The sequence below is a fragment of the Mytilus galloprovincialis genome, chromosome 1 (genome assembly GCF_965363235.1).
Source record: "Mytilus galloprovincialis chromosome 1, xbMytGall1.hap1.1, whole genome shotgun sequence".
NCBI classification, from domain to species: Eukaryota; Metazoa; Mollusca; class Bivalvia; order Mytilida; family Mytilidae; genus Mytilus; species Mytilus galloprovincialis.
The window spans coordinates 62,733,753-62,785,510 of NC_134838.1; the positions used below are offsets into that span (position 1 = coordinate 62,733,753).

At 32.1% G+C, this 51,758-nt stretch overlaps 2 protein-coding genes across 2 annotated transcripts; one reads left to right on the forward strand and one right to left on the reverse strand.

The window, feature by feature from the left end:
• Positions 1-23,211: 23,211 nt before the first annotated feature.
• Positions 23,212-35,518, reverse strand: LOC143080765 (solute carrier family 35 member E1 homolog). The gene is made up of 6 exons (XM_076256791.1): positions 35,076-35,518; positions 33,240-33,310; positions 32,387-32,524; positions 31,679-31,807; positions 27,061-27,306; positions 23,212-23,851 (listed from the first exon to the last, which is right to left on the reverse strand). The coding sequence occupies exons 1-6, from the start codon at positions 35,395-35,397 to the stop codon at positions 23,573-23,575; spliced, it is 1,185 nt and encodes a 394-aa protein (XP_076112906.1). The 5' UTR covers positions 35,398-35,518; the 3' UTR covers positions 23,212-23,572.
• Positions 35,519-35,714: 196 nt separating this feature from the next.
• Positions 35,715-48,602, forward strand: LOC143080773 (ribitol-5-phosphate transferase FKTN-like). The gene is made up of 8 exons (XM_076256801.1): positions 35,715-35,864; positions 39,394-39,426; positions 39,977-40,150; positions 42,397-42,656; positions 43,291-43,553; positions 45,339-45,472; positions 46,340-46,464; positions 47,228-48,602. Exons 1-8 carry the CDS (start codon positions 35,769-35,771, stop codon positions 47,442-47,444), a joined length of 1,302 nt encoding a protein of 433 aa, XP_076112916.1. The 5' UTR covers positions 35,715-35,768; the 3' UTR covers positions 47,445-48,602.
• The last annotated feature ends 3,156 nt before the right edge of the window (positions 48,603-51,758 follow it).

Consider the following 51,758-nt stretch of genomic DNA (forward strand, 5'->3'; position numbering starts at 1 on the left):
ATTGATATTGGAGTATCTCAGATTCTGTGAAAACGGATACGAACATATAGTTCATAAGCCAAACACGTTACAGTAAGATCACGAAGGTCGCTGTACCATCGTAGTGAGAGCGTAGCGAAAGCGTGAGTTTATTCGGAGAGACTGCACTACGATCTCAAAGCGACGTTATTGCAAATGTACGACCTCACTACGACCATCACGTTCTCACCGCGACCCAACTACGCTTCCACTGCGACTATACCACGTTGACACCACGCTGTTCAAGATTTATAGAACGATTCTAGCACGCCCATGTCGTCCTCATCACGCTCTTCTTACGACCTAACTGCGTTCGTACTACGACTATCATTCTCATTGTCATTTTCAAATAAAATATTTTAAATCTCTCCAGGTTTTGTTTGTCTGTATGTAATTAGACATTTTCTCTAATGGCTCAACCATGCTTCTCGTCTCTAACGGCTCAACCATGCTTCTCGTTTTTATATAGATTAGACCGTTTGTTTTCCCGCTTAAATGGTTTTACACTAGTATTTTATGGGCTCTTTATAGCTTGCTGTTCGGTATGAGCCAAGGCTCCGTATTGAAGGCCATACCTTGGCCTATAATGGTTTACTTTTATAAATTGTTACTTGGATGGAGAGTTGTCTCATTGGCACTCATACCACATCTTCCTATATCTATTGACACATACGTGTCATCTCTGCTATCGTTCACTAAAATATCGTCATTTGAGCTTTGTGGACCAGCAATGGGTTGTAATTTAGGTTGGATTGGTCGGTCCGACATCTCTGCTTGATCAGGATTCGTTCCTTTGCTCCCTCTGCCTCTACAACAACCCCTACCACCACGCCCACGTGTTCTAGTAGATTTTTGTGGCATGACTATATTGTTTCCGAGAAATCAACGTATTAATCAGAAATAGAAGGAATGGAACTGTATTGATATGGAACACTATGTTGACGTTATTGCTGATAACGTAGTAAGATCGCGGAATGAACGTACTAGTATAATCGTGGTAAGAACGTGCTATAAACGCAGTAGAAGCGTGGTAAGATCGTGTTGCAATCGGATAACTCGTGGTATGGTCGTAGTGAGAACGTGAAGAGCGTAGAAAGATCTTCATAAGCGTAGTGAGGTCGCAGAATAAGCGCGGTGAGAACGTGGTATAATCGTAGCGGGATCGTTGAAGAAGCGTAATGAGGACGTAGTAGCATCGTGAAAGCAACGGAAATTTGCATTTTCATGCCGCTCATACCGCGACCTCACCACGATCTGAATGTATTTTAGATCGCGGTGAGCGTGGTGCGATCGTGGTCTAGTGGGACTGGGGCTAAAGCAACAGAAATTTACATTTTCATGCCGCTCATACCGCGACATCACCACGATCTGAATTTATTTTAGATCGCGGTGAGCGTGGTGCGATTGTGGTCTATTGTGACTGGGGCTTAATTAAATTCAAGTTTAATAATGTGCACAATTCGGCATTAACATATTCATACCATTGAATAATCAATTTGATCCGCCGGGAAACAAACTACTAAATTACAATAATCCGTTTCCTAATCCAAATAAAAACATTTCATATTGTAAAACACAAGCAGTAGAATGTATAAAAGTTAAACCATATTACACTAGTAAGATTTTAAACACAAACAATATACCGGTTTAATAGTAAAACAAAACAAAACCTATTGGTCTATCTACAAAATAAAAACCAAACACATAAATAATGGACAATTATAAATTATTCTTTTGATATCAGGCATTTTCATTCGAAATTCATTCTTCACCAGAAATGAGGAATTTGTGTTCAATTGCATGGCACATAACCCAATATGCATGTATTTGCTAAAGGCCGGAGGAAAGAAAACATTATTAAGGTCTTTCCTCTCCGCGAGGAAAGACCTTATTGTTTTTCTCCTGTTTTTTTTTTTTTTTTCATCCAGCATTTGTTTGACATGGCCTCCCCTCGTTTCTATTGGAGTTATCAAGACCAAATATGGACCATCGGTAGACCTCATCATGAAGTATTACCAGATGAGGCTGTGCAGGATTTCATCATCCCCTTTAGAAGTTATCTCCCTTTTATTGGTTTTTTTCGACATGGCCCCCCCCCCCTCGTTGTTTTTAAAGATATCATGACCTTATTTGGAAAAAAGTTAGATCTCATCATGATGTGTTACCATATGAGGCTGCTAAGGATTTCATCATTCCCTATGAGAGTTACGTCCCCTTGAAGCAATTTCTTTTTTTTACATTTTTCTCAAAAAGTATTCAAGATAGAATCGATTTGAAAACGGCAACATGTACAAGACCAGATGGCAACGATAATAAACATATACAATCATTTTGTTGTTAACCCTTATAAGGAGTTATTTCCCTTGAAAAAATATACACAATTTTTGAAAAATTGTATCTCGAGAACCGGAAGTCGTAAAGACTTGGGACCTACACCAATAATCTTAAGTTTATATGACCTTTAATTTGCACCCAAGGTCAAAGGTCACAGAGTGCAAAAATAAATTACGCTGCAATTTCAATCTTTCATATTAAGAAAACGATAAGAGTTTGCTGCATACTTACAGCGTATAAAATGTTCCTCTCGACGAGCTCTACATTTTATATGATCAGTCCCAAAAAGTCCGACTGTCTGTTCAAAAGTTACAACGGGATGATTCTTAAAAGTATAGTATTTTGTGTATATCTTTTAAAAGGTAGCAGATATCAACCTACTATAAACTGCAAAGATGATCAGTAATTCAAGACCTTCAATTTGAGGTCAATGTCAGGTCATGATGAAATTTCACCTTGACCTTCACAGTATACTATGACCTTGACCTGTGATATTTGAAAGGTCAAGTGGTCCTGAGTTGAATGGTGATAGTCCCATGTCTCTACGACTTCTTGTTCTCAAGTTTTGTATTGCATCATATATTTGATGATTAATTGTGACCTTGGTGAACTTTGAAATTGTCCCAATTCTTTTTTTATAATGTTGTCCTTCAACTGTAGATCATTTATCATTTAACAGATTTGAGATATCTATTGTCGGTTTAGAGATAATGCAGTTTGAAATTTTGCGAGCGGAGGCATGTATTTCTGAAACATCAAGAGCTTACCACTTAAAATGTTTTAGAAATTGAAGAGGTTGACATAGTTATATGTTTGACCAAATACCAAAAACATTCCATGGAAAAAAACACCAAAAAATCAATTTGAAATTTTCAAGTTTTGCATTGACTTTGTAAGTTTCATAACTTCTATTTATATAGTTGATATTGCATCATTATTTGCACTTTATCAAATGGGGTCATCTGATATATCAAATTGAAGGTCTTAATAAACTCTACTTAAAAATGAATATTTTAAACCTACTTTTCATCCCAGGGGGACGGGTGGGGTCATTTAGTGCAAACATTCAAATTTCTCAGATGGTAAGGTTGTCGCATATCAAATGAAAGAACATAAAGCGTACATTTCAAATTTCAAATTGACGTCTCCCAAAAATGGGTTGGATGGGGTCATTGAGTGCAAAAAATTAATTTTCTTTTAAGATAGGGTTGTTGTATATCAAATGAAAGGTCATGATGTGTACATTTGAAATATCAAATTCCCGACCCCCAAAAATTAGTTGGATAGGGTTATTAATTGCAAAAATCAAACTTTCTAGAACATGGGGTTGTCGCATATCAAATGAAAGCTCATCTACTCTATGTTACATATATCATAATTCCGATCTCAAAAATGTAGGCGGATGAGGTAATTTAGTGTTAAAAGCGAAAAGTTTCAGAAGGTATGCTTGTCGTATATCAAACGAAAGGTCGTACAAAGTACATTACTAAAACATCACTTTTACAGGAAAGACCTTTCAATTGTTTTACAAACAATTGAGATACTAGTTTTGTTGCTGTTTTTCGCATTTTTATAATTTGAAATTATTTTGTTCTATACATTTTTTACCAATGATTTCTTTTGTGTCAACGGATAATAGATTCTGAAAGTGTATAATTATGATAGTTTATCATCTCCACGATACTATCTATAGATTGCAATTTCAATCATGAGATTAAAACTGACTAGAATTTAATAAGACCTAAATTTAGAAATGAAAAAGATGTACAAATAAAATATTTCCGAAAATATAGATATATAAATATGAAGCTTTGTACAAAATATAGACATTAATGTATTATTTGAAAATTAGGGTATCAATATGAGATACCTTATCAGTTATGCAAATACGTACAAGCGCTTGATAATGAATGATACTGTATCGTCCGACTATGACGACGAAGTGAATATTCCCCGTCATCCGTACGCATGTCACGTGATCGATTCCATAATCTGATAAATTATGTAAAAATAAGGAAATGTGGTATGATTGAAAATGAGGAGATATGGTATGATTGCTGATGAGACACCTATATTACAGTTATAGGACAATGTTATGATTATTTTCATAACAATTTGTAACCTGCAAGTTAGTCTCTCAGAATTCCCTCGCAGTCATCCTCGTAAAAAGGAAAGAGAAGTAGTTATACAACTCATGATATGCTGATTCAGGCAACATTGACCTAAGGTTGAATTGGTCAGTCTTGTATGTCCCTTTTTGTCATGTAGCCTGTCATCATTCAGTATTTATACATCACTGACTTTGAAATGTTTGATATTCAGCGTTCCTGCAGGAGGTGAATCCTTGCTCTCGGATAAATTTTTTCTTTGGCATGACTGTATATGTACTGTTGACCATGCCAAGTTGTCCTTCAGAAAGTGACAAGTTCATTCCTCTATATTTTATCGTGTAACCAATGTAATGTTTTAACTTTCACTTCTTGTGTAAACGCCAATGCCTAAACTTTTGGCTAAAAAATAGGAAACTTGTGGACTTGAAAAGTAACTCGGTATTTACTTTAATTTTTTATTAAACAAGCACTTGGAATTCTCTATATTACCCAATTCTGTAATATATGATATACTGGGAGTAAATCACAGATTGCATTACAATCAAGCCAAAAATATAAGAACAGTATTTCTTGTAAACATAATTTTAATAACGATTGAAAAAAAAACATGAAAAATTCTGTAGATACAACACTGTAAATTATTGTTCTTTGAACTATCTCGTACAATAGTTATACTATAGGGATTTAGATCATTGCATCTGGATCTTAAATATAAAGTATCTTGATTTTTATCAAAAGTGGACACAGACCCTACGGTGACCTATAATTGCTTAAATCAACATTATTTGGATAGTTATCAACTAAATCTCATGATTATACATAGAAAGACTCTTACCATACGATGTAAATGAAGATTTCTGAAATTCTGACATGAAGGTGATAAACGAGGATGATAATTTTGCACTTGACTTTGTCAAGGTTAAAAATTGTAATAGATTTATGATATCTGTATCCCTATTTTCTGTTATAAAGATAAAGCATAAAGAAAAATCCGAGATCCACTACAAAGAAGCAAACCATCAAAAAAAAGGAAACTCCCAAGAAGGAAGGAAAGTGTTCAGTTACTAATGTACGGATTTGTATGAGAAACTCTGATATCAAGAGAAAAACAAAACACTTTATTTCTATAATGAGTAATGTGTTAATTACATGTAACTCAATATATAGTGGATAAGTTTCATTGATATAATCAGCATTTTTTTTTATTTCAACAGAATATGTCGCATTTATTCAAGTTCTGTAGGTATATATATATTGTTGAAAACCATATGATCTGATAATTGCTTTAAGAACACTGTTTATATATACTGTTCAATAATAGTTATATCCATAAAGTTTTGTAATCGTGATACAAAATTTAACTTAATTTAAAGAGATGATCAAAGATGTTTTACTTTGCTTATGGTATTTATCTTCAAATATAAAGTATACCTCTAATTGATTGATATTCAGGTGAGGAATAATTGTATCTTTCTTATGGCATATTTAAATTTGTTCCATTATGCTTGAAATATAAAGTGTGGCAAAAATGTTTAGTCAGACAATATGGTAATTCTGATAGGGGAAGCATATACAGATTAGTAATGAAATTGAGAATGAAAATGGGGAATGTGTCAAAGAGACAAAAAAACCTACCAGAGAGGAGAAAACAGCCGCAGGCCATCAATGACTCTTCAATATAGCAAGAAATTCCCGCACCCGGAGGCAGGCTTGCCCCTAAACAAAAGTGTGTACTAGTTCAGTGAAAATGGAAGTCATACTTAACTCCAAAACATATATTTGAACTAAAATAATAAAAAAAACAAACATAAAGGACTTACAAAGGCCAGATGCTCCTGACTTGGGACAGGCGCAAAAATACGGCGAGGGTAAACATTTTTTGTGAGATCTCAACTCCCCCTTTTACTTCTAGCCAATGTAGAATTAACTAAAACCCCTTTTTCATGCATTTGACCACCGTAAATAAAGAATATATACTTGAATGTTAAAACAAAGTATTGTCACAACCTCGGGTTTCATGGTTTCAAGTTTTACACATAGGGAAGATGTGTGGTAATTTGAAATGTTCATACGTTTTGTCTATTGAGGGCGGATATAAATCATGATTTTAGGTAAACAATCCCCTAATTTTGATAGTGGATTAACTGGCATCCCCAATTCAATTGACCACGCATCTATTTCAGATGTACTGCGTTGGATTCAACTAGGAAAAGCACCCGGCTTCGATGATATTCCGAACGAGTTTTTGAAATATGGTGGTGATACGATGGTTAAGACTTTGTGTGATCTGTTTACCTTCATATTTGAATATCTGATCACGAACAGATACCGGAGGAATGACAGAGGGGGATTATAAAACCTCTCCATAAATCCGGTTCTGTTTACGATTTAGACAATTACAGAGGTATCACTTTGTCATCAAATATATATAAACTTTTTTCGAAGACTTTGGAAATACATATCGTGAACTTCCTCGAACAACACAAAGTACTTGGGGAAAACCAGGACGCATTGAAGATCAAATATTTGCTTTACAAGGTATTTGTGCTTTGTCACGCTCTTCTAAAAGACCCCTTTACTTAGCCTTTTTGGATTTATCAAAGGCGTTTGATAGGGTATGGCGCGATGGGCTTTTTGTTAAATTATGGCAAGGTGGGATACAAGGGAAGGTATGGCGTCTAGATAAGAATATTTATAGTCATGTAGAAAATAAGGTACTATTTGGTGACATTGAATCTATTTGGTTTGAACAGGAATATGGTGTCAAACAAGGTTGTGTATTATCACCCACTTTATTCTCTGTGCTCATGAATGACTTGGTTGATATGCTTAATGAAAGCGGTGTAGGTTTTAATCTTTCGCAACAACTTATAAATTGTCTCCTATTTGCAGATGATGTTGTATTTGTTGCCAAATCGCCAGAAGACTTACAGACGTTACTTCGGATTTCACACGATTTCGCAGCTAAATGGAACTTGAAATTTAATCATAAGAAATCTAAAGTTCTAGTGGTTGGGAAACGGTTGAATCCGGAACGAGTCTGGTGTCTTGGTGATGTAAATATCGAGGAAGTGAACGAATATAAATACCTCGGTTACTACATAAATAGATCACAAAAGTCAAATTTCCATGTAAATAACTATTTGAAAGATAAGATGGATAATATGCTGAACTATTTGTTACGTGTCCTCGGTGAGCATGGAAATTTTAACCGTGTTAAATTTGGAGACGCCCTGCTGCGGCCTTCTTTAACACACGCATGCGCCGTCTGGATGCCACTTTCAACTACAAATATATCGATCATCGACAGTTGGCAATACCGCGCAGCTAAGATCATTATGAACACTAAAATGAATATTCCCCGTTCCGCTCTCCTTCTCGAGGTTGGATGGGAACCCGTATCTGCATTTATCACCCGCCAAAAAGTTGCGTACTTTAAAAGGATTAATAACCTACCAGACGATAGACTGTACAAGCGAGTCTTTAGTGAAATGGTTCAATTAAACGAAAGTGTCTGGAAATATGTTCAAGAGATGAACACCTACACGGAAAGTATTGGGTCTGATAAATTTAACTGTCAATATGGTAATGCCATAAGGGAAAGTTTAATTATTGATGTTACTACTAAAAGTAGCCTTGATTTGTATCAGCACTGCTATATTAAGACAGGTAGCCAGTTATACTTAGAGGACATAAGCGATTTTAATTCATCTCGTCTTAAACTGCTCGCAAGAACAAATTATTTGCCATTAAAGCAGTTTCTTTTTAGAATGCATATGTCCGAGGACAACCTATGTCCCATTTGTGATTCAGGGGAGTCAGAAGATTTAGAACATTTTCTGCTCGGGTGTACATCTCTTGAACAAACCAGGTCTAAATTTTTCACCTTATTTGCCTCTTTTAATGATAGAAATGTAAGTTTTCTGGAACTGTCGCCACGTGCACAAGTATTATTTTTAGTTGGCGATATTGGTTATGCTTTTAACGATGAAATTGGTTCATTTTATGATGTTTATGGAAGAATGTATCTCTTAGAATTATTTAGATTACGTCAAACTATGGTTGAACCAAAATAACCTTTAGTTAACTTACTCGTATGTACTATTATATATTGATTGATCTTAGTTTTTATGCTTTATACATGCTGCATGGTCATATTTGTCTATGAGTGTTTTAATTACATGTATATTTTAACATTCTACAAATTGTCTTTTTTTATTATGATTATGTATTTTAGAAATCTCTATTTTTGTCTTATTAATGTGCCATGTATGTTATTGTTTCAAAGACATTCTATAATGAAACCATTAACTAAAATGTATATAATTGTAAATAATATAGTATAGACGCACCATCACTTCTACCCTGATTACTGGTGCCCCCGATGTAAAGGGGTAGTTTTCTAAATAAAATATATATATATAAAGAAATCTCCATACTTCCAAGTTTTATGTATACTTTCATGAGCATTATCGTTTCTTACATGCTTTTTCAAAGGTTGAACAAAATTGTAATGTATTCTAAATTACATTTACAAGCCACGCACCAGACATATGAAAAGTATACAAATGCGCGAGAATGTTATGAATGACAACATCACGCTCTTTATCAAAAGTTTGCAAAGCCAAAACATTAAACGGTTAAATAAACAGAAAAGACAAAACGGCTACAGTTGAACTTTGTCTGCATTGTGGGGTTGCAACAGTAAATCTGGAATGCCATCTTTCATTTTATATTTACAAATATGCGACATAAAACAGCTTGAAAGTGACAAATCTCATGAAAGATTATAATAGTTCAAGGTCAGACAAATATTACTCTTTGTAACAAACATTCCATTAACAACGTTACCATTCATATATGATGAAAACGAACAAAACACATCAATGGATTAAGTAATAAACACAGAAAGTTTTTTGGAAGTGCCTCAAGTATGTATTTATTTTAGTTATATGGAGTGCGTTTAGTTATAACGAACGACAGAACGTTCACAGTTTATTGCATCGTAATGTAAGCACAAAAGGGAACACTAAAACTAATGATAGGTTTCGTAAAGTTATTTTGTTCTTATAACAGTGTACATATCAACAATGCGAGGTTGGCCAAGTTCTAATATTTATCATCAGGAAATATATAGTGATACAGCATCTTTAGAAAACTGAAGGAAAACATTGATTTATGTTACTTTGCATTTGGTCAATAAACAACTTGCAAAGAATTGAATTGTCAATAATTGAAATATTCCGACGTTTCTGATATGTATTTTTTTCCGTTACCATAGAAACGATCCGTGATGTCAATAAATCACGTTAAACTAATGACAGGGAGAAAACCGCAGCAATCTAACATATTTCCATTTCCATTAGAGTTTTCCGACACTAGGTCTGTAATTAGGAGACAGGACTACTGGGATGAGATTTCATCTGTACAATGTATCTGTTTTCTGTCAAGATTTTAGTCATTAAACGCTTTTAAACATAACGATAATGTATCACCGAAAAAAGCTTAACTAAACCTGATCTCTTAACGTAGTGGTTTTGTATTTGGTCGGATGTGAAGACTCTGTTCTTTCACAGTATTGCTCGAATATCAAAATTGTAGTATAGATGTACTAAAACTTGTTACAATTCCATCTGACAAAGTCAGCCTTAGACGGGTTTTGTCATTCTGTTTAGGTCCTTTAAGTTGAAGATTAAGGTTGCAATGATAAGTAAGAACTGTTTTGTGTATTTAGCTTGCCAATCTTTTGATTAGAGTACCAGATGAACTCGTCATGAGTATCATATGATACCCTATGGTATGATACAGCATTATATGGTAACCTTAGTATCTTATGGTAACATATAGTGTCCTAAGGTATTTAACGACAAGTTATTTAGTTGGCTTTTTTTGGTTGAGCGTCACTGACGAGTCGTTTGTAGATGAAACGCACGTCTGGTGTACATATGTTTAGCCTGATATATATGGTGAAGTTATCTACGCATATACTTGCAAGTTATATTTCAAAGATTTTCATAAACAGTAGATAAGTATAAGTCATTGTTTGACATAAGTACTGCATCGAAATACAAGTATATAGTGCTTAACAATGATCGCTTCTATTGTTACTTTCGAAAAGATCGTAGATAACCACATTTCAGAAGCGACATAGACTAAAGTTGGCACTGAACATTAAAAATATTTATACTTTATTTTGGTATATATCTGTGTCAAGTATTATAATTATATAAATAATACATATTTTTATCTTCTTTATAACAATTGTTGTTACTTCCGTTCAGGAACTCATTGTTCTTTTTTATTACCGGAGCGTAATAAACCTTTACCGATGATGATAGTGATTGATACATATTGATTATTATTATTATTAACATAAGCTCTCCTGTCCCAAAGGGCGCCGCCACGTAAGCTTTTCTCATCACTTGGCATTTGCGTCCGTCGTCCGTTGTCCGTTCACTTTTACAAAAATCTTCTCCTCTGAAACCACTGAGACAAATTTAACCAGACTTGTCCACGATCATCATTATGGTATGTGGTTTTAAAATGTGTCCGGTTCCCTCACCTGCCAACCAACATGACCGACATGGCTAAAATAGAACATAGGAGTAAAATGCAGTTTTTGCTCTATATCTTTGAAACTAAAGCATTTAAAGTAAAACTGGCAAAAACGTTCATCAGATTTAGATTTATCTGCCCTGAAATTTTCAGACGAATCAGACAACCCTTTTTTGGGTTGTTGCCCCTGAGTAAGTAATTTTACAGAAATTTTGCAGTTTTTTGTTATTATCTTAGATATCATTATAATATCTAATATCTAATTTTATTAATTATTTTTTAACCTTATTTTACATTTTTTTGCAAAGCATCAGTAAATACTTGCGAGTGACACAGGTTCTTGAGAGCCTCTAGTTGGTTATTATCTGGAATATTATTATATTATAGAGATAAACTGTAAACAGCAATAATGTTCAGCAAAGTAAGAGCTCCAAATATGTCAACATGACCAAAATTTTCAGTTGACCTCCTAAGGAGTTATTGCCTTTTATAGTCAATTTTAACAATTTTTCATACATTTTTGTAATTTTTTACAAAAATCTTTTCCTCTGAAACTAATGAGACAAATTTGATCAAATTTGGGCACAATCATTATTATGGTATCTAGTTTTAAAAATGTGTCGGATGACACCACCCGCGAACCAAGACGGCGGGCATGGCTAAAATAGTACGTAGCGGTAAAATGTAGTTTTTGGATCAAATCTCTGAAACCATAGCATTTAGAGCAAATCTGACAAGGTTAAATTGTTCATTAGGTGAAATCTATCTGCCATGAAATCTTCAGAGAAACCAGGAAACCTATTGTTGGTTTGCTACCCCTGAATTAGTAATTTTAAGGAAATTTTGCAGGTTTTGGTTATTATCTTCAATATTATTATTGATGGAGGTAAACTATAAACAGCAATAATCATACAGCAAAGTAAGATCTACAAATTAATCAGCATGACCATAGATATAATAGCGACAAAATAGTCAATTGACCCCTTGAGGAGTTATTGCCCTTTATAATCAATTTTTAACAATTTTGGTAAATTTTGTAAATTTTTACATGAGATTACTTTTTAGCTCACCTGGCCCGTCGTCGTCCTGCGTCCGTCGTTAACTTTTACAAAAATCTTCTCCTCTGAAACTACTGAGCCAAATTTAACCAAACTTGACCACAATCATCATTGGGGTATCTTGTTTAAAAAATGTGTCCGGTGACCCGGTCAACCAACCAAGATGGCCGTCATGGCTAAAAATAGAACATAGGAGTAAAATGCAGTTTTTGGCTTATAACTCAAAAACCAAAGCATTTTAAATTGTTCATCAGGTCAAGATCTATCTGCCCTGAAATTTTCAGATGAATCGGACAACCCGTTGTTGGGTTGCTGCCTCTGAATTGGTAATTTTATGGAAATTTTACTGTTTTTATTTATTATCTTGAATATTATTATAGATAGAGATAAACTGTAAACAGCAATAATGTTCAGCAAAGTAAGATTTACAAATAAGTCAACATGACTGAAATGGTCAGTTGACCCCTTTAGGAGTAATTGCCCTTTATAGTCAATTTTTAACCATTTTTCGTAAATCTTAGTAATAGGCTAAAAATAGAACATAGAGGTAAATGCTTTTTTTGGCTTATAACTCAAAAACCAAAGCATTTAGAGCAAATCTGACTGCGGTAAAATTTGTAAATTTTTATTAACATTTTCCACTGAAACTACTGGGCCAAGTTCATTATAGATAGAGATAATTGTAAGCAGCAAAACTGTTTAGTAAAGTTAGATGTACAAATTAAATCCATCACCATCACTAAAACACAATTTTGTCATGAATCCATCTGCTTCCTTTGTTTAATATTCACAAAGACCAAGGTGAGCGACACAGGCTCTTTAGAGCCTCTAGTTTTGATTTCACGAGGATATTAAAAAAATAATAATAAGTTGCGTTAAAATGATTTGATTTATTAACAGTTTGATTATATATTTGCATACATGTGCACTGTGTGTGGTATCAACTAATTCCGAACATGAAAAGTATTCTGAAAAGTACGATAATGACCAAAAGATGTGAATGTTTATTAAGTAATTTACCAACAGAACACACGACTGTAAAAAAATAATCTCATGAAAATCACAAATTTAATTTCAAATCTCAGTAAGAAAACGATTTTTCGTAAGTGACTTTAAAAGATTTTTGTTACATTTTTCAAACTGCCAATAAATTTTAAAACTTGTAGATCAATTTGAAAATCCATTTTGTCAGTTTAAAATAATAAATGTTTTGCGTAAATATACACAATCTATTAATATCAGAAATTAAATCAAAACACTCTTTGAAAATGTTATCTTTATTTATTTATTTGAATCAGTTTCGGAGGATAACTTTACTTTAAGAAAGTCGGACAGTATAGAAAATAACTTTACTTGTAAACAAAATTAAGTATACAAGGTTTGTTGCAATGCAAAACTATTGATTAGTCGTATGTTTCAAGAAAACAAAGACACAAGGCGAGTCTATATATTGTGTTCAATTTGTCAAAGTAAACTTGTTCAGAAGAAGTTAACAAGTGCAGAGAGTCGGAAGGTATAGAAAATAACTAAACAAGTACACAAAATTAAGTGCACAAGGTTTGTTTAATGCAACTTTACCACTTATTTTTGTCAACAAGATAATTTGAGAACTGATCAACTCGTGACTATTATAAGCTTTCTTGGTGTTGGAACTGCCAGCCTGAGTCGAATTTTCTTATTATTTAATTTGTATAATTTGCAACATAAATTGAGGACTTTTAGTTACCACCCCCCCCCCCCCACACACACACACACACACCCACCCAAACCACCACCACCAAGGCCGTGACAATAATATTCAATATTTTAGACTACACGGAAAATCACTGCCAATGAAAAAAAATAAATTTTAAAGAAATCTCTCATACAAATTAGAAAACTTGTCTTCTTGATTGCTTCATTATCCGGCGTGCATAGTTGTATAAATGCATAACTTTATAGATAACTATCAAATGTCTAACAAATCTGTCTGCTTTTTCGAAGTAACAAAACCATATAAAATACGGAATATTCAAATAATAGATTATTGCATTTGTGTTTTAAAAGCTCTTGGTGGAAACATTATTCATTCGAATATTGAACCTGGGTAAACTTCTAACAATACATGTCTAACACATTGGAATACTGAACAAGACAATACTTCCTAATATGTCTAACACTTTAGAACATTAAACCATTATCATGTCTAACATTTTTTTAACAAAAAAAAAATAGCATTATTTTTAGATAATCGAAAGCATGCAAAGGACAACCTAGTGCTTGGTGCTTCCAAACTTTCTATTTTGCCACAATCATGTTAGCATTTCAATATTACATATTGAATGAGGACTGGTGATAAATTAACGTATTTGCACAGTAAATGTATTTAGCTCGGATATTCCTTTTCCAACTTGAAATTCCATTCTTTAATTATGGCAAATTATTGTTGTCTAGATATTGTATTGCTTATTTGCAGTATTTTGGAAAACTGTAAAACCTTCAATAGAATGCCAATTTAAGAAAAATAAACATTAATTATATTTCAAAATGATGAAATAAATTTCTTTGACCTAAAAACGAGAAATTAATTTTTATTTGTATCAATCTCCGAAGAAATATTATGTTTGATAGCAGATGTGATAATTTCTAAAAATGATTTTTTTTTTAAGTATTGCATGTATTGCGTTTTAACCACTTTTTTTGCGATTCATTTGAAAACAATTTTATTCCTTTTCTATTGCAAGGGAAATAACTGAGTTTTTTTTTAAATCTTATAAGTAAACAGAAGTTATCTATGATTTTTTTTAGAGTTGTTCTTTTTTCAATTATTTGTATTTACAACGCTTGATCAAACAATATTGCGTGTCGGTAGCATGAACAAAGACTAATAAGGGACTTCAATCGTGGTCTGTTAAAAATATTTCGTGATGAGATAGTTTATATCAATGTCATTTAATGTTATCTCAAGTCCGACAAGTTTTGAAACTAGACTCATAGCAACGGAAATTGAGATTTCCAGATCTTTAAAATTTAGGTCTGCAACAGATCCCATATTTCAGGAGAGTTTCCTTCAAAATATGTGTTGCTAAAATAGAATACTATAGATTTAATGGTATGTTTTATCCTACGTACAGGTTGAATTATACAAGATGATGATAACTTTCATCGAAAAACTTATCTCTAGTCCCGTTATTCATAAACTATATCACATCATCCTAGCCTAAAACCGGATCTCTTTTCATGTTCAGTAAACACTGGTTCTCGTCTCTGAATTTGTTTTAAGATGGTAACATGTACATCCATGGGTATCATGAGATACAACACGGGTGTCAAATGTGGAGCAGTATCTGATTTCTCGTCTTCAGCACCTGATACCTCCCGGTATCTCGACTAGTTGGTGTCGCTCAGTCTTTAGTCTTTCTATGTAGAATTATTTGTCTTATTTTTTGTTGCTTTTCGAGTTTGCCAAGATTTTACCAGTTTCCTTCGTTTGGATCTTCTCTCTTTTCCCAGAAAAAGTACCGAAGGATGACCGGGAATAAGGGGTCTGTATTAATTATCACAACTAACTGCTGATTCCATTATGTATGCAATCTTTATATGACAATACAAGAAACTTTAAAATGTTGGTCTTGGTAAGGTCCTCTGTCCTGTCCTTTGCGATGGTGTTCATTACTTTTGATTGAATTTGCTGTAGCTTACTGTGGTATTTATTGTGTTTGGTTGATTTTGCAGTGCTGTCAATTGTTTTTTTTTTGGTGGAGCTTTCGGTGATGGCCAGCACTTTAGGGTGGGGTTGCTGCGGTATTTATAGTTTTTGGTTCTTGCAGTACTGTCAATTGTTTTTTATTTTGGAGTTTGATGTGTTCTTTTTGTGATGATTGCTGTGATGTCCATTGCTGTGTTTTTTTGTTTTTGTTGGAGCTTGAGGTGGTGGCCAGTACTTTATGGTGGGGGTTGCTGTTGTATGTATTGAGTTTGGTTGCTCTTGCAGTGCTGTCAATTGTTTTTGATGGAGCTTGATTTGTTTTTTTTTTTTGTGATAATTGCTGTGATGTCCATTGCTGTGTTGTTTTTTTTTGTTTTTGGTCGAGCTTTCGGTGATGGCCAGTACTTTTGATTGAACTTGCTGTGGGTTGCTGTTGTGTGTATTGTGTTTGGTTGCTCTCGTAGTGCTGTCAATTGTTTTTTTTTATTGATTTGTTTTTTTGTGATGATTGCTGTGATGTCTATTGCTGTGTTTTTTTGTTTTTGGTGGAGCTTTAGATGGTGGCCAGTACTTTAATGTGGGGTTGATGTGGTATTTATAGTTTTTGGTTCTTGCAGTACGGTCAATTGTTTTTTATTTTGGAGTTTGATGTGTTCTTTTAGTGATGATTGCTGTGATGTCCATTGCTGTGCTTTTTTTTTTGTTTTTGTTGGAGCTTTAGGTGGTGGCCAGTACTTTATGGTGGGGGTTGCTGTTGTATGTATTGAGTTTGGTTGCTCTTGCAGTGCTGTCAATTGTTTTTGATGGAGCTTGATTTGTTTTTTTTTTGTGATAATTGCTGTGATGTCCATTGCTGTGTTTTTTTTTTTTTTTTGTTTTTGGTGGAGCTTTCGGTGATGGCCAGTACTTTTGATTGAACTTGATGTGGGTTGCTGTTGTGTGTATTGTGTTTTGTTGCTCTCAATTGTTCTTTTATTGATTTTTTTTTTGTGATGATTGCTGTGATGTCCATTGCTGTGTTTATTTGTTTTTGGTGGAGCTTTCGGTGATGCCCAGTACTTTTGATTGAACTTGCTGTGGGATGCTGTGGTGTGTATTGTGCTGGGTTTCTCTTGTAGTGCTGTCAATTGTTTTTTTTATTGATGTGGGTTTTTTGGTGATGATTGCTGTGATGTCTATTGCTGTGTTTTTTTGTTTTTGGTGGAGCTTTAGGTGGTGGCCAGTACTTTAAGGTGGGGTTGATGTGGTATTGATAGTTTTTGGTTGCTCTTGCAGTGCTGTCAATTGGGGTTTTTTTGGAGCTTGATGTGTTTTTATTTGTGATGATTGCTGTGGTGTCCATTGCTGTGTTTTTCGTTTTTGGTGGAGCTTTAGGTGGTGGCCAGTACTTTAGGGTGGGGTTGCTTTGGTATTCACACTGTTTGGTTGCTCTTGCAGTGCTGTCATTTGTTGGTTTTTTTTTGGAGTTTGATGTGGTTTTTTTTGTGATGATTGCTGTGATGTCCATTGTTGTGTTTATTTGTTTTTGGTGGAGCTTTCGGTGATGGCCAGTACTTTTGATCGAACTTGCTGTGGGTTGCTGTGGTATTTATAATTTTGGTTGATCTTGCTGTTTTGTCCATTGTGTTTGTTGGAGCTGGATTTGGGGTTTGTTTTTTGGTGGGGCTTGCTTTGGTTGTCATTAATTTTGGTTGAACTTACTGAATTTTGTTGGGGCATAATTGTTTAGATTGATCTTGCTTTTGTGTCCATTGTATTTTGTTGATCTTGCTGTTGTGTCCATTGTATTTTGTTGATCTTGCTGTTGTGTCCATTGTATTTTGTTGATCTTGCTGTTGTGTCCATTGTATTTTGTTGGTGTCTGCTGTGTCGTTTATTGTTTTTGACTGAGATTGTGTCAATGACCATTACTTTCGGTTGAACTAGCTGTAGCTATCTGTGGTATTTATTGTTTTCAGATGATCTTGCTGTGGTGTCCATTTTTTATGGAGCTTGGTGTAGAGTCCATTGTTTTTGGTGGAGCTTGTTGTGATATTAGTATCCATTGTGTTTTGTGGAGCTTGTTGTGGTGTCCTCTGATTTTGATTGTGCTTGCAGTTGTGTTCATTGATTTTGGTTGAGCTTGTTGTGGTGTCCATTGTTTTTTTGGTGAGCCTTGCTGTGCGTCCATTTTTTATGGAGCTTGGTGTAGAGTCCATTGTTTTTGGTGGTGTGATATTAGTATCCATTATTTTTTGTGGAGCTTGTTGTGGTGTCCATTGCATTTGGATGAGCTTGCTGTGATGTCCTTTGTGGAGCTTGTGTTGTTGTCCATTGTATTTGAACGAGCTTGCTGTGGTGTCCTCTGATTTTGATTGTGCTTGCAGTTGTGTTCATTGATTTTGGTTGAGCTTGTTGTGGTGTCCATTGCTGTGCGTCTATTTATTTTAATCAAGCTTGATGTGGTTTCCATTGTTTTTGGTTGAGCTTGATGTGGTATCCATTGTTTTTGGTTGAGCTTGATGTGGTATCCATTGTTTTTGGTTGAGCTTGATGTGGTATCCATTGTATTTGTTGAGCTTGATGTGGTATTTATTGTTTTTGGTTGAGCTTGCTATGATGTCTACTGTTTTTGATTGAGCTTGCTGGGAAATCATTTTCATTTAGCTTGTTGTGTTTATTGTAGTTTGTTTATCTTGATGTGCTGTCTCTTTTATTTTGATTGACCTTGCTGTGATGTCCATTGTTTTTAAGTGGAGCTTGCTGTGGTGTCTTGGTTGATGTTTGAGAAGCATGCTCTGGTGTCCATTGTTGATTGAGCTTGCTGTGGTGTCCATTCTTTCGATTGAGCTTGGTGTTGTCAATTGTTGTTAATTGGTCTTGCTGTGGTGTTCATTGTTGTTGATTGAGTTTGCTGTGGTGTCCATTCTTTTGATTGAGCTTGGTGTGTTGTCAATTGTTGTTAATGGATCTTGTTGTGGTGGTCATTGTTGTTGATTGAGCTTGCTGTGGTGTGCATTCTATTGGTTGAGCTTGCTGTAATGTCCATTGCTTCGGTTAAGTTTTGTGTGGTGTCCTTTGTTTTATAGTGGAACTTGATGTAGTATCCATTGTTTTGGCAGAGCTTGGCGTGGTCTCCATTATTTTTGGTGAAGCTTGCTGTGATGTTAATAATGTGGAGCTTTCAATGATTAAAATTATATTTTTGTACTTCAATTATACATGTACTTGGTTTCTTTTAAGTATTACACAACAAAAGCATGTGTGAGAAATTTCTAGGTACTAGTATTCATACTTATTATAGTTTCCTCTGTTGTTGAGTGTTCTTGTGTTTGTTTGTGCTGTAGTTCTTTCATGTAGTTTTGTCATTTTAGCAATACTGTTTAACATTGCCATATAAGTGGGAGGTTTGGCTAGCCTTAAAACACCATGTTCAACCCATCATTTTTTCTTAGAATGTCCTGTACCAAGTCAGGAATATGGCAGTTGTTATCAAATAGTTTGTTTCTATGTATGTCATGTATGTTGGCATTTGTTTTTTTGTTTTTTTTTTGAACTTCAGTGTTTTTGTTGTTCCTGTGTTTTCCTCTTATATAAAATTAGTTGATGTGTTTCCTTCGGTTTTAGTTTGTAACCCAGATTTTTTTTTCTCTCAACCAATTCATGAAATTTGAACAGCAGTATACTATTGTCGCCTTTATACATCAAAGAAACACTTTCATCTATTTAAAAACTTTTTTTATTTTTCCTTTAATCCTTCAATATAAAATATACCTTTAACAATGTAACTTTGCATCAACATCAACAATTTTATTATAAAGTAAATGTTGGTCAAAATAGTGATTGCAAACACTATCAAAACCATCATAAAAATACAAGACAAATGTCTATGATAAAAAACAATAAATAGATTTAAATAAATTCTACATTCAAAACTGATGTAAATAAACACCTATAACAAATATTTTGTAACATAAACTATTAGGATGCATGCCTTCTAATTCTAATATCACTTTAAAGTTTCAACTCAATAACTCAAGGTTAAATATTAAAAATAAATTATTTCCAAATTACATCAAAAATATTCTGAAATATTTCATCTTAATATTTTATTAATACACAAAATTTGAAGAAAAAATTAACAGAACTGGCAAGAAATTTTAGTTTTATGCTGTCATGGATTGTAAAACAAACATGGCTTCTAATAAGCAAGTACTAGTAGTAAAAAAAAAACCAAGATGCATTCAACATCCTGAATCACTCGCCTATCAATTTATATCTTGTATTGCTGCCTATCTTCTATAATTTCAATGTAACAGGAAATAGTAGAAAATTGGTCAGAAATCATCATTTAAGGGTTAATCCAAAAAAGAGTCACAAAATGGATTTGGTCATTTAACATTTTTGTAAATCAATTAATGCATTTTACCCTTATGGTCTATTTTAAGTCATGGCAATCATGCTGGTTAATTGGCATAAACAAAAAAGAATAACTTCAGAATGGATGCTGGAATGATAATTAAATTCAACATTGGTTGAAATTGGTCAAGTGGTTTACCAGAGATGTTAAAAATAATTAAGCATGACATATCTACACCAAGGGACGTTAATAGCTCACATCACCAGGTGAGCTAAGACGGAAAGCTGCTAAGAGTGAAAGCTAAGGCAATTCATACTTTTAAAATTACAGTATAGATTTCAATAAATTGTATATTGAAAAACAATATACTTTTTTTCTGAATAAAAATAGTTTGCTGTTTGTAAGAAACAGGTAGAAAAACTATACACAGAAAATGTGACTTGGTACAAAGTATACATGTATGTATAGTTGATACATTTTTACTACACAAATGGCAGAATCAAAGACTGATTACAGTACACAAACTCATAATAGAAAATAATGTTTAATGACAATTAACTTCCCTGTATAAATATGATAAATAAATATTATTCAGACTAGATTCCTTGGTATACCCTTGCGTAGGGAGTATTAATCATCTTCGGAAAAGATATATACTGCTAAATTTTCAGATGCACTTGACTAGGTACATGATTATTGGATCATTTACATGCAGTGGACAATATCACAATATATTCAGGATCAATGTTCAAAAATAAATTGATACATATGCTCTGAAAAATTCTGTTTACCATGTTGAAGTGTTTTTTTTATGTTTTAAATTTGGAAATTCTCTTCTTTCAAAAATGATTGGTAAGAAGATTTCCTGTACTGTCATTTTCACACCATTTTATGGGCAATTAATCACTATTGTGGAAAAACACCCTTCACTTTAAGCAAGTAGTCTAAAAATTTCAGTATCATGAAACCTATAAAAAAACATTTCTCAAATTGGTAATTGTTCTAAAAAAAAGACAAATATTATGTCAGATATGATTTTAAAGGGGCACTAGCTACGAGATATATAAAAAATCTAAAGTTTGATTTTTTTTCTATTCAATCAATAATTAAAGTGAAAAAGTGAAATAACGATTTGCTTTTTGCAGCCAAAAAGGTTCAATTTTGTCAAATTACGCTAAGAAACATTGATAATTAGTTATTCACTTGCAAGTGAATGAGTCGACCTCTTTAAATCCGTATTCATGTGAACTTCAATTAAACCCCTAGCCAGAGATTGACAATGCATGCATTGTGCGTGTACTGGTTATTTAAAGAAAAAGAATGTCAACAATGAAAGTGAAACTACGGTAAATCATTTGATTACTAATTTGATGCACATAAAATCATTCTTTTATGGTGTAAAACAATGAGAAACATCTATTTTTAATCTATAAAATCAAATCAAACAGACCTATTAAATCCAATTGCACGTGTTGGTTTAATCTATTCATATCTTAATATATGTTTACATCACTTATATGGTCATCTGAGGTCAAATCGATAGTTAATTAGATGGTGTCTGGACTAAAATACACAAGAAACGAACCTATATATTATCTACCCCATGCTCTTTAAACTGTTTATTTTAGACTTTTGATAGTTTGGATAAATGTTTTACATTGTTATAAATCAAACATGAGAATTTGAGTCAAATCGGTGACCATTAATTTGACAGCTAGTGCCCCTTTAATACTGTTCTCTTTATATCTTATTTAGGATAATGTAAAATAAAATAATATTTGATGAGACCATTCTACTTTAACATGAGCTGTTGATGCATGAAAAAGAAAGCATTTGAACATGGTAATTTTTTTCTTTAATTGTTTTAAAGTACTGTACATTGACAATGCCATGGATCCTTCCTTATCTGCAATATTTTCAAAAATTTCATAAATCATTGAAAAGTATGATCTCTTGCAAAGTTAATGTCATGATAAAAAGCAAACAAGAATGTGTCCATAGTACACGGATGCCCCACTCGCACTATCATTTTACATGTTCACTGGACCGTGAAATTGGGGTCAATACTTTAATTTGGCATTAAAATTAGAAAGATCATATCATAGTTAACATGTGTACTAAGTTTCAAGTTGATTGGACTTCAACTTCATCAAAAACTACCTTGACCAAAAACTTTAACCTGAGCTTCACACTATCTTCTTCTTTGTTCAGTGGACCATGAAATTGGGGTCAATACTTTAATTTGACATTAAAATTAGAAAGATCATATCATAGAGAACATGTGTACTAAGTTTCAAATTGATTGGACTTCAACTTCATCAAAAACTACCTTGACCAAAAACTTTAACCTGAAGCGGGACGAACGAACGGACGAACGAACGGACGAACTGAGGCACAGACCAGAAAACATAATGCCCCTCTACTATCGTAGGTGGGCATAACAACAATGCATTCTAATTACAAGTATGGTGAATTCCATATGACAATAAACTCATAATACTGAAGGTGAGATTCCAGAAAGCTTGAAAATTATCATATATTTCAATTTCGATCAGAACATAATTGATAGAAAGCTAAAGTCAATGAAGATAATATAACATCAATAATTCTATGATAAGTTATTAAATAAGTATGCAGATATCTTTTATCAAATGAATTCCTGCACCCTTTTGTTCAAACAAATGATATTCAATGCTATAAAAATTGATATGTTAGTAATCATGTTGCATCATCATAAACAATTACCAGAAGTAGAAGAAAAACATCATAGCTGATAAACCAAATGAAATTGAGAATGGAAATGGGGAAGCTGTCAAAGAGACAACAACCCCACCCAAGAGCAGAAAACAGCTGAAGGCCACTAATGGGTAACTATTTTATCACCAATTTCATTGTTTTATCACAGTGACAGAAACTAAATGTTTGCAGTATATAATAATTCATTTGAAACTGCACTCAGACTAACACTAAACTGTTTTTTCCACAAATTTTTATCATCTAAAATAATTAACAAATTGTAAAGTCTATACAAGTACGATCCTTTCTGCACCAATCTTCATGCACATGATTATGTAGTAATTGTAGAATTTAAAAATTAAACGTTGGTCCAAAAAATATGCTGCTAAAAAATACTTAATAAATAAATGATCACAGTTATAAACTTGAGCAAAATAATATATTAATGTATCTGGTTTACCCAAGGTAATAACTGTTTAGTTAATTCTTTCAAAAATTCTGATTTAAATAAAAACTGTACTAAAGTACACAAGGAGTTCTGTTTGGACACTGGACAGGTTTGACTTTTAACACAATGGCTGCAAAATAATGCTATTATAATTTTTTTCTTTATCGCAGTTTAGAAAAAAATCTACCTCAAATGAGTACATAATTGATGGAAACAATAAAAATCAAATGGTTTCTTAAGAGAAAAATCTATCAGCATTGCGTAAATTACATAAAAATATTTATATCACACATGATGAACTCCTCTGGAATGCAAATCTGAAAGTCCAAAACTACCTCTTTCTTTATCATCTTTCATTGGTGGAAGCAACGTCACATGGTCCATTTGAATATTATTCTGTAACAATATATGATCATCCGGATGGACATATCCATTTTCCCGTAGATTAGACATACTTTTGGAATGAGGAAGACTACCTTTATAAAGTGCATTGAGATTCGAGTCACTACGAATATAAGGAAGAATTGTCTCTCTCTTTTTTGCTTGGTTTTGGTCATATTTAGCCTGAAAGTGAGAATATAAGCATATCAAACAGTTAAGGTTATATAGTAAAGGTATACTGACATACATGTAAGAGGTCTCTAAACGCATTAGCTCCAAATGGGGATTTCTTTAGTAGAAGCCATATCAATTATGTGTATCAGTGGGGGAAAATATGATAGCCTGAAAATATAGTACATGCCAAACAGTTTACTCAAGTAATAAGTAGAAATTAAAATGTTCAACATTGTTATAGTGTTCATCATTATAGCTTTCATGTGTTCTTGATCAAATAAAATTGGCACTTAATATAATTTTTTGGCAAGTCTCACAGCTCTCAGTATAAAATTACATGTTACGGTGCCTTATACTATTACTTGTACAATTATCAGCATTAAGCCTGAAATGTTTGTTCAAATTTTAATGAAACACAATAAATTCATTGGCGAAGTTGTCTTATTGGCAATCCTACCACATCTTATTTACATATTCAAATACTACTGTGATCGGAATTTGTATAGCCACAGGTACATGTAGTTACAAAACATTCCATTATATCAATTAGCCACCAAATTTACATAAGCATTGCTCTCAAAAAGTTAGGAACATTTTCTTTAGAAGTAATATCTTATTTATGACCAGAGTTAATTACAAATATTTTTTAATGTGTTTATAATTAGACCTTGCAAAAAAGATATACATTATTTATAAGTACACTCACGCATTTATTATATATACATTTGGTTTTAAAACAAAAAATAACATCAACTGAACGAAAAGATAAATATAAACTGAGAAGTTTATGAAGTCAGCATGCAAACAAGAACAGTAACTTGTCAAGTTCAGGGCAATCATTAGAAAAGTTTTAGTATGTTTTTTTTTCCTTTCTAGAAAAAGATAAAATTTAATGTTAAGTGCCAACCTGAAATTGTAAATAGATGCAAAAAGACAATAATAAAAAGATGAATTGTGCCTGAAAGAGAGTATAAAGGGAATAAAAAGTACATATATAATAAAATAATTTGCCACATGCAAATACATACCAAAACACTTATCATTTTTCCTATGATACTTTACACACACTTGTTTATTTCTCATAACAAATTTCACTTTCTATTTATTTACAAGTTCAAAAACAAAAATGCAAGGTCCCAGTATTTGTAAATAATTTCCTCTGGATACATATAAAAATTTGAAAATGCAGAACATCTCTACATCTCAAATTCTGACTCATGAATTAATATATAAATCTAAAACTCCTGAATTCCCTCTTTCACTTTTTTTTATACATTGTGTTCATTATTATGTAAATTAGGCCCACTCTTTGAATATGAAAAGTTACTATTTAAAAGTGTTTTAATGCTGCTTTCACTTTGAATTTGTGGCAAAATTTGTTGTCTCTTTCTCTCTCGATTATGGTCAAATTTTGCCTAGAAAATTAAAATAGAAAAATATAATACAGACCATCATAATTATTAAAAATTCCTAATACTTATTTTGTTCAGTAGTTTGGAAAAAATTAGGAGGTCTTTCTTGAAAAAGAAAAAAAAGTTGGAGGCATAGAACAGACTAAAAAGTTTAAAGGGGCACTAGCTACGAGATATATAAAAAATCTAATGTATATTTTTTTTTTGCTCAATCATTAACATTGATTAATGAAATGCAAAAAGTGAAATAATAATTCGCTTTTAGCAGCCAGTATAGTTTAATTTTGTCAAAATAAGCCAAAAACCATTGATCATGAATTATTCACTTGCAAGTGAATAATTCTACCTCATTGAATCTGTATCCATGTGAACTTCAATTTAACCCCTTAGCTTGAAAAGGATAAAACTTGAATTGTTATTTAAAGGAAAAGAATGTCGAAATTGAAAGTGAAACAAAGGTAAATCATTTGATTGACTGATTCGATCCACAAAATATCATTCTTATACAGGTAAAAACGATGATAAACATTTATTTTTCATCTATACATAATATGAAATTGAATAGACCTTGAATAATCCAACAGCACAAGTTTGCTTAATCTATTTATATCTATACTTATGTTTATATCGCTTATATGGTCATCAGATGACTTTAGAGGTCAACTCGATAATTATTTAGACGGCGTACAGACTAAAATACACACGAAACGAAGCTACAGTTTTTCATGCCTGTGCCTTTGTAATTGTTTATGTTAGACTTATAATAGTTTGGATAAATGTTTTACATTGTTATAAATCAAATATGAAAATTCGATTAAAATCGGTGAACATGAATTTGTCAGCTAGTGCCCCTTTAAGTAGCTTGCTTAAGGGATTTATAACAAAGGAATTATTTTACAATTCTTATGAAAAATGAAGGCAAAAAGTATTGGAAATTAACCCCTCTGCATTTGAAGAATAAGCTTCAGAATCAAAAAAAGAAAGAATGAAAGACTTTGATCAAGACAAATAAAGAATGGATATACATTTTTAAATGTAAAAAAAATTATTATATCATCCAATAATTTAATTTTGGAAGATGCGTTACATCCATTATGGCTCCATTATGGCTCATAGACATAATTCAGTCATGTGACCGTGACATTATCAACGTTTTTTCATGGTTTACTCGGGTTCAAAATGGAATTTAGAATTAAATTATAAGAAATAACTGTAATATTTTATATGTCTTTTCGAAATGACATAAAAGATGTGGTGCACACTTTAAAATAACCACTACACAGGTTATTCAGTGTGCACCACATTTTTTAAAAAGCTTTTAAAGCAGAGATATCACCACACAACTTACTGAACTATTAACTGATAGTTGTCTCCCCTTAATCAAAAATATTTATTTTCTTGGAATGAAAACTTTCTTGGTCATGACTACTTTAGATTCAAATATGGTCAAGCCATAAATTGTTCATATTTAATAATGTTGAAATTCTTCAATTTAATATTAAGTTTTGAAATCTATTTGTCAACAAGAAACAACAAAATAATTAAGTCATTTAAACTCAAAGATGATGCTGATCTTGTATCGACAGATTTCAAAAATAAAAATATCTAATTCTCCTCCCAATAATAACATCAAGAATGTTTGCCTATTAGACATATTTCCTCTGGCTCTTACATTTGTACCTAAAATTTAACCTAGGTGGTGAGCAACAGACCAAAAACAGACGGACAGACTGGAAAACCTAATGTCTTCATATGATCAAAGGCAGGACATACAAACTAAACAAATACATGTTTTTCCATACTAACCTTGTTATAAACTAACACCCCAAATATTGCAATCATCATTCCAATAAAATTAGACATAGTAATAGGGTTCTGTAAAACGAACAGAGAAGCACCAATAATAACCACTCTCTTTGTGGCATTAGCTACAGCATAACTCAATGTAGATACCATAGCCAGAACAGTGAAGGCAAATACATTCTGTAACATGCTGAACAAGCCATCAAAAAACAATAATAATACTGGGGTGGCCAGAGACTTTCCCTCTACCTGTAATGAAAATACATAATTTAGACACCATCATAGTTATTATATATTATTCAATATACTGGTTCAAGTGGTTGACAAAATTGAAAATCAAATTTGAAGTGTTTAAAATCAATTGCAAAAACATTTCTTTGACCAAGATTTTCTATGAATGTATTGCTGATTCTTGGTCTTAAGGCCACACTTAAAAATATTTTAGTTTGCCCAAACCCTACTCAAAAGTAGAGACAGTGGGTAGGTAGGGAGGCAATGTCTTTTTTTTTTAAAAAAAAGAAGAGAAATAGAAGTGTAGGATGTTTTTTTTTGTCATGCAGATCCAAGTAAAAAAAACTTTTCTTCAAGGCAATAAAAGATTTTGAGTAGGCAGCTATTTCTGGGTAGGTAGTGTTAGGGCAAACAAACATATTCTTTTTTATGGCCTAACTACCGGTAAAATATACTTAGATATTTAATTCTTCTGATAACATTATCATATGTAAGTTTTTAGCTTTTATTTGAATTAAAATTATATCAAAAACTTCATCTCCAGTGATATTGTTGTCTTTTTTCATAACTACCTCTACCATTTTTTATTGGGAAAATTGCATATTTTTTTATTGAAATTGGGAAATTTGTATTTTTTATTCTAAACACATCTCAGATTTTTTGCTGACCTTTTACTGTCTTTTTTGCACTGTTTTTTTTCATGTATATTTTGGTTGTCAGACATTTTCAAGGTGCAACACCACTAATTCAGGCCCTGCCAGAAAGCACATACCAGAAAGTAGTACATATTTAACACAAAATAGTTCCTACGCATGGACATAACTTTCAATATATTTAGAATATTTTATTAATTTTGGTATCAAATGAAAGCTGCATGACTGGTGATCATTGCAGAACAATTTTTGACTGATAAATTTGAATAATAAAAAAATGGCATGAAATTTAAAAAGGAGGGTACATTTTGCCTTTTTGTCAGATCGGAAGTACCTGTTTTGGTACATCCGAAGTTCCGGGAACCAGTTCTTTCTTATATGCAATGTAAGGTATGTTGATTTTTTGAGTACAGGACACCAGAAGGTGTTGCTTTGACATGCAATGATTGTCACTTTATTTGAACTTAAGATAAAGGAGCTGTGACCACTCGAAATTGAGGAATTTAACATAGAAAGCAATGGGGCCATTAATTAGTGGTGTACTTCCTATTACAGAGAATCACCAGAAATCCAATTTTTAAAAGTTGTACCTATTCCAATGAAAATAAGTCCAATTTGATGTTAGTAATCATGTTTAATCATCTTTTTTTGGTCAACCGTCCTGCTTATGGGAAATTTAAGCTCTTAAATTGGCATACTCAAGTATGTTAGCCTTTTATGGTCATACAGCATGCATGCAGTTAAGACTTGACTCCAAGTTCTTATTTTTGCATTTTTTCTGATTGAAATCAATAAAACAAGTATTTTATGACTTGTATGTGGAACAAAATAGCTCTTGGTCAAAATAATCTTATGATTTTTCAAGTTTTTTTGTTTTTCTTATGGTAGCCTTTTACAATCAAGGCAAATGGTACATACTCATATAAGAATTCTAAAATCTCACTGTACATGCAATTTTGAACCAGTTTAGCAAGTTATCTAGCTGAGGGATATATAAATTGCTCTTATTAATCTATGTTTTACCACAGTATTACGGTATATACAAAAAAAAAGCCCTTTTCCAGTTTCAAGAAAAAAGGGGGGATAATTTCTCATTTATGTCTCAAGTTTAAACTGATATATTTTTATTTAATGAAGAACCTCTGATACAAATATGACTATTAGTTAGCACATAGCTTTCCTAATAGAAATAAATAAATAAAACAATAATATTTTGAATAAACTAGAGGCTCTAAAGAGCCTGTGTCGCTCACCTTGGTCTATGTGCATATTAAACAAAGGACACAAATGGATTCATGACAAAATTGTATTTTGGTGATGGTGATGTGTTTGAAGTTCTTTCTTTACTGAACGATTTTGCTTCTTACAATTATATCTATAATGAACTTTGCCCATTAGTAACAGAGAACTATATTTGGTAAAAATTTACATAAATTTACCAAATTAATGAAAATTGTTAAAAATTGACTATAAAGGGCAATAACTCCTTAAGGGGTCAACTGACCATTTTGGTCATGTTGACTTATTTGTAGATCTTACTTTGCTGAACATTATTGCTGTTTACAATTTATCTCTATCTGTAATAATATTCAAGATAATAACCAAAAACAGCAAAATTTCCTAAAAATTACCAACTCAGGGGCAGCAACCCAACAACCGATTGACCGATTCATCTGAAAATTTCAGGGCAGATAGATCTTGACCTGATAAACATTTTTATCCCATGTCAGATTTCCTCAAAATGCTTTGGTTTTTGAGTTATAAGCCAAAAACTGCATTTTACCCCTTTGTTCTGTTTTTAGCCGTGGCTGCCATCTTGGTTGGTTGACCAGGTCATGCCACACATTTTTTAAACTAGATACCCCAAAGATGATTGTGGCCAAGTTTGGATTAATTTGGCCCAGTAGTTTCAGAGGAGAAGATTTTTGTAAAAGATTACTTTAACGAAAAATGGTTAAAAATTGACTATAAAGGGCAAAAACTCCTAAACGGGTCAACTGACCATTTTGGTCATGTGGACTTATTTGTAGATCTTACTTTGCTGAACATTATTGCTGTTCACAGTTTACCTCTATCTATAATAATATTCAAGATAATAACCAAAAACAGCAAAATTTCCTCAAAATTACCAATTCAGGGGCAGCAACCCAACAACCGATTGACCGATTCATCTGAAAATTTCAGGGCAGATAGATCTTGACCTGATAAACATTTTTACCCCACGTCAGATTTGCTCTAAATGCTTTGGTTTTTGAGTTATAAGCCAAAAACTGCATTTTACCCCTATGTTCTATTTTTAGCCGTGGCGGCCATCTTGGTTGGTTGACCGGGTCACGCCACACATTTTTTAAACTAGATACCCCAATGATGATTGTGGCCAAGTTTGGTTTGATTTGGCCCAGTAGTTTCAGAGGAGAAGATTTTTGTAAAAGTTAACGACGACGGACGACGACGGACGACAACGGACGACGACGACGGACGCCGGACGCAAAGTGATGGGAATAGCTCACTTGGCCCTTCGGGCCAGGTGAGCTAAAAAGGTATATTGGCCAATGGTAATATCCATATGCAGTTTTCTTTGAATAACCCATATGTTACTACCAGTCGAATTTGAGCTTAAAATTAATAAAATAGTATTTGGACTAAAGCTTTATATGTTTTTTATTGCTTGAAATAGATCATAGAATGAAATAAAGTAATGCTCAAGTCAATATAGCAAATTTGGTTCTGTTATAGGTGTAACACCACTAATTCAGGCCCGGCCAGAAAGCACATACCAGAAAGTAGTACATATTTAACACAAAATAGTTCCTACACATGGACATAACTTTCAATATATTTAGAATATTTTATTAATTTTGGTATCAAATGAAAGCTGCATGACTGGTGATCATTGCAGAACAATTTTTGACTGATAAATTTGAATAATAAAAAAATGGCATGAAATTTAAAAAGGAGGGTACATTTTGCCTTTTTGTCAGATCGGAAGTACCTGTTTTGGTACATCCGAAGTTCCGGGAACCAGTTCTTTCTTATATGCAATGTAAGGTATGTTGATTTTTTGAGTACAGGACACCAGAAGGTGTTGCTTTGACATGCAATGATTGTCACTTTATTTGAACTTAAGATAAAGGAGCTGTGACCACTCGAAATTGAGGAATTTAACATAGAAAGCAATGGGGCCATTAATTAGTGGTGTACTTCCTCAACCTGAAAGATACTTTTCGGAGAGGGGAAAGAAACCAAAACAATGATGGTACTTAATGCATTGAAAATCATGTGTTACAAACACCATGATGATTCTGATCAGAAAACTGGATCTCAAAAGCGCTTTCTTATATCAAAATAATAACATGAATACGATATTTACAAACATTACTACCAATGCCATCACTGTTTTGGGAAAATGTAAACTTTTTTGGGAGGAATTTTAAGCCACTTTTTTTAGTAATTGGGAATTTTCTCTAGGGGAAAAGGCAGAATTTCGGCTGTAATTTGAGGCAAACAATATCACTGATCTCATATGTGAAAATATCTTAATGTTGAAATGAGCAATCATGCAGGGAAATGTTTGAAAAAATGTTGCTATCACGCTTCAGCCTGCCTGTAATAATTGTACATAGGGAATCCTTATGTAGAAGTTACAATATCAACAATAACATGCTTATATAAATTTGCTTTTCTTTTTAATTTTTAAGAATCCATACATGTATCGTATCCAGTACATGTTTACTTACTACTGTATCATCACTGGAAATAATTTTTCTAAAATCAAATATCAACCAAACAGGAAAGAAACATAAAGCAGATATTCTACACAGTAACACTAGTAGTCGTAAATGATGAAGGCCAGTTTCATGTAGACACTGAAAAAAAAAGAATATTATGTCAACGGCATTTGATGGATTCATTCAAGTACGGGGTAATTCAGGCAGTTTAAATCAAACAATTGATGGAGAATTGTCTCATTGGCACTCATACCACATCTTCTTTTATCTAAATACCAAGATGAAATTTACAATTTATAATGTTACATGTTTATTGACCAAACACAAATTTTCACACATGTAAATGATAATAAACTATGCAAAAGTCAATGTACAAAGGTCTATGACAAAGGTCTATGACAAAGGTCTATGACTTTGTACATGTATCAAATACATATAATATCATGGAAATAAGATATGTCGATGCTGAAAAATACTTTGAACAATATATTTTTTCCTTAGCCTTTGTTCCCATTTAACATGTTTAAAAGACCAAACCATGAACTTAAAAACAATTGTTGAGGCCACCACAAAAAGCACATTTTTGTCTGCAGAGGAGATGGATATTGATTAAGTTTTAAACTGAAACAGGGTGATTGGAGGGGCAAAACTTTACCCTGTCATATTAACATGATTAAATGCATTGAATATACATGAATTAATAATACATGGACTTACCTTTTTAGAGAAAATAGTCATTAATGAGAATCCTAGTGTAGCACCAAGAGCACTGAGTAATCCCATAAACTCAAATGATACTTCTGTTAATGTAGCAATGATAACACCTCCTATGATAGGCAGTAATGATAAATATACCTTGGAAAAAAGAATAAAATAATATACTTGATAATTCTGTTAATAATACAATGATGAGCAAAATGATATCTCTTAAATGTAGGATAGAATAAATTGCTTTGCTAAACACAGACTGATACAGACCGCAGATGTTAAACCCTGAGCAGTTAGGGCAAATTTGAACAATATTCAAGCTTGATACTGTCTGAATTTGGATTGTGATTAAATTTTTGACATAGTATAAGTTTCTGACACAAAGTAAATGTCAAGATCATACAAATCTATTGCACAATACTGTGCAATTAAAGATTCTTCTTGATAAAAAAAAAAATTTGAACCCCTTAACAAAATTTGAATGCATTAATCATCCCCCAAACTTTTGAATCCCCCCTTGGAGCAATTATCCCCACACTAATTGCATTTCCTTTGTAGTACAATTTCAGAGAGATCCATACTCTTAAAAACAAGTTATTGTCTTGAAACTAGAAAAATGCTTGTTTTTGGCCCCTCATTCATGCATAAATTGGGCAATTACCTCGAAGCTCAATCCCAGCCTTCCTTTAGTGATATGGAACCTTGAGATCCATAAACTTACACACAAATTATTGTCCAGAAACTACAAAAATGATTGTTTTGGCCCCTTTTTGGTCCTTAATTCCTACACAGTACTGTACAAGTAATGTATGTATTGTGGTGCGGAAAAAAAATAGTAGTCATATATTACAATTTGACTTACTGGCAATGTTTGTGTTTCCCCAAGCAGAACTCTTGAAAGAACAACAGTAAATAATGGCAAGGTGGCTTTCACTGAAAATTATAAACATGTTATTAATTTAAAAGCTTAAGGTATTAATATATATATGGGAATAAATAAATCTTATTTTTTCATTTTGTGCTACATGCATTGACATGTATGTTCAAATGATTTATGTTAGTGTTCAAGCTTCATGTACATTTGTACAAGCAATGGAATGTCCAAAATGTGAAATTAACAGAAAATTATTTCTGACATTTTGGAGGATATCGAAAAGCCCTATTTAATGTGTTCTGTACATGGTTGCTATAAGTATGATATTTCTTGTAGCCATTTACTAATGTAGAATTTCTTTTGTTAAATAAATTCATTTTCAGCAGCTTAACATCTGTGGCTAATTGTTTATCCATTTCCTCGATAACTTTTCTTTATATTGCATGGTTAAATGAATCATGATGAATTGTGATTTGAAAACAAGCGTTTTCTTTCACTACTTTATAATTTACATGTAATCTATGCTAACATTCAATAAGACCATGAGAAATTTTATTTTATACGATTTTACCATGTTTACATTCATTAGTTTATAAATACAAGCATTCAGTAGTCATGGTACATGTAGTTGTTGTTTGTTGATGTGGTTCATTAATGTTTCTTGTTTTTATATGGAATATAAGACATGTAAGATTAGACTGTTGGCTTCCTCGTTTGAAATTTGAATGTTTTCATACTAGTTGTTTTGACTGGGATGGAGAGTTGTCTCATTGGCACTCATACAACATCTCCTTTTACATGTATCTATGTTTTTAATGGCTAGATTGTATTTTTGTATTAATTATCCTCATGAACAAAATGAGATGTGGGATAGTACACTTTTACATCTGAGACAGCTAGCCACCAATTCAAATACCAAAAAACAACTACATAAAATATATACATCAACATTTATGGTCATGCATGCTCCTCAACAAAATCAACTACAGAAAACTTTACAAGTTTTTAACCAAAATATGTATTAAATGTTTTTAAACTATTTTTTTTATAGTAATAACTTATTTATACAATGTAGCTTGAATGTGTAAAGACAACACACAATGTGACATACACGTTCACTTGTATTTTTGTCCATCTGATGAGTTAAGCCTTTTTCAACTGATTTTTATAGTTCGTTCTTATGTTGTACTGTTATAAATGTACCACTGTCCAAGGTTAGGGGGAGGGTTGGGATCCCGCTAACATGTTTAACCCCGCCACATTATTTATGTATGTGCCTGTCCCAAATCAGGAGCCTGTAATTCAGTGGTTGTCGTTTGTTTATGTGTTACATATTTGTTTTTCGTTCATTTTTTTACATAAATAAGGCCTAGTTTTCTCGTTTGAATTGTTTTACATTGACTTATCGGGGCCTATTATAGCTGACTATGCGGTATGGGCTTTGCTCATTGTTGAAGGCCGTACAGTGACCTATAGTTGTTAATGTCTGTGTCATTTTGGTCTTTTGTGGATAGTTGTCTCATTGGCAATCATACCACATCTTCTTTTTTCTACGTAAAGTACATGTGCAAACAGTATATGAAGATAAGCCATATTGATTTTAATTACATGTACATATAAATGTAGTTGATGAACAACACAAACAAGGATACAAATGACAATTGTTTACAATTTGTACTTATGTAGTAATGGTGTTGTTTTGAGCAGGATACACAGTATATAATATACAGTTTAATTGTGCATTAAAATAAAATGTAACCATTATTTACTTTCATTATCACCAATGACTGTTATATACTGTATGGTTTCGTTATATATACTTACCAGTATGGGCATATGAAACGGAAACTATCCAGATGCTGACATGAGAAGATAGTGATGACAAGAATTTGCCTAATGCCAGTGGAATAATCATGGTGAAATAATATCTTTTGGGAACATTGCCTGTGTGAGGGACACCTAGAAGTCCTAGGATCGGGCCTAAATAAACTGCTGCTGATATAAGCTGGACGAGAGTCACTGTCATAGGATACGGAAATTCTGTCAACACCAACTTTCCAATAATATTTCCGCTCGCACTGGAAATATACCAAACAATGCACACCAAGACAAGCTTGATGCCATACAATATGGCCTCACTATCCATGGCCAGTTTTCTCAGTGAGCAGATTACATTTTCCTTGCGTTATACTGTAGAAAACATGTATACAGTTTTGTCAAATGTCAACATCTGGTAGTTTGTACACGTGTGACGTTGCCGACGATAAAAATAGTCAGCAGTGAATTTAAGCTTATTTCCAACAGGATATAAATGACATTATCAAATATGAAATAAGAATTTTTTTATCTAAATACACTGACATAGAATAGTAGATATTAAATAAAAATTATCTAATTATTTTGTATTCAAATAATATTTTCTAGCGATGAAATTTGCGTCGGTACTTCAAAATGTCAGCGACCATAAAGTTTGACAGCTGAAGGGTTAAAGAATTATGCCCCACCACAGCCATAATAATGAGGAGATGGAAATATCTTAAACCCCTTTGCATTGCTGCTGCATTGTTTCTATTCATCCAATTCTTTGTGTTGATTCATTTGAGTTCAAACCAGGTGAATATTGGTCATAAACAGGGTTATTGTGACAAGGGAGATAATTTGACATAATTTTCCCTCTCAAATTATAGATTTAATATGAGGCAGGCATTACCTGTAAATGGGGACGAAGTCTGTATGAATTATTTTTTGTAACTCAAATATTTGTTAAAAAGAAGAAACGGAAATACCGTAACGTCTCCGATTTTGATTCTGTTGTTAGGGATTTTAGTTGTGACGTTATTTAAATTATGACGTCATATGGAATGTAAACAAAGAAACGCTATCATCAGGTAACGTTTTTTCTTATCAAGGAATTATTAAAAATGAAATTGGTATTGCACGTTCCTTCCTATTTTATACTAGACTGATAAATATATATTTTACTCAAAGTTTCATACAAACGAGACCGGAAAAAGGAAGTACATTGTACATTTCTGCGCAGGTCCGGGATTTCAAAACACGACACAAAAAAATTTGAACGATTTTGAGTTCATTAGTACAATGAAAAATTCGGGAAATTTTCCTGAATTTTTTTTTTTATTGAATTTTCTACTGTTATTGGGGACTTCGTCCCCATATAACTAGGATTATATACATGATCCATTATAGCTCAGAAGTATCACAAAACCAGTTTTAAAATCAAAATAGTTCGGTTTCATGTGGTTTGTTAGAAACATTAAATACCATAGGCATAGTATTTTCCCCCCTTACATTTGTAGTTATGAATTATTTGTGGATAAAAGTACAAGAAAGATATTGAGAACATCATATTTGTTTGGAGCTCAGATTTCTCTTGTTATGTAAAAATAAGAAGATGTGGTATGATTGGCAATGAGACAACTCCATTTCGCTACAAGAGACCATAATATGAGGCAGGCATTATCTGTAAATGGGGACAAAGTCTGTATGAATTTATTTTTTTGTAACTTAAATATTTGTTAAAAAAACGAAACGGAAATACTGTAACGTTCTGGTTATATTGTTAGGGATTTTAGTTGTGACGTTACTTAAGTTATGACGTCATATGCAATGTAAACAAAGAAACACTATCATCAGGTAACGTTTTTTCATATCAAGGAATTATTAAAAATGAAATTGGTATTGCGCTCCTTCCTATTTTATACTAGACTGATAAATATATATTTTACTCAAAGTTTCAAACAAACGAGACCAGAAAAAGGAAGTACATTGTAGATTTCTGCGCAGATGCAGATGCCGGAGTTCAAAACATGACATCAAAAAAATTGAATGATTTTGAGTTCATTAGTACAATGAAATTTTTTTTTTTTTGACTAATTTTTCTACTGTTATTGGGGACTTCGTCCCCATATAATGCCATAGAAATTAGGTTATAAATTCACTGTGTTCAAACGAACCAAGTAACTGTATTTATGTGCTTAATCTCTCAAAATTTTTGTATCCAATACATATCTTAGCACATTCAGATATGTACCTTTATATGATAAAGGCATAATAGAAAACTAAATACATATTTAGGCAATGTTAGGCACAATGACCATCTCAATTTTAATAACAAGATCCAGATATCAAATGTTACTTTTCAAACAGTTCATATTTCCATATTGGAAACCATATGCATGCACATGATGTGACATCTACAAAAAAAAGTCCTCTATAATATGGGGACGAAGTCCCCAATTACGGTAGAAAAATCAATAAAAAAAAAAAATCGGGAAAATTTCCCGAATTTTTCATTCTACTAATGAACTCAAAATCGTTAACTTTTTTTTTCAGATCTAGTTCCTGTTCCGGTTTTCCCCGCATTTGCGCAGAAATCTGTCTTGTTTGCATGAGACTTTGAAAAGAAAATTATATGTATCAGTCTAGTAAAATATAAGATTTAATAATTGTTTGATATGAAAAAACCTTACCTGATGAAAGCGTTTCGTTTGTTTACATAGAATATGACGTCATAACTTAAAGAACGTCACAGTTAATTCCCTAACAACAGAATCAAAATCAGGAACGTTACGTACGGTATTTCGGTTTCTTTTATCAACGTGATTGAATTAAAAAAATAAGACATACAGACTTCGTCCCCATTCACAGGTTATGCCTGCCTCATATTAATTAATATCACAAAATTACAACAATACCGGTAAAAGACCGCAATCAAATTTCACAAAATATACACAAAACATATTAATTCTTTACTGGTTATGTTTACATACAACTTCAATACATTAAAAAACAGAATTCTTGATTAAAATTAAGACTTCAATACTAAACAAATGTAACCAAATGAAACAGACCAACCTGATCAAAGGAGGTGATTCATTTTAATAAACATTTTTTTTCTCTCTATCATTATTCCCTATCAATACATATGTTCCAGACCATATGAGTATTTGGACTGTACGCGTACGGTCCGGACCGTACATGTATATGTATACTCGTACGGGGTCCGATCATATGCGTATGGTCGGACCGTAGGAGTATATGCGTATGGTCCAGTACGAGAAACCAACATTTATCACATTCTTCATTATTAGTTTTACAAATTGTTATCATTACAATTAGATGGATAAAATGAACAAACGAACAATTGAAATTAAATATTTGTTTAATTGTATATCTGAATCCTATTTTGGTACTCTCGCCCTAGGTGACACTTGCTACGACAAGTAACCTGCAGGATCTGCTTACCCTTCCGGAGCACCTGAGATCACCCCTAGTTTTTGGTGGGGTTCATGTTATTTATTCTTTAGTTTTCTATGTTGTGTCATGTGTACTATTGTTTTTCTGTTTGTCTTTTTCATTTTTAGCCATGGCGTTGTCAGTTTGTTTTAGATTTATGAGTTTGACTGTCCCTTTGGTATCTTTCGTCCCTCTTTTATATTTTTTACATTTATATGTTTACAGTTCAACTCCATGCATGTTCCTTTGCATTTGCATTTTTTTGTAAAGTTGCAAAATATTCTAAAACAATTGTCCTCTCACATCATGTTTACTTCTGATATCTTCAATTTCAGTGATCATAATTCAATTAATGTATTACTGATCAACATGCTAAATACAAAAGATTAACAGATTCAATTAGCGTGAATTTTTTAAATAGTTAAATTATATAGTTATTATTTCAGTTACATTGTACAATTGAACTTTTTTATATTAATTTGAGAGTTAAGTTACATTGTATGTTGATCTGCTATATGCATTTGTATCTAATAAACTTGACCAACTTCTTAAATATAAGTCAGACTGTACGCCTACGGTCTGACCGTATGAGTATTTTGAAAAAGTACACATACGGTCCAGACCATACACGTAGTCCAAATAATCATACTGTTTGGAACACATACATTGTATATATATATTACACTGGATATTATAAAAGCAGCCAAAACTGAAACTGGCCATGTCAAACATACATTTGCATTCTAATAGGGTTAGCATTTACCATTGAAGAACACACATTTTATTGAATACTAATTTTTGTTTTATTATCTACATGTACCTATGTCATGTATAATATCATGTTGTTTTACAATGATACACATTTATTATTGGTTATTTGTTATAGGGTGATGCAGACACCCACAGCCATAATGGCAAGGTAAAGTATAGAATAAGTTTATTTAATTTGTATAGAAAGTTGTATCTCAGTATGAGCTCATGTTTTACAAATTGTTTCATGATGTTGTTTAATAAAATCTAATCAATAAAAATGTACAGCCACTTATATTAGAATTTAGGAAAGGATTAATTATATTAATTTACCAGCAGCAGGATACATTGTATAGAAAAAAAACTATTAGTTTTGAAATCTACCGTGTATTTTGTCTTATCAATTAAGAAAAATAATTATTGAATAAAAATGTATATGAAATATTTTTATAATTAGAAATATGAAACTTAATGTCAGAAAAAGTAAATGAACATTATGGTTACCTGAAAAAATTTACTAGTTTAACATGAAAGTGAATTTAAACTTAAGAGGAGTGTCATCAGCCATTACTATGCTAACTGAGATAAAAGAGATAAATTAGAAAGGTGATATTTAAATCACTTTAGTCATGCTGGACCAAAATATTGCATAGATTATTTACACAAACTGCTATAAAGATAATTAGGTTAAGACTATGATTTAAATATTTACGTTTTAGATAGTGGTTGAGTTATTGCAGAAGTCCTGGACTGACAGTCCCTTGTTTCTACTAGAGCCTTCAATCTTATCTGCAGTGTCAGCTGGAACCAACTCAAAAGAAGATTGTGTTTATTTGTGTAATAATAACAAAGTTATTACATTTGGTATCATTGGAAACCTATCCAAAACTTTGGTAAATAATGTAGCAATTGTGTATATATTTATATACAATTTACTGTTCATTGATTTCACATTTTGACATAGATTGGTAAAAACTTAAAGATTTGAAACTAAAGAAAAATTGTTATTTTTATTTAAAAGGTATTTGTCTCACTTTCAAAGAAAATAGCAGTATGCAAGACTTTATGTATTACTATCGTGCAGCAGTGATGTATAATATTTGTATAAAGCTTATATCTCAGAAGTAAGAAGACCTGGCTGCTTCATATCTTGCGTGCAGATACCTAATATTACCAAGTTTCCATCCATTTTATGTTCATTATCCTTGACCTCATTTTCATGGATCAGCAATGCTTAAAAAAATACAATTTTTATGAGTGATAGGATAACTATATTTGGTATATCGTCGCTGTTATGCAAAAACCTCTTATCACAATTTTTTGAAGAAATCTTTTTATCGATTATTTAGGATTAAATATGTATGTTCCACTGTATGCGAAAATATCTGATATTCTAACCAATCATTAACCCGAAATTCTGACATGTGACGAAAAAATGTAGTCGGATTGGTGAGATATTTTGTTGTGCGAAAATATGGTATCTCAAAAGAAAAACACACAGCACGGCAGCTGACATTATAACAGGTAAAGTTTTATCAGTTTTAGGTTCTCAAAGCTAATATAGCTTAGAAATAATGAAAAGCTTTGAACATACAATATAGGTGCAGAAATTTTTGCTCGTCTTGGTAATTGATTGGTTAGAAGATCAGATATTTTCGCATACAGTGGAACATACATATTTAATTCTAAATAATCGATAAAAAGATTTCAGTTTTTACTGCCTGGTGTAAAATTATCAAAACCTTAGATACGAGGTTTTTGCATAACAGCGACGATATGGGTTCCTTGCAACATCTACATGTACTTCAGACAGGGTTCACCTGACATCTACCTCATTGATAAGTGATAAGGTTAAAGATATGTGCATAACCCTTTCCTCAATGGAAATTCGTTTTACATACTTGATTCGCATAGGATTTTTCAATAAAATGCTGAAAATATGCTTTAAAGTATTAATGCATTGCGAAAAACAAATATTTCATCAAATAAATTTAAGTCAGATATTCTTATGAATATCCTTTTCATATGAATACAAATTTTTTGTAGACATTCTGTAGTCAAAACATATCAACACAGGCATCAAAAGGCGTCATTATGGATTAAAGGGGGTGGCATCATTATGGATTAAAGGGGGTGGCATCATTATGGATTAAAGGGGGTGGCGTAATTATGGATTAAAGGGGGTGGCATCATTATGGATTAAAGGGGGTGGCATCATTATGGACTAAAGGGGGTGGCATCATTATGGATTAAAGGGGGTGGCGTAATTATGGAGGAAAGGGGGTGACATCATTATGGAGAAAATGGTATATTTCTTAAATGCTATATATAGTATAAGCAGTAGGTCATACATATATGTGTTCTATGGAATGATTGTAATGGGTACATGTCAGTTTGGAAGGACCTTGACCTCATTCTTATGGTTAGTTGATCAATGTTAAGTGTTTGTCATTTGTCTCTTTCAAGTACAGTAAGCACTAAGAAAACTATATATGGTGAATGAAAAATATTTGGTGTACATGTACCGGACTACCGGTATATGTTTGTCTTTCATGATTTAGCTGACCTTGAACTCATTGTCATAGATCTTGAAAAGTGATAAATTTATTTGATACTTTTAGTAAAACCTTCATATGATACTTTCAACATCAAATCAATGGTCAGTAACGCAGGGCAGACATTTCAGCATATGCACTCTTGTGTTAATATTGAGGAACATGGAGATCAATTTAGAATTGATATTCAATGAAATAACAATTTCTGTCACTGTTTTTAAAACTATACATTCGAAGTAATATGGATAACTGTTCACACAAATATGGATCCTTTTATGGGCACATCTTCATTCATAAATCCATCCATAGGTCATATTTCTGCATATTTCAGTTGATTTAGATGTCTTTTGTTATGTCTAAATCCAAGCAACCTTTAAATCATCCAAAATGCAGAAGAATAAATTTTCAATTAAGCATAAGAAGACCAATAGATGAATTTTTGTTTGTGATGTTGGGTTGATGTTATAGATTATTCGTGACATATATAGCCTGTCATCTTTTATCCATAGTACATTTTGGTAATATCAAATAACATATTGTATAGTTTCTACAACTAATAAAAATTCTATTTTTTGTAATTTCAGTCCTTAATGGTTCATAAGTTAAGACAGGATGGTTTCTCAGCAGTGGATTCATCAGATGAACATCCTGATTCACTTACCAAAGAAAATAGAATGCCAGTCAAAATAACCACACATATATTTGTTCAACATATGAAATACCCAGAACCCACCATTCATATTGTTGTATTTTACAACAGAAAACCAGGCTTTCTATGGCACAGCCAGATACAGATTGCAACATCAGATATAGCTTTTGGTTCAACTGCTGGAGCGTATGAACCGTAAGGAAGATAATAAATTTAAATGCATGCTTATATCACTTGACATATTTTATTGCTTTTCACACTTAGTATAAAAAAGAAGATGTGGTATGATCACCAATGAGACAATTCTCCACAAGAGACCAAAAAGACACAGAAATTAACAACTACAGGTCACCGTATGGCCTTCAACAATGAGCAAAGCTCATACCTCATAGTCTGCTATAAAAGGCCCCAAAATGACAACGTAAAGCAATTTAAACGAGAAAACTAACGACCTTATTTATATAAGAAAATGAAGTTCTCTCAGAATCATTCTTTCCATATGAAAACAAACCTAAAAAAACAAACAAGGATGTTAAGAAGATAAGATATCAGAAATACCTTAGTCAACCTATATAACTAAAATCATACGTTCAAGTGTTTATTGACTTTCTAACAAAATCAGTATGAGTGTTAGAAAGCATTTGTGTGATTCGAAGCCCATATACTTTAACACTATATTGTTGCTAATAGTAAATAAAAATATCATACAATAATGACTTGTTATATAATCACTTTTGAGGTAAGTTTAAATTAACAGTTAAAAATTTGTTATACTATGTTTTCTTGATAAGCATGTTAGTGATCCTATCAATGTGTCATATATTTATAGGTTTAATTTACAAAAGAAGACAATAGACAATGTCCAGTTACATGTGCCATCACCTATCACAACATTTCTACAACAAGTGCCTCATTCTGAATTCATTGAATGTAACTATGCAAGAGCTGAAGCTTTCTATCTGAAAAACCCAAGAGACAAATCTGAACAGGCTATACATTTCCAAAGAAAAGCGAGACAACTTATATCAACAGCACAAAAAGTTTTAGACGGTCTTGGTATAAGATTCTGGATAAGTAGTGGTACTACATTGGGTAAGATTTAAAATAATGTCTTGGAATTATCAAATTAAAGAAATTCATTGTGATGCACAATTTTATATTTGAATTTGTATTCAAATTTATGGTGGCACATAACACTATAGGGAGATAACTCTGTAAAACTCAGCTGAAAGTTTTAATCATGTTCTGTTGTCAAGAAAATATTAAGCTTCTCAATGAACATAATTAGTGTTTGTCAAGCTGCAATATGTCCAATGATTTTTATGCCCCACCTACGATAGTCAACTTGAAACTTAGTACACATGTTCCCTATGATATGATCTTTCTAATTTTAATTCCAAATTAAAGTTTTGACCCCAATTTCACGGTCCACTGAACATAGAAAATGATAGTGGGAGTGGGGCATCCGTGTACTATGGACACATTCTTGTTTTCTGATAAAGTGTGTTGTTCAGGATTTTTGAAATTTTATATTTTTGTCAATGGGTCAAAGTTAATATTTTATCTAAATTTTATGAGAATTAAACAAGCCATATTTTAGTCATGGCATTTGGTACTGTACCTCCTTAATATGTTTTTTCCTTTCAAATTTTCTTGTACTTCAAGCTTTAATATGACCAACTAGTTTATGTTGAGTTTTCTTTGTGGAAACTTTAAAACATACTCCACTTCACATAGATTTCGAATCAATCATTCCACTCGTCAGAGTCAGAAATGCCTTGAACAATCTTGAATTTTACCAGGACTGACAAATTACCATGACTTATTCAAGTTTTGGACACAACCAAGTTTGTTACACCAAATGTATGGTAAACAAGATACAGTAAACTCTTGTTGTCTCGAACTCGGTTGATTCGAAATTTCGGATGAGTCGAAGTTTTCACGTGGTCCTGAACTTATGTCCCAAGGTTAACAAAAGCATTCAAAATTCATTATCTATCTCGAACTGATACACATATGTCAAAACATGACCTCTGGGATTTAAATGGATCGAAGAGTTAATCTGACAATACATGTGTAATTAAATTTCCGGTCACTGACCACTGTATTAATTTATGACATGCTATTTCCACGAGTGTTTACCTAAGAAATTATATATTAAATAATTAGTGATATATTGTTAATATTCATGAAAAAGTTTTTTTTTTAAAAATGTTTACAAAACAATTAATTGTGATTTATACTAATGAGCTTGGGTGCGTATAAAGTGAGGATTATGACTTCCGTAAATAATCATCTAAAACTACTTAATCGGCGTCTTTAATTTTGTTATATTTTCTTTTGAAAAGAAAGAATGGGATTAAACAGAATGAAGAGAAATCTAAATTTTCTAAAATCTCATGTATCCGAGAATAAACAAATTTGTCAACTATAACCGACCTTAATAACGAAACTAACGATTTGAAATTACTCTCTCGGAAAAAAGCCATAGGAAAAAAATAGTAACTGAAAACAATAGAATAAGTAAAAATAATGTTATTATGATAATGAAATACCATGACATTTAAATACATCGATCTGATACCAGAATATTGATCCACTCCCCATATTCACCCAGATTTTTTTTTAGCTTAATCAAGTTAAACAAGAGTTGTGTCCTTTGGTTTGCCAAACTTCCGGTTTTCGTTTGAGTCCAACTATGTGTATCTCGAAATATTTCTCTGGTCCGACTGACTTCGAGATAAAGAGAGTCGACTGTAGTTGCTTTTCAGATTTTAGATTTTATTGACTCTGCAGTAAAATAGTGAAAATAAGAATTGCATAAAATAACAATTACATTACAAATTATGAAAGAGATTTTACTTCAAACTATTTCAGGTTGGTTCCGACAGTGTGATATAATCCCTTACTCTCAGGATGTAGACTTGGGCATATGGATCAAAGACTATAAGCCAGAAATGGTTCAAGCTTTTGAAAAGGCAGGGCTTCCTCTCAGATTTTTATTTGGAAAAGTAAGTATTGTTGATTTAAAAAATGTTTTTATATTTACTAAAATTTTGAGGGGAAAGGTTTTTGAAAGATATAAACTTACCTTTTAAATTTTGGTAAATTTTTGTCCAGTACAATTTTTCAACAATAGAAATAATAAATGCATGCAAAAATTTCAAAATATGTAATATTATAAAAATCACTTTTTATATTCCTACATATAGAGAGGTTGTTATACTGCAATGACCTTATCTGAAAGTCTGTTAATCAGAAACTTTATTTTAATTTTATTCAGCTTCTGTATCAAAGATTGATGTGATATTTGGTGGACCTTTATGTTTGACATATTTAAAATTTTTAGAATTCCTACTGAGCATAGGATTTTTTGTTGATGCTATTAAATAAACTTCAAAATAATAGTTTAAAAACATTTTTAGTTAAAGGTTTGAAGTTAAAACCATTTCTTTATATGAAAGATATTCCAGAGGGAGGCATATATATTTCGACTTACATGTCTAAAAATTTAATGTACACAAAATTTCAAATAGTTAAAATCCAAACAAATAAAACTGACTGAAATACTTGCATAGTGAAGGTTTAGAAGACCTATTTTATTTTTATATCAAAAATACTACTTTACTAAAATAAATATATTTAGTCCACCACTCTGTCTAAAAAAAAAATGACAGGCATTAACTCCAAAGATCAAGCTCTGATTAACCTTTAAGACCTGTGTTAGACACAAAAAAAAGAACCAAGAAAAAAATTTGGTTTTGGTGAAGTCTGAGGTAAAATTTGTTTTTAGTTCTGTTTCTCTTATATGACAAATGAAAGTATTAAAAACTCTTTTTTTCAGTTTATGTTTTAGATTTTTTAAATGAATTTTACAGGTAGAAGACAGCTACCAAATGGCATTCCTATCTGGGGAAGTGAAACTTGACATATTTTTCTTTTATGAAGATGATGCCTCCATGTGGAATGCTGCAACAGTGACAGAAACTGGAGAGAAACTTAGGTAAGTGTCATAATTGATTCAATGCCATAACCATGTAACTTGTTTAATCATTTCTAAGAATGCCATTAAAATTCTGTTGTTTTGCCTTTTAATTTTTTTTGTATGACTACTGTACTTTAATTTACATATCAACTATGTATAACTTAATGTACTGGAGTTTCTTCCCTCTTAATTTATGATAGAAAAATTGATGCTTTCCTTTCCTCAGACTTTCAAAAGGAGTCATACAATGGTTTACATACATGAGATTTCATAAACTTGTCTGAATTATAATCATATTTGACATACATGTTTCATTTTATATGTGTGTAGTTTCTAGTAAAAATAAATATGAAAAACAGATCTACTCAGAAAGATATTTCTATCACATCCACATCTTTGAATAAGGCATCTTGCTACTAAGTATCTTCTTAAATAAAATGAAGGATCTCGTGTAGAAATGTTAAAAACAAAATCTCAAAATGAGGCTTTTTTCAGCACATTTACATTTTTTTTTTAAATGTTTGGAGTTTGATGGTATATATAGTTAAAAGACAAAATTCAAAAGTATAAAAACAATTATTTGACAGACTTATAATGTCTTGTGAATATATGAAGAATGGTTATAGATAGATTTAGATTAATAGTTCTTCAATAGTGCACAAAGCAGTGGTCTTATCCTTCCTTCTCTTTTCTTAATTTTTGTTATAAGATGAAGTCTGTTATATTTATAAAATACATATTATAAAACATACATTATATATCAAATATTTTTTTTCTCCAGATATATATTTCCAAGGTTTAAATTATGTTGGACAACATTATTGGAGATAAAAGTTAGGATACCATGTCCAACTCAACCATACATTGAAGCAAACTATGGAAATCAGTGGCAGACACAAATAAAAACATGGGATTGGAAATCAAGTGCTCCTAATGTTAGACATAATGGCTACTGGCCAAAGGACCAATGGGAAAAGGTTATACAAATGTATGAGTAATAATATATAGTAAGGACAAAAAGTGACAAGCTTCACATATGTGATGTATAAATTTAAAGATCAATTTATATAAAAAAAGGTTGTGACAAAGTATGTACTGTCCAACCAATTAGTTGAAAAACGGTTGTGTAAATGTATGATCAAGTGTAAATATAGCATAATATTGATATCATCGTGAGAAAGGAAGGTTACTGAATACTGGTATCAGAAAGAGTTCCTTTGGCAGTCAATATCCAATTAAAAACTAGCAATTATTTCTAAGAGGAGCACCTAAGGAATATTTGTATCATTTCTAACACCTAACTGTTGAGAGATTGATTTGAAGTGTGTGCCATCTATATTTGCTAGAGTTTAAAACTTATATAATCATTTGATTGTGTTAAGAACTGTATATATCAATTCCTAAGAACAAGCGTATTACCCTCCATAAACTTGTTAACAAATTATAGAAAAGATGGTATGCTTACTACCAGTGTGTAATTGATAGCTTGTCAGATTTCAGGCAAAATTTGGTGATATTTAATCTCAGATAAGTTTTTGTTGAGCCTTTGACTTGTGTCGAAAAAGCAAGACATAGCCATCCTACATTCCGCCGTCGTCATTGTTGTCGGGGGCGTCCACAAATATTCACTCTGTGATTAAAGTTTTTGAAATTTTTATAACTTTCGTAAACTATCCTGGATTTGTACCAAACTTGAACAGAAGCTTGTATATAATCATTAGATAGTATCCAGAAGTAAATTTGTAAAATATTAAATTCCATTTTTTCCGTATTTAACTTATAAAATGGACTTAGTTTTTCTACCAGGAAACATTACATTCACTCTGGTTAAAGTCTTTGAAATTTTAAAAACTTTCATAAACTATCCTGGATTTGTACCAAACTCAAATAGAAGCTTGTTTATGATCATTAGATAGTATCCAAAAGTAAACTTGTAAAAAATAAAACTCCTTTTTTTCCGTATTTTACTAAAAATGGACTTAGTTTTTCTGCCAGGAAACATTACATTCACTCTGTGGTTATTAAGTTTTATTTTTTTTTTAAACTTTCTTCAACTATCCAGGATTTGTACCAATCTTGAACAGAAGCTTATTTATGATCACTAGATAGTATCCAGAAGTAAATTTGTAAAAAAGAAAATTCCATTTTTTCTGTATTTAACTAGATAAGATAAAGATAAGAAATTTTATTTCAAGTCGGGTTACATTAAATACAAACATAAGCTCTGTAGAGCTTTTTGCCGACATTAATAACAATAACAACACACATATTAAGATACATAAAACACACATATGAGACATACAAATTATGATAGCTATATTGCAAGTAAAAAGTTCATAAATAAAAAGCATAGCACATGCAAGCAAAGCACTAAAACTGAAACATAAGCACATGCAAAGCAGAATGAAATAAATAAAGCAAACTAATTTCTATAAGCTACATGGAACAAACATTCAACACAAAATAAAATAAAGGTATTAAGATCTGCAGGAGCCACACCTGCATGAGTTGCCATTCCAGTTGTTGATCATACTTTTAAACTGGTTTAGGTTTGTCTGTGCACGGATCGTGTCAGGCAACTCATTCCATAGTGTAGCTCCAGCATATCTTAATGAATGAAGGCCAAAATGTGTGGTTCTCACCTGTGGAATTTCAACAGTTTGTTGTTTTCTAAAAGTATAAGATACATTTTTAAAATTAATGATATCATGGAGATACACCGGTGATTCTTTATGTAATATTTTAAAAGTTTCTATTGCCATCATTCTTAGGCGTCTTATTTTTAAAGAAGGTAAACCAGATTTTAACAACAGAGTTTCATAATCACTATCAAAATCTTCATATATGAACCTCAAGGCACGTTCTTGTATTTTTTCCATCTTTTTAGTATTACCCTCCCCACAAAAATGCCAAACCACAGGACAATAATTGAAATTAGACATAATATATGAATGATAAATAGTTAACCTTCCCAATTTAGATAGATGTTTTCCAATTCTTTTAAGAACATTTAACTGCCTTGATGCTTTTTTACAAATATCAGAGATATGAGTTTTAAACTTGAGTTGATAATCTATTGTCACCCCCAGGAGCTTTACCTCAGTGTCACATAAAATTTCATTCCCATCCAAATTGAATTTAATATTCCCACTTTTTGATTTATTCCCAACAGCAATAGCCTGAAATTTATCTGGATTAGCTTTCATTTTGTTATTAGCAAACCAATCAATTAAAACAGCACTTTCCTTTTCCAAAGATTTAACTAATCCATTTAGGTCTGGTCCTGAGTGTGACAATGTATTATCGTCTGCATAATTATACAGTTCATTTTCTTTCACAAAATTGAAAATGTCGTTTAGAAAAATATTAAAAAGCACAGGACCCAAAATCGAGCCCTGCGGTACACCTTTATAGATATTTTGCCAGGTACTAAAATATGCACCGACTTTTACACACTGTTTCCTATTTGATAAATAATTATCAATTAAATTAAGTGCCTCATTTGACAGGCCATATGCCTTCAATTTTAAAAGAAGTAAATTATGGGGTAAGCAGTCAAAGGCCTTAGAAAGGTCCATTAGCACAGCAGCCACATATAAATTTTGATCGACTGCTTTTTTCCAGTCCTCAATGACTTTTAGTAAGGCGGTGTTACAGCCATAGCCAGGTCTAAAAGCTGACAAGGAAGGATGAAATATTTTACTAAAATATTCTATTAGCTGCTGATATATGGCCCTTTCAAAGAACTTGGACACCACCGGAAGAATGCTAACAGGTCTGTAGTTTCCTGCCTCTAACTGACTATTCTTTTTATGCAGTGGAACTACCTGTGCTTCCTTAAGATCGTCAGGAAACTCTGAACTCTTAATAGACATATTTATAAGTTGAGTAATAGGTTTAACAATTACTGGTTTGGCTATTTTCAAGATTTTTACTGATACCCCATCAAAGCCAGTAGCTTTGTTTACATTGATCTTATTAATTTGTTTTTCAACAAAGTCATCTTTAATTTCTATAAAAGATAAACTACCATCAACATTACAATTTTCCCTTATTGATTTTATGCTTGGATGATTATCATCTACCTCACAATTATCATTGCCGATATCTTTGGCTACATTTACAAAGTAGTTATTAAAAATTTCTGCAACATTTGATTGGTCATTAATTATTTCATCGTTGTTACATAAAACAATATTGTTATCAAAATGACTACCCTTGTTTGTTAAAAAAGGTTTGATTGTTGGCCAGAAATCTTTTTGTTTTGGGCCACCAGTGCAACACTCTATAAAATAATTTCTTGTAGATTGTCTTCTAAGTTTGGTAGCAAGATTTCTTTGTTGGCGATATAACTCCCAGTTCTTCTTCGATTTTGCATGTAAATATTTATTGTGAAGCATTTGCTTTTTGTAGATTGCACTTTTTAATTGTTTGTTCATGTATGGTGCTGGTTTGTGTACAGTTTTTCTTGTTTTCTCTGGTATGTGGTTGTTGACTATACTCATTAATTTGGTGTTAAAAATATCATAAGCCTCATTAACATTTTCTACATTGTCTACAATTGTTGTAAGATTTGCCTGTTCTAAATCATGTAGAAATTTTTCCTCATCTAGCTGTTTATAACTTCTGTATTTTTTTAAAGGTTTTTTTATTGATGGAACATCAGATTTAAGTTGTACAGCAATGATGTTATGGACGTCACTTAATCCACAGTTAAAATTTGTGGTATTTTGGAGCATGTTCTTTTTGTTTGTTAAGATGACATCATTTAGTGATGGTTTTGCATCTTTTGTGAAACAAGTTGCACCTTTTACAATGTTCTCAATACCACAGATATCACATACTGTGCTTAAAGGTGTACATTTATCTATTGATAATAAGTTATAATTTAAATCGCCCAGAAAAATCATATTATCATATTTTACAGATATCTTATCATGGGTCTTAGTAAAGTCATTAATAAAACTTATAAATGGTTTACTTCCAGTTAACATTACATACAGTCTGCAGTTAAAGATTTAAACATTTATTAGATTCAAAAACTATCCATGATATTTACCAAACTTGGACAGAAGCTTCTTACAATCAGAAGATAGTATGAAAAGGAATATTTTTATTAATTTTTTTCCTCATTTTTAAAGACCCTGCGATTAACAACAAAAGTATGCGAGACCCTAGGTTTTCCGCGGAACCCTTACAAATTTTTTAAAGTAAGAATTTATTGCAATGTTACTTCTTTCATATGAAGAAGCTCTGGCTGGGTTTATATCACATTTTTATGTTGTTTTTTTTTCATTGAAATTTTTCTTTTT

Excerpts from the sequence above, each read along its gene's own strand:
- LOC143080765 (XM_076256791.1), bottom strand. The coding sequence starts at position 35,397 with ATGGATAGTGAGGCCATATTGTATGGCATCAAGCTTGTCTTGGTGTGC. Across the intron at positions 31,808-32,386 it reads TGACTATTTTCTCTAAAAAG|TGTCTACATGAAACTGGCCT; the intron begins GTAAGTCCATGT and ends TTTTTTTTTCAG. Across the intron at positions 23,852-27,060 it reads GGGTGTTAGTTTATAACAAG|GCTAAATATGACCAAAACCA; the intron begins GTTAGTATGGAA and ends TCTCACTTTCAG.
- LOC143080773 (XM_076256801.1), top strand. The coding sequence starts at position 35,769 with ATGAGGAGATGGAAATATCTTAAACCCCTTTGCATTGCTGCTGCATTG. Across the intron at positions 43,554-45,338 it reads AAGTAGTGGTACTACATTGG|GTTGGTTCCGACAGTGTGAT; the intron begins GTAAGATTTAAA and ends AAACTATTTCAG. Across the intron at positions 45,473-46,339 it reads TCAGATTTTTATTTGGAAAA|GTAGAAGACAGCTACCAAAT; the intron begins GTAAGTATTGTT and ends TGAATTTTACAG.